The 69,093-nt window shown below is 49.5% G+C and overlaps 4 protein-coding genes and 1 long non-coding RNA gene across 9 annotated transcripts in view; 3 read left to right on the top strand and 2 right to left on the bottom strand.

Moving 5' to 3' along the window:
* The first annotated feature begins 16,717 nt into the window (after positions 1 to 16,717).
* Positions 16,718 to 40,299, top strand: GATA4 (GATA binding protein 4). Of its 2 annotated transcripts, none has more exons than XM_071435429.1 (6): positions 16,718 to 17,246; positions 35,456 to 35,622; positions 38,366 to 38,491; positions 39,010 to 39,097; positions 39,358 to 39,503; positions 40,117 to 40,299. In XM_071435429.1, exons 1-6 carry the CDS (start codon positions 16,718 to 16,720, stop codon positions 40,297 to 40,299), a joined length of 1,239 nt encoding a protein of 412 aa, XP_071291530.1. The 2 variants fall into 2 exon arrangements, with proteins under 2 accessions (XP_071291530.1, XP_071291438.1); XM_071435337.1 differs by having other exon boundaries at positions 35,453 to 35,622.
* Positions 40,300 to 48,263: 7,964 nt separating this feature from the next.
* Positions 48,264 to 51,179, top strand: NEIL2 (nei like DNA glycosylase 2). The gene is made up of 4 exons (XM_071447617.1): positions 48,264 to 48,401; positions 49,159 to 49,490; positions 50,341 to 50,537; positions 50,863 to 51,179. Exons 1-4 carry the CDS (start codon positions 48,264 to 48,266, stop codon positions 51,177 to 51,179), a joined length of 984 nt encoding a protein of 327 aa, XP_071303718.1.
* A 2,090-nt stretch (positions 51,180 to 53,269) lies between these two features.
* On the top strand, positions 53,270 to 66,534 carry FDFT1 (farnesyl-diphosphate farnesyltransferase 1). Its single transcript, XM_071447571.1, has 8 exons — positions 53,270 to 53,431; positions 54,382 to 54,479; positions 58,973 to 59,156; positions 61,634 to 61,762; positions 62,133 to 62,324; positions 62,907 to 63,083; positions 63,300 to 63,452; positions 66,047 to 66,534. Exons 1-8 carry the CDS (start codon positions 53,330 to 53,332, stop codon positions 66,266 to 66,268), a joined length of 1,257 nt encoding a protein of 418 aa, XP_071303672.1. The 5' UTR covers positions 53,270 to 53,329; the 3' UTR covers positions 66,269 to 66,534.
* A 1,156-nt stretch (positions 66,535 to 67,690) lies between these two features.
* The window catches only part of LOC139599912 (uncharacterized), a 20,974-nt gene continuing 19,571 nt past the window's right edge, over positions 67,691 to 69,093 (bottom strand). The window contains exon 2 of the long non-coding RNA XR_011682362.1: positions 67,691 to 68,346. This is a non-coding gene — a long non-coding RNA (uncharacterized lncRNA). The remainder of the gene's footprint in view (positions 68,347 to 69,093) is intronic.
* Positions 68,782 to 69,093, bottom strand: part of CTSB (cathepsin B) — a 17,176-nt gene continuing 16,864 nt past the window's right edge. For all 4 annotated transcript variants that reach the window (XM_071447578.1, XM_071447585.1, XM_071447595.1 and 1 more), the window contains exon 10: positions 68,782 to 69,093. This exon is cut by the window's right edge and continues 1,083 nt beyond it. The gene's annotated coding sequence lies outside the window, so the exon portion shown is untranslated.

The raw sequence follows: 69,093 nt of genomic DNA, 5'->3' as shown, positions 1-69,093 counted from the left end.
CTGCTCCTTTCTGGCTCCTGAGCCAGGTGAGTACAACCAGCAGGAGCTGAGACACCTCAGCCCCCTCCCTGACTCCACCACTGAATCAATGCTTAGCCCTGGGCAAGTCCCTTCACTTATTTCCATAAAATCACAAAATAATTTAGGTGGGAAGGGACTTCTTAAAGGTTTTACCTCTTTCTCAGCAAAGTCTCTGCCTTGGTTACAGAGTTTGTCAGTTTTAAGGGAGCGGGATTTGTTGGTCCAGCACCAACTGCTTCCAGCTGATCCTCTTCATGCCATGGTGAAGCAATGCTAAGAACCACTTGTCCCACTGTGTTTGAGTTTTATCCAATTTTTCTCTAAGCCCTCCCTTGTCCCAAGCCTCTGCCACCCTCTGTGTTTGAGTGTCCCAGACTTTGCAATGGAGTTGGCTCTGCCAAGAGCTGCACTTCTCACTCAGCCCAGCTTTATCAGGGCCACATTTCCACCCTGTGATATCTCTGTTCCCTAAATTCCCAGCACACTTCCAAGCACAGAGGCGTTCAGAGCCCTTGAAACCAAATTAGCCACTCTCCATTTTGCTCACATGCAGGTTTTTTTATATTTATATATATATAAATATATAAATTTTTATATTTATAATTCAGGGCACTGGCAGCCCAACTCCCTGCAGCATCCTGCTGTCTCTGGCAACATCAAACAACAAAAAAAAAAAAGCCCAAAATGGGTCCTTTCTCACTGGATTTGGGCATCCTTCCAGGAAGGGCCCTGCTCTGCGGTCAGCTGGGAATTGCAGCAATCTCTGGAAGAGAAGGCCCTGGGGAAAGCTCAGAGCCCCTTCCAGGGCCTAAAGGGGCTCCAGGAGATCTGGAGAGGGACCTGGGACAAGGGATGGAGGGACAGGACACAGGGAATGGAGTGATTGGATATTCTGCTTGTCCTCCCAGCCTCTTCCCTCATCTCTTGGCAAATTTTGGGAAAATATCCCGCTTTGATTCCCCCCCCACCCCCAATAAAACCCAAGAGAAATCTGCTTCCCCTGAGACTGCAGTGAAAAGGGATGTACAACAGGATGAAATGATGGCTGCTGGATGGACATGCCTCTTCCCACTTGGAACAGATACAGATCTGGCCCAAAAATTCCACACACAAAAAAAAAAGTAAGGCTGAATATCTTTAATACACTGGTCTGATTTAAAAAGCAACAGAAACCTGGAGTCAAAAAGCAGGTGGGTTTTATCACCTCTTTCATTATATAATTTGGCTGGAATGTCCTTCTCTTTTAAGATGAATGAACTTTCTTGCTGATAGCAACTCCCTTACTTTCTGCTTGCAAACCAAAATTGATGGGATTTTAGGAGGTTTTCTTCTAGGGAAAAATAAAACACCTTCCTCATTGGAAAGGGTGCTCACCTGAGGTTATGAAAAGCTCTGGAAAACCAGAATACCCTTCTGGGGAAGCTACACCATTTTGAGTAGAATCATGGAATGGGTTGGACTGGAAAAGAGCTTAAAGATCATTTTGTTCCAATCTCCTGCCAGGGGCAGGGACACCTTCCACACTTCCACCTTCCAGGTTGCTCAGAGCTCCACCCAAAATGGCCTTGAGCACTTCCAGGGATGGGGCATCCACAGCCCAGGACATTTCTGGTGTCTCCTGCTCCAGGTTTGGAAAGCCAGTCCCTATAAATGGGGCCATCCAAAGGACATTTTTAGGGGTCCTGGGATCAGGTGAGCATCCCTGCAGCTACATCAGGGCTTGGACCTCTTCAAAGTTCAGATGGATCAGATTTTGGGCACTTTGGTCAGTGCCACCCAAGTGTGCATGAGTCCCATGTTGGATCATCACAAGCATCACTTCAGTGACAGCTGAGCAGGGATAAACCTCTGGATTCCTGGTATTTGCTTAGTAAAGTTCTTTTTTTAGCAGGAAATTTGTGGCCTAACCCCTACACAAATATCCTTCCAAGAACAGGTATGAGGGCTCAAAGTCCTCCATCCAGCACAGCATAAACTAGAGATCTTTAGAACTTTCCTGAACAACCATAGATTCTTTTATTATTCTTTTATTAGAAAATAAAATTTTCATTTTTTCTACTTCATCACATGGGCCTGAATAAAAAAATACAGAAGCCAGCTACGTATTTTCTTTAGACAAGGCTTATCCCAGACAGCTGGAGCCTGGACTTTGCTTCTTCCCATCCTGTGGATTATGAAGGTTTTTTCTTGCTCCAGCAATAGAGTGTGCTGCTAGAAGCCACCTCTGCATTTCAAGGGCTCTGCCAAGAGGACAGGAAATTAATGAAGTTTAAATGAAGAGCTGCTCCCTCTTCCAGCCGTTTGATCCTTTCTTGTGATTCAGTAAAACCCTGGCAGAGGACTCCTGATCTAATCACGGGAGCTTGCACTTGGTGATCCAATTACTGCCAAGTTTCTGGACATTTGTTTCTCCTCTGATGAGAACATTTAAAGGTGTGAACTTTTCAGGGGCTGTCTGGGCTCTGGGATCTCATTTGGGAAAGGCAGGAATAAAATGCTGTGATTTTCTACAGATTTGAGCTGTCTTCAGCCAGTCTGCGAACCCTGATAGCCAGTGCTTATTTCTGATCTTACCTACAGGTCTCCACCCCTCTGCCAAGCCTGGCTTGAACAAATCAGTCAATGCAAATCTCATCTGGAGGGACGTGCAGCCAGCAAATTCACCCAAGCTCATTTTTAAAGGGGAGGCTACAGACAGATAACACAGAGACTCTTTTCCAACAGCCCTTCTCCAGCCCAGATATGTACAAGTTTAAAAGAAGCAGTGGCCATAAACTGAAATACAAGAAGTTCCACCTCAATATGAGGAAGAAATTCTTCATGTTGAGGGTGGGAGAGCACAGAAACAGCTGCCCAAAGAGGGTGTGGACTCTCCCTCTCTGGACATGTTCCTGTGTCGCCTGCTCCAGGTGACCCTGCCCTGGCTGGGTGTTGGACTAATGATCTCCAGAGGTCTCTTCCAAACCTAAAAATTCTGTGTTTCTGTGCAAGTTGGGCTGAGAACTGATGATTTCTCTTCATGAGAGAGTGCAAGACTTCTGCTCTGCCCACTGATTTCCCAGCATTGCTGCCCAAACACCCTCACATGGCACCCTAAGTCTTTCATGTCCGAAGGTTGCCGCAGTCACTGATCCCACCACGTAGGGGAAAGAGGCTCCCAGGGTCTGCCCTGTGAGATAACATCACCCCAGTGACTCCCAGAGTCTTTCTTGAGGTGCCACTGCCCAGTGTTTGCTCATGTCCTGCATTGTCCCCAGCCCTGATAACTCCTCTGGTCAAGGCTATCAACTCATCAGCGCAGCGGCATCAGCCCCCCACGCTTGGACACCAAACCCTCTCTGCTGATAGACTTATCCCTAATCCCATTCAGGACCTTTTTGATCAATGGATAAATCTCTGTTTGTGTGGCCAAATCCCTCCTGCCTTGTCTGTGGGCTGGGTGTGGGGATAAATGTCCTCAATGTCCCCCTGGGCTCGTGCCACCCCAGATCCTGACGATGTGGAGAGCACGTCGCAGTCAAGGCTTAACCCCACGGGGCTTTTTTACCTTTATTTGAGCAGATGGACAGCTGAGGTCCCAAAAAGGGTGATGTGGCCTCTGCAGAATCCCAGGACAATTAAAATTGATCTGGGAATCCCCAAAGTTTAAGGACATCCTTCTCTTCCAATAACACTGCACCAACTCAGGGTGTTTTTGTGCTGGCAGTTGAACACAGAAGCCTTGGCCAGAGACACTTTTCCATCTAAATTCCCAATATCTTTTTAAAGACGTGACCATTTGCTAAGCTTTATTTGCCGAGCAGCCCTCTTCCAGTCACTGGGGAGGAGATAAGGACATATGAGGAGACCTTGATCAGATCAGGACCCACCTGAGAGGACAACAATGGGGTGGAAAAGAAGAAAGAACAAAAAAGTAAAAATAAAAGCTCTTGATGATCCAGGCTCAAAGAGAGGCCAAATATGAAGGGAAGAGTTCTCCCTTAAATAATTCTCTTTTATTTCTTTCACAAGTGTCAGTATAAGGCATTTGGCCTCCAGCATCAAAGCAGCAGCAGAGAGAAAAAAAAAATCAGAGAAGGGGGAAAGATAAATCAGAAAAAAAAAGAGAAAAATAGGAAAAAATCTATATACATTTTCCTTCCTTTTTTAACCCAAAATGAAATTGGCCCAGAATTACAAAAAAAAAAAAAATGTCCCATCACCAACCGAAGATGTTTTCACCACATGGTCAATATTGGTGGTCAACTACAAGGGAAGGAGACGAAGAGTATCTCACAAAAGGTTCTGCCCTGGAGGCTCAGCTGGACCCTCTTCAGATGCTTCCCAGTGGTGTCCAAGTCATTGTCAGTAACTGGGGGAGAGGGACAATCCTTGGACAATCCAAGGAATGACTGGATGTGGCACTCAGTGCTCTGGGCTGGTGACAAGGGGATCAGTCACAGGTTGGACTTGATGGTCTTGGAGGTCTTTTCCAGCCTGAATGATCCTGTGATTCCGTGATCCTCTGATGTGAACTCATGGAAATGTAACTCCCATCACCTCTGATCTGGTGATGAAATCCCAAGGACAGACAAAGGGCAGGAAATGAGGCAGGTGCAGATGAGGCCCAAAGATGTTCTTCACACAACCAACGACTGGGAAATGGAGGATTCTGGGGTGTCATAAAAAAACCCCTGTGATTTGATCCAAATGGGATATGAAATGTGGAAATCCAAGAACCACAAAGCCATGAAATCATAGAATGGTCTGGGTTGGAAGGGACCTCAAAATTCATCCAGTCCCACCCCAGCCATGGGCAGGGACACCTTCCACTATCCCAGGCTCCTCCAGGCCCCAACCTGGCCTTGGACACTTCCAGGGAGCAAATCCCCTGTTCTTCCTAAGAGTTCCTTGCCTGCAACCTCAAGGAACAATGTGACCCCTCTGTGATGCTGGGATTTGCTCAAAGAAGAGGTGAGTACAAGAAACATCTGCAAGGGGCGATGGTAGAAACAGGAATGTGATGCCAAAATAAGAAAAAAAACATTGGGGACTTTTCATATATCCCAGTGTTTGTGGCGGAGGTCTGTGATTTTCATATTTTCAATTTTCCATGTAAGAGGAAAAGCGAGGAAGAAAGAGTTAAACACAAACAGCCCCGTTGTTTTTTGGCTTTTTTTTTCCCCTTTGTGTATTTTGGTTTTGCTTGAAATTATATAAAATGTAACAACTTTTGCCCCTGATGTGGTTTTCCCACTGCACACTGTGAACAGTCAAGGCTTTTTTAAGGTTGAATTCTGAAAATGTTCTTTATTCTCTCTACAAACCACCCTCCCCCAAAACAACAAGCAGAAGAATTCAGATTTTTTTCATCTATAATTAGTAAAATTATTAGAGACATTTAAACTTCTTGCTTAGAGCAGTTCAAGCCCAGTTTTTCTTTTTATTGAGTTGAAACAGCAATTCATCCAGAAAGGTTTTAGAATTTTCTTAAAACAAGCAAACCAACCAAAACCAAACAAAAAAAAAGCCCAAAGTGAAAGTAAAATTCAATTAAATTAAAAAGAAAATTTAAAAAAACCCAACTATTAAACTTTGGAATTTTGTCCAGCCAGAAACAACCAATATTGAGCGTTCCAGTTTGTGGTTTTGTATTTCCACCTCTTCCAGATGGAACACAAATAACATTTTCTTTGATTTTGGGAGGACTTTCCACTAACAACAACAACAACAACAACAAACAACAACGCCCCCCCCCCCAAAAAAAAGGTGTTCCTTAATGAGTTTTACTTCTTTCAGCAAGAGCAGATATTTTGGGAAGGAGCCCTCTGTGGGATTCCTGCTACCATTTATCCAGGTTTATGCAGGTTTAGGTATCGTTGGGTGTTAACAACTGGAATATGCTCCAATGCCTCCGGTGTCCTGCTGGAATTACAGTGAGATTTCACAGCTGTTCTGCCAAAAATCCATAATCCTGCGAAAAGGCACGGGACTAAGTGCTCTGGGAGGGACAGGTCCCGTCCTGGATCTGCTGTCCCCCACAAGGCCTTTAATCCCCCTTCCCCTTGTCCCCCCAGATAATAAGATCCACCCACCCTGCAGTGCTGTTGGGAGGCTTCACGTGGTAATTTTTATAAAGTGCCATGGGATCTTTTGGAAAAGAGAAAAGAAAAAGGAAATAAGAAAAATGTAGGATTCAGCCTGATTTTGGTGTCACACAGCAAGGAGTGACTCCCAGGGAGATACAGATGATCTGTAAGTTCCCTTCCAACCCAAACCATTCTGCGATTCCATGGTTTTGTGGCAAAGGCAAGCTCAGGATCAGTTATCACTGCAGAGCCCAGCAGCTGCCCTTCATTTATCTCCTGGCTGCCAGCGAGGGTGACACTGCAGGGACATTTCTCCAGCCCATGGAAAGAGCTGCCCCTTTGAGGTGTCTTTGCCTTCCTGCACTGAACCAAATCTGCTTTGTCCACCCTGTCCCTGGTGAGTAGGACAGGATGGAGCCAAGCCCAAGTTGCTCTGTCATGCAAGCCAAAAGCCAATTTCTGGAGAAAGGAATTCTCTGGGGAGATCTTAGAACACCTTCCAGAAGCTAAAGCAGCTCCAGGAGAGCTGGAGAGGGACTTGGGACAAGGGATGGAAGGACAGGACACAGGGAATGGCTTCCCATTGCCAGGCAGGGATAGATGGGATATTGGGAACGAATTTTTGGCTAGGAGGGTGGTGAGGCCCTGGCACAGGTTGCCCAGAGAAGCTGTGGCTGTCTCTGGATCCCTGGAAGTGTCCAAGGCCAGGTTGGACGGGGTTTGGAGCAGCCTGGGACAGTGGAAGGTGTTCCTGCCCATGGCCAGGGTGTGGAACTGGATGATCTTTAAGGTCCCTCCCAGTCCAAACCTTTCCATGATTCCCTGATTTTGTACAACAGCCAGAACTACACATTCAAGCCCAAAATTCTCCTGTCTCTGACTGGTTTGGTGGAATTTTTGTTTATTTCAACCAAAACCCTCCTAAACTTAAACCATTGTCTGGGATTCCACCTCTCTCCTGCTGCACTGCAAGTCTTGGAATCACATCATTCCTGACTTGTTCAGTGCATGAAAACTCAGAGGTGCATCAGCTGCCCAACAGATACCACAGTTTATTAATTATATCAACACTGCAATAATGATCCAAGAACGAGGGATAATTACACATAAATTTGGCAACATGCCTGAGTATTCTTTCCCCATGTACTGCACTGGAGTTTTGCCTGATGCTATTATCATTTTCTGATAAAATGAACTTTCATGTCATTGTGCCTTTTACACATGACATTCTGTGGTGTATTTTCTTGCTTTTCCCCATGGATGACAAAATGCCAGCTTCACCCAGGGTTTCCCATCCTGGACAGCATTCCTAGGTGGGTGTGAAGCCGCAGGATGGGTCCAAAAGCCAAAGGCAGACTGGATCTCAGCAGATTTAAGGGAGCATCAACTCTGCTTCTCTCTGGTAGCACTGGTGCATCAAAAATATTACACCAGTGGTATTTTTCTTTACAAACCCAAAAGAGAAGAAGAAGAAGGAGCAGGATATTCCTGATGGTAGAAGGAAACTGGGATCTTTATTTGTGCAGCCATAAGAATCCCAGTGGCATAGTCTGAATTCCTGCTGCCCTGAGTGATGCTGGGGAGGCCTGCAATGTTCACTTGGCTGGAGAACAGCAGTGCAAAGGGGATTTTGGTGGGATATTTCTGGAAAAGTGGGTGGATGTTAACTAGGAAATGAAAAAAAATCCCAAGTTGCTGCCTCAGCTCCAGAAGTTGTTGTGTAGATGACGCGGAAATTAAATATAATCTGAAGGAACTCTGGCAGCACTTAATAGATCCATGGAATTGCTTAGGTCAGAAAAGCCCTCTAAGATCACTGAGTCCAAGCATTCCCCCAAAACTGCCAAGGCCACCACTGAACCCTGTCCCAGAGTTCCCCACCCACCCACCTTTTAAATCCCTCCTGGGATGGAGATGCCACCACTGTCCTGGGCAGCTGTGCCAGGGCTGGGCAGCCCTTTGAATCCTCCTTTCCTTTGCGAAGTTGAGGGGATCTGGGAGAGGCTGAATTGCAGCCCAGTGTCCAAAGTTCAGGGAATTCATCTTCTCAGGGAATTCAACTACTTGGAAATCTAGGTGAAGAGAGGAAGATTCCCAGAAATTCCCATCTGTCCCCAGTGTCCCTTGCTGGAGGATGTTGCCAACCTCAGGTTACAAATTCACCCTGCACCAGGGAATTTTTTCCTTTATGGAAAAGACCAGACATTTTTTCCACCTTTTTTTTTTCAAACTTTCCTTTTAAAATTGTCAATATTTTGGTTTTTTTGGACTGGCATCTTGTCCAAGGTCAAATCATCCTCCTGCTTTACCACTCAGTCCCGCCAGCACTGCCTGCTTGTCCTTTGCTCATGTGAGCGCATTTCACATGGATTTGGGCTTGGAAATTCAGTGCTTGGACTTTTTGGCATGAAAAACTATTCTGGCTTTGTGGCTTTACTTTTATGTGAAATCTACCTCTTTTATTTTTGCTTTCCTCTCCAGAATAAGTGAATTAATTCAACCACTGTGTAATTCAACCATCGGTGCAGAGAGAGAAACAATTTTTTATCAGTGCAGAAAGAACTTAGCCACAAAACCTCTTTCCTCACCCAGAGGGCATAAGATTTGGGTCAGGACTGGCTTTTTTTTTATTTTTCCATCACCACATCCAACCTCGGCTCTGCATCTCCCGGCATGGGGTGCGCGATGCTCGGAGGGAGCGCAGGGGCATCGGAGGGAGCGCAGGGGCATCAGAGGGAGCGCAGGGGCATCGGGCTCCGGCCCTGCAGCCCTTCCCTTCCCTTGCTTTCCCTTCCCTTCCCGGCGGCGCTGCCCGGGGCACTGACCCCAGCGCCGGGGAGTCTGGAGCGGAGCCGGCGGCCGCCGCTCGCCGCCGTCAGCCCACACCTCATCAATAGGGGCTGACAGCCCCGGCCCCGCCGCCCCGACGGCACCGCCGCCGGCACGGCACGGCTTGGCACGGCCCGGAGCGCGGGCTGCGAGCTGGGAGAGCCCCCAAGGTGGGGTTGGAGGCAGCGCCGTGAAGCCGGGATGTATCTGGGGAGAGAAGTCGGGGTGCAGAACCTCACGGGGGTCAGGCTGCAGCAACCCCACAGGATTATCCAGGGATCCCGGCATTCCCACTATGGGTTTGGGATAGACGCAGCATCATTGTAAGGGGCTACGAACATCCCAGTGGGGCAGATTGAGGGGGTCAAGGGAGCTGGAAGGGGGGTACAGGGGTGTAGGGGACCCCACGGTGGCAGGTAAGGGCACTCAGTGAGTGGTACAGGCGAGTAGGAACATAAAACACGTTGGTGAGAGAGATACAGACACGTGAATAAGTAGATGGATGAAAAAATAGATGTTCTGGCAAGGCAGATGGGTACAAAAAAGCAAATAAGACGTAGGAATGAGTTACAGAGATGTATGGATATAGGGATATATGGCTAGATGATGGATATAGGGATATATAGATAAATGATGGATAAACAGATGTATGGATAGATGATTAATAAATGGATATACGGACAGACTAGGGATATAGGGATATAGAGATAAATGATGGACAAATGGATATATGAATAGATGATGAATAAATGGATATACGGACAGATTAGGGATATAGGGATATAGAGATATATGGCTAGATGATGGATATAGGGATATATGCATAGATGATGGATAAATGGATGTATGGCTAGATGATGGATATAGGGATATATGCATAGATGATGGATATAGAGATATATAGATAAACGATGGATAAATGGATTTATGCATAGATGATGGATAAATGGATATAGATAAATGATGGATAGATGGATTTATGCATAGATGATGGGTGGTGATGCTGGCTGGGATTCGGCATTCCCAGGGCTCCATCCCAGGCACTTCCAGGCACAGCAGCCTTCCCCGCCTGACGCAGGAGCCTTCTCCAGCCTCCCCAAGGACGGGAAGGGATTTTCCATCACCGCTGCTGCTCCTGCCAGACCCGCGGGGCTCTGCCGGGGCCGGTCAGTGCCCGGCAGCCGGGATGTCACAGCAGGTGCGCTCCGCGCGGGTGGTTTCGCTGTCACTGCGTCAAAGGGCGGTGACAATGATGACAGCAGAAACCACGCGTGTGCAGGGCGCTGCGAGTGGGCGACAGGAGCCCGGCTAGGGGGTGACGCTCCCCCTTCGTCCCCAGAGGGTTCCCCGACACCGCAGGTGATGTTTCCCCGTGCTGGTGGCCCCGGGGGATCCCCCATCCACGGCTGACGTGTGTCCGCAGATGCCACGCACAGCGCCGTGGCACAGCCCCTGTCCCCGCGGGGAAGGTCCCTCTGAGCTGGGCTTTCACGTCTCGCCACCAATCCAGAGAATCCCAGACTGGGAAATTCAAAGCCCTGACGTTTTAGGCTCAATTCACTCGGTTTTGGCAGTAAAACTGACGGGAAGGCAGCGCACTGATCCACGGTGAATTTTCAGTGTTCTCGGGGACACATCTGCGCCCCCCACGCACACACAGGGGCACAGACACGCAGGGCATCACATGTCCTGTGCTTCCCGTATCCTAGAGATCCCCGTTTCCTAAAAATGCCCGTTCCAGGTGGATTTTGGATTTTGTCTGTCCCCCGATTTCCACAGCACTGACTCTTACTTCTCAGCCTCTCCCCTCCTGCTGCACCAGAGCACGGATCGCTGCTCCACGCACCTCTGCATCCCAGGAATTTGTCCCTGAGGAAGTCACCTGTACTTATTTCTTATTTCTACTGGGGGTAAAAAAAAGGGGGAACATACAGGAAAAAGCGATAATATAGCATAGAGGGTAGAGGGAGTCGTCAGAAAGGATTTAGAAATTCCCCCGAAGCTCCGCCGAGCCGCGATGATGCTCGGCCACCCTCCTGCGAAGGGCAGTACCTGGCCTTTGGGACGGGGGAGGAGGAGGTGGAGGGGTTTGGTGGCATTTTGGGACCACTGCCGTGCCGTAAACAGACGTGACGTTTGTTTGGGAAAATGTCTCTGAAAGAGCTTCGGTTCAGCCGGGGCCGGGGTGGCAGCCACAGCGGGGTCCCCCTGTGCGGGGCTGTCCCTCTGTCCTTCCAGCTGAGCTCTCCACAGCGTCCCGTGGGTTTTCCTTGCGCTGGGGTGTCCTGAGAGGTGTCTGCGGGCAGGGGGGCGCGGAGGGGTCCCAGAGAGGCGACTCCAAGGCTCCCCAGAGAGGAGGGTGCAGGATCTGCCCCTCAGGAGGGTGGGGGATCCATCCGTCCCCCCGCACAGCTCCAGGAGGGGCTGGCGCTCGGCATTTCCCCCCTTTTGCTGGATCTGGAGAGGGCTGGAGGGGCAGCACCCCCCTGTCCATCCCCAGCCCCCCCAGACGGGTGGGAAGGGGGAGGGAGGAGGCGATGCCGTCCCGAGACGTCTCCTGGCTCGCAGGGAGCCTCGTCCCCCACTCCCGGCCATCCCTGACTCCCGAACCACCCCGGTCCTGCCGCACAGCCCCAAAAATTCGGGCGTACAGCCGTGCCTTGCCCCCACTTTCCCTTCCCAGTGGCACCGGCTGCTCTAACACAAGCCAGGGACAGCCTAGAGACACCCACAGATAGATACCTACGGATAGATACCTATCGATACCTATAGATAGATACCTACAGCTGATCCATACCGCCCGCAGATGCCACCCAGCCGTAGGCACGGGATTTTTTGGAGCCGATTTTTCCCCTCTCCGCTGTCCCGGCGTGGCCGATCCCCTCCCAGAGTCTGTAACTCTCAGATTCTCCCCAGCCCCCTCCTCCAGACCCTTCCCGGCTGTAGCCAGAGCAAGGAATAAATAAAAGAATTAACGTAATACTAATAAAAACCCCAAATAATCCCAAATGTCCAATAGGCAGAAGCCGCCGGCCCCATTTATCCCTTTTGCTCTGCTAAAATCACATTTCCCCCGCTGTTTTTTGTCCCTTATTTTTAACCACTTTTCTTCATGATTGTTTTAAAAATTCAACTTTTAGCACAGATAAAAATTTAAGTTAATTTTCTCCCCTCTTCCCCTCCGCCCCCTGCCCCCCTCCAGTTCCTGAGGTGGTTTTGAGTGATTTTTTTTTGTTTGTTTGGTTTTTTTTCCTCATGCATCAAACCGGGAGCTTTAACTCTAAAACCACGGCGGAACTAAGTTTGATACGGGAAAACAAAAAAAAAAGCAAAACAAAAAAACCTTAAAAAATAGGCATCGTATAGATTTTTTTCCTGGCTGGGGCAGAACTGGGGGCTTGAATGGAGAGGAGTAAGGCCAAAATTTGCTCCCCTGGGTTATTTTCACACAGATTTCGTTAATCGCAAGGTAAAAAATAAGCTCCGCCGCGTGCAGAACAGATTTTGGGTTTGGTTTAGAGTTTTTTGGTTTTGTTTTTGTTTTTGTCGCTGCTCTTTGCTGTGTCCCATCTGCTTTTTCCAGGAGAAATTGTGTTCTAAATGCTGTCGGGTCACGCCAGGCTGGGCTCGGTGCAGTTCCTCACCTCTCCGAATTTCGGGATGAGAGTTCCCGCGATTCCCGGCTCCGCCGACCGATAATTCCCCGAAAAAAAAGAAAGAGGCTGGATCCGGCCGCACGCACGGGAAACGACCCACGGGAATTGCTTTCGTACCTTTTTTCCTGCAAGTAGCAAAGCCATAACACGTCCTTGAAATCTTCTCTGCTCCTGGTATTGCTGCTTTGCTGCTTGGGGGAGTTTAATCAGTTTGAATTGCATTTTCGCTTTTTGTGACTTTTTAAAAAATGTTTTTATTTCTTTTTAGTGAGGAAAGAGCTTCCTTTCTGTAGGAATTCAACGAATCTTTAGGAAATCTCTGCTTTGGGAGAGAAAACCGTCAGGGATTTTGCAAAGGAAGGAAAGATGAGTGTCCCGAACCTGGCACATTTGGATGGGCACTGCTTCGGAGAACGGGTATCAAAAGAGACATCAATATATTTAATTCTCTTTTCTTTCCCTGCTAGTGTTCATAAATGTATTTTTCTATATACCTGTATTCATACATATTTTTAAATATACGCATTTACATGTTTATATATTATATATGAGTTATTAAACATTATAGTTTATACGTTATATGTCTATTTTTAATATATTTCATAATTTACATATTTACAAAAACAATACCACAGGGCGTTATAAATTATAAACAATAAATTATTTTGGTATGACAGTACACCTATGTTTGCATGTAACACACATTCCTGTGAATTATAACATATATTAAGTCCCGTTTACACTTAATTTTTCTATCGATCTGCATAAAATTACACACCTCTTATTAATTACATATTTTCCCCCGTGTGCTGAAATCACAAATATGCACAGAGACACCGTTGCTGATGTTAATTTCTTATGTATTTCTGTGCCTATAATTTGATTTCTATACGGGACTATAAATATTTTCATCCCGATATTTGGGGTTATCTCCAACTGCGTTTTCTCATTTTTGGGGATTTGGGGAGTCCCTGTGCCCCCTGGGTATTGCGGAATAACGTGAGGGCAGAGGATGAGAGGATCCCACATCCCCGGGGATTCATTCCCAACACTGAAGCACCCCCCAAGTGCTCTCCTCACCTTCCATCCCCCTTCAATAAATCGATTTCCCCATTCCCTCTTCCCCCCCATCCCGCGTCTTTCATACGGAGATTTGAAATTTTAATTCAACATTTTTATTTCCAAGCACCAAAATCCGCTGACATCTCCCCCCCCCACACACACACAGACTTAGGGTAGGAACCCCAAATTTCCACGGGAAGCTCCGGAGTGTGGGAAATGTTAACGGTGTGAGAATTATCCCCGGGAAACAGAGCAGTGGGACCCCCGGATGTCTGGAGAGGGCGAAATGAGCCCCTGGGGAGGGGGGGCTGAGGATGTGGGGTTGAACTCCACGTGGGGCTGGGACCCCAAATTGCAGAGGGGTGCAGCACCCCCGCTGCACTTCATCATTAACCTTGAACCCATCAGAGCATGGAGGGACAGGAAAGGGGTGTCCAGCTTGGAGGGAGCACCCCAAAACTGGCTGGAACATAGAGGAGAGCAGCTGCCACCTCCCCTCTCTACAATTTGGGATCGCGATTTGGGGCAGAAGCACGGAAAAATCTCCCTTGAGCAATATCGCCAACGAAGGGGGTTGACTCCAGCGGGATTTGGGGGCTGGGGGGTGTCTGTACCCCTCAGAAAATCCCCGATTTTTCTGGGAATCAGGCACGGGCATCCCTGAGGCGCGCAGGGACGCGAGGCTGCCCAGCTGGTGGGGCCATGCCCATGGGGCTGGTTTGATTTATAATTTTATTTTATTCCTTTTTATTTTGTTTTTGGTTTTTGGTTTTTTTTTCCCTCTCTCCTCCACAGCCATGAAACCTGGCGCCCGGCTGATGGTGCAACAGATACCGGCCACCCCCTTCACCCCCCCTTCCCTCCCATCGCCGCCCACTTCCACGTGACGTGGGAAAACCAGTCAGCGAGTGGGACTGGGCAGCCGGGCCATACTGGGGAGCCTGGAGGGGGGCAGCGCTGCCCCTAATTCCCCCCCTCCCAAGGAAGCAGGAGCCGGGGGCATCTCTGAGCCCTCTGCCTGCCCCACAGCGAGGGGAGGGGGTTCCCGCCCCTCGGCCTCGCCCCCCTCCACCCCTGCGCCCCCCCAGCACTGAAGGTGGGTAGCGCTTCTCTGTCCCCTCGCTCCTCTTCCTCGCTGTCACGCCGGGACCCCAGCGACCTCCCCGAAAGCTTCCTCCTATTGTCTCCTCGGACTCGATTTTGCTAATTTTTTTTTTGTTAATTTTTTTTTATTATCACCACTGCTATTTGTAAAGCAAGAGGGGGAACTCGCTCCTTGTTCCCCTCCTGTGAATCCTGCTCCTCGTTAGGGAATCCTGTGGAAAAGCTCCATCCTAGGCTGGTTACACGCCAACCATTCCCTGGGGGTCTGGGGGACACGGATCTCCCTTAAAGCCCCTTCTTCCCGGCTCGCTTCCATCCTTACCCCTTCCCAGCGCTGCCTCCGGCTTCTCTCCCCTTCCTCGGCCGCCTGCCCGTCTCCCGCTGTCCTCCCAGGGTATCAGCCCTTATCTGCTGGTTATCTCTTCTGCTGCTAAATTCAGCCCAGCGGAGGGGTTCAGCCGGGGGAATCTGTTGGTTAAACCTGAAGCAGTCCCAAGAGCCAACTCTCCGGCCGTAATTCCCCCCAACCCCGTGCCCCATCCAGCTCTTCTCCCGGTGTGAGGTGCTTTTCATGGAATCCTACAATTCCAGAATGGTTTGGGTTAAAAAAATACCTAAAGGCTCACCCGGTTCCGACTCCCCTGCCCTGGGAAGGGACACTTTCCACCAGATTGGGTTGTTCCAAGCCCCGTCCAAGAGGCTCCCTTCATGATTTGTAGAGAACTTCACATCTCAACTCATCTCACCCCCCCTCCCGGACCCTCCTTGGGCAAGGGGTTTCACCCTGACCCCTTTCCACAAGTGGGTTTTGGGGTCTTGCCATTGCAAGCCACGCACAAGGCCCCAGTGGCATCCCAAGGCCCAACCCCACTCCAAATTCCCCCAAAATCCCCCAAATTCCAAACCAACCCAACATGAGGTAAAGCACCCCTTTCCCCCACCTTGTCCCACGACTCTGGGATGTTCCTCCCCACCCAGACCTACGGCATTCCCAGTCCCCAGTGGGTCACCCCACAGGGGAAAAACGGGGGAGAGGGATAGAAAACACCTGGAAAAGGGAGTTTTGTGGGCGCTGCCTGGGGTCGGCTCCCCACTTTGGGCAGCACTAATGGGGCTGCAACGGGTAATGTCCCCCTCTCTCCTTGAAGTCCCCTCGGTCCCGTCTGGCCGGGCTTTAGGGGGTGCGGACACGCGTGGGGCAGGCGAGGGGTGGGATGGTCGAGCCCTCCTTCCTCCTTTCCCTCTTTCCCCCCCTACTTTTCCCTAATTTAACTCCCCTCCACCCCAGCCCTCCCGCCGCCCACATCAAACGCCGGCCCCGGGGGCCATTAACAGCTTAAAGCACCGATCGTACCTGCGGGACAAAGGTTTTTGCTGCGGGCCACAGGAGAGAGCATCGCTGTCTCTCACCTTCCCGGCTGTGTCCCCCTTCCTTTCACCTCCCCCCCCCTTCTCTAACCTCCTTATCTCCCCGCCCGGGGGGGTCCCGGCCCGGCCGCCGCCGCCGCATCCCGCATCCCATCCCGGCAGCATCTCCCCCTGCTCCCCCGGGGGTGTTGGAAGGGGAGGGCGGGAGGGGAGGGAGGAGGAGACTGAGCGAGGGTTTTAAACAGCCCAGTCTGATGGTGGAGGGCGGGGGGGTGGGGGGGCGGGAGGTGATGGATGGAGCCCGGTGGGAGCAGCTAAATCCAGGCGGGAGCTAAATTTCCCCTCCGGAGGGACCCGGACTTGTTGCTCGGGGTCTGCAAGAGGCGGCGGGACCTGCTCGAAGGTGGGGAAGGTGGGCGGTGGGGAAGAGAGGTGGGGGGGGTGGGTCGGAGGAAAAAAATCGCATCGCTGGTGGTGTTTTGGTTTTGGCTGGAAGGCTTGCGCCCACGCGGGACCGCTCCGGGGGAAAAAAAAAGTGGAGCCGAGGGTTTTCCAGGCGCTCCCCATCGCTCTGGATCGCGGCTGGGCTTTGGGGAGGCCCCGCACGACATGTACCAGAGCTTAGCCATGGCAGCCAACCCCGGCCCTCCGGCGTACGAGGGGGCAGGTGGCTTCATGCACAGCGCGGCCGCAGCGTCCCCGGTCTATGTGCCCACCACGAGGGTCACCTCCATGCTCCCCAGCCTGCCCTACCTGCAGAGCAGCGCCTCTTCCCAGCAAGGCAGCCCCGTCCACTCCAGCCACTCCATCTGGACTCAACCCGGAGCCGAAAGCGCCGCTTACAACCCTGGATCTTCTCACCCTCCCGTGTCACCTCGGTTCTCCTTCTCCACCAGCACCCCCATCCCGGCCACCTCTTCCCGGGAAGCGGCGGCGGCTTACAGCAGCTCCTTGAACCTTTCTGCTAACGGGAGGGAGCAGTACGGCAGGGGCTTCGGCAGCTCCTATTCCAGCCCCTACCCGGCCTACATGAGCCCCGAAATGGCCACGACCTGGACTTCCTCGCCCTTTGACAGCCCCATGCTGCACAACCTGCAGAGCCGAGGGACGCCCGCGGCCGCCCGCCACGCCAACATCGGTGAGCACGGGGCTGGGAAATGGGAGGGATGGGAGGGGAGGTTTCACCCCGTTACCCCCCACCCGCCCCCAGATTTTGGGGCACGCACCCCTCTGCGAGTAGGTTTTGGTTTTTGGAGGGAGGAATTTGGAGTATTGGGGTTGGCGCTGTCTGAGTGGTCTCTCTGTCTGGAAAGCATCGGGGTCCTTATTCTTATTTATTCTGCAAAATCACCATCCCAAAACATCCTCAAAGTTTCCAAAAAGTAAACGGAATTTAGGGCAGGCCCGGAGCGGCAAGGAGTGATGAGCCGAGATCTGCAGCGAGGGCCTGCTGGCTCCTCGAACAGCTCAGAGGGGATTTAGGGACTCTGATTGTGATAATTTTGGGGTGCAGGACCACGAAGTTCCATGGACACGCAGGCAGACCCTTCCTGAGCTGGCTTTAGGTGTTAAACTGGGAGCATTGAGAAAGCAAAGTTGGGTCCATGAATTCCAAATCTTCCCTTCGGGCTGTTTTACGTTCTGATCTTTTAAAAAATTCTTTTGGAAAGGTCACTTGGGCTACAAAAAGGGAGAGCAGAGAGAAATTTAGAGCTGAGGTGAGAGAGATGATGGAGAAGGATTAAAAGAAATGCATCCACATTTATAATGGTGCTTTTTGGAAGGAAACTCAGGCACATCTGAACAACACAACCCTGGTATTTCAGAGTCTCCTTGCCCCAAAAAATCTCACCCTGATCTCTTGTGCTGAGTCCAGTCTCGGAGCCTTTCATTTCATTAAATTCCTCTGGTTCCTACAACGAAGAATTGGTCCAAATGGCTTAAAGTACTGCTTTTATATTTTGTGAGGTGGAAGAGGGATAAAAGGAGAGAGAAATGCAGGCACATCTTTGCATGGTGGTTTCATAAATCCTTTTTTCCTTCCCGCCTCCTCTCCATGAAGGTATTTCTGTCGGCTTTGGGGTCGGGGTTAACAAAGAAAATACCTCAAATTTGTCTGCAGATCTATTTTACGATTGTGTTTTCTCTGACCCGAATTTTGGAGGATGGTTTTTCCATCGTGTCCAGCGGGATTTGCGCTGTCTTTAGCACTATTTTAAGATGTTAAAAGAAGGAAAGTTGGGCGTCGGTGAAGGCTTGGCCTTGCCAACATCTTGTGCTTTTCTTTAGGTACTAGAAAATTTCTCAAGATGAGGAACAGATTAAGGATAAAATTTTAGCCAATCAGGCAAATTTTTTTTTTTTGAAGCCATGAGAAGGGAGATCGTAGAGGAAAAAATCAGGATGAATTAAACAGTCAAGTATTAATTGAATATGAGGGAGCACATACGAATATTTGTATTTTACCATGGTGCCATCTCTTCCTTGGGGGGGAAAAATATCACCTTTTTGCGGTGATTTCAGAAGGGTTCTTAATAATAAAAATACCCTAAACCCAAAATAATGCAAATGAAGAATTGCAGTTGCAGAAACACGCATCAGCTTTTAAAGCGCAGGGGCATTTGGAGGCTTTGAGCGTGGTGGTTTATGCTGCAGCTCGGCATTTTGATGGCAAAAAAAAAAATAAATATAGGGTTTTAAATAGCACTGGGAAGAAGGGATGAGTTGAGCCAGTGCAGAAAATGGTTTTTAATGAAGGAGGAAGGAGCCGGGACTCCAGGGCCAGGTCCTGATTCTCGGCAGCGGATGAATCGGGTGCCGGATTCTCGGCAGCGCGGCCGAATCCGCGGGATTCATTAGCATGGGGCTAATTACGCCTCTGCCTTGGATATGGGAAAGCGTTCGAATTTTAAAGCAAAAGTGCTTGAGTTTTGGTTAAAAAAAAAATAATCAAACCAAAACCAAAACCAATAAACCAAAACCAAATAAAACAAAATACTGCCTGAGAGCTGTTGAGTTTTAAAAGGATTTTTGGAAGGCGGCTCCTCCGGGAAGTAGTTGAAGGTCCAGACCTGCCCCGTTCCCACTTCTCCCTGAGTCGGGACGCGGCCGCTGCCGGGTCCCTCCTTGAAGCCGAGCACGTAGAGGCTGGCTGTGGGGCTCTGAGCTGGGAAAGGGTTTTATTTTAATGATTTTAAGGGTAATAAACACTGAAAAACAGAAGGCACCGAAAGATGTAGTGGGGGGGGGACACCGCTGTGGATTATTCCCATCACAGACCCACTTAATTCCACATCCGAGCCTGGTCAGCACCTGAGAAATCCCCGGAAGGCTGGAGTTGACTCTTTGCCTTTTCTTAGGGCTACATGTAATTTTATTCTCTGCACAGCGAGGAATCTCAAGGTGGAAACGCAATCCTTTTAAATGCGTGAAATATAAATATTTTCAGCGCTCTCATTTTCTTTTCCCAGAGAAATAACCACCACCTTCGGGTAGCGCTAAATGCAGAGCACCCCTGGGGTCATCAAAATTTTAATTACTACGATTTTTTTTAAAAAAAGATGAAGTATAGGCAACTATATGCAGAAACGAATTCCCTGTCTATACAATTGGGCAAGACGTTTTCCTCCCTGTTTTATAGAAATATATCCCTGTAACAATAAAGCAACACATAGAGAAAAGAAGATTAGTGAAAACGTATTCGAAGAAAATAACACTAAAAGAAATACAAATCTTCTTGTTTTTCCCTGAATTAAGGAAGTTTTGCCTGGGTTAAACCCTGGTATGAAGCACTGGGAAGGATGGGTAAAACGCATGGGCCCGTTTGGAAAACTTTCCCAGGTGTGAGTTCGAAATGCCAAATTTGGGCTTTTCAGGATAAGTTTGGTGACTGATTTCATTACTCTGAAGAGCAGGATCAGACCCTGTGGTCGAGGCAGTGAACTTGCCCCAGGCGTTGCCTGGGATGGAGTTACTGCGAATTCCCGACTTAATGAGGCATGAAAGGGACCAGCTGCAGAATCCCCTCTCAAAAGACTTCCCCGCCAGCACCAAAAATCTCTTGAAATCGCTCCCAAAATTACCCTAGATGGGCAGTTTGGCCCTTGCCCCTTCCCCAGGCGGAGGGGAGCGGGGATGGAGGGCGGGCACGGGGGTCCGAGCGCATCCATCCCTCCGCTCCTCGCCGCCTCCTGGATCTTTCCAGGCTGGGGAAGGACGCTCCGATCCCAGATTTCATTTTGCTCACAGCGGGGATTTTACTTTCGCTGTGGCATCGCGCGGGTATTGCTGTGGTTGGGGATAAATCGGGGCTGTGGGCATTCCTGGCGGGGGCTTTTTGGGTTGGGTTTTTTGGGGTTTTTTTGGCCAAATCGAAGTCAGGGCTCCTCAAGCAGGCGCTGCTGGAACACAGCAGCAGCATCTGGGAAGATCAAAGCCTGGAGCAGACACTGGGTTGGAAAATGTCCTTTCTGCTGCTGGTGGGGGAGAGATTGGGAACCAGATCTTAAGCTTTCCCACAGGGATGCTAAGAGATCTGCCCTGTCGCATCCCGGGGCTGACATTTCCAGTGATTCATTGGCATTTGTTACAACCCTCTGCCCTACAAGCAGCCCCTGACCTTCCCCAGGCACCAAGGGACAAGGTGGCTGGTCCCTGTGGGGTGGCAGGCGGTGAGGGGGGCCCAGCATCGTCCTGTCCCTGATCCTGGAGGGATGGGGCCATAGGACAGAGGGATGTGAGTGCAGGATGGCAGAAAAGGCTGTGGGACATCGGGATGGGGCTGTGGGACATCGGGAAGGGGCTGTTGGACGTGTCTGCCTTTCCCTCCATCCCCCGTTTCGCAAGCAGCCGCATTTCTCACCCCAGCCCCGCCGGCGGGGAAGGTTCGCCCAGGGCTTTGTTCCCCCCGTCCGGGTCTGAATCCACCTTCTGCTCTCCCTCCTAATTTAATTGTCACCCGTCAGTCTGGGATTTGGGATGAAACCCACAGAATGAGGGTTTCTAATCTCTGAGCAAGATCAAGCTTGAACGCACAAGTGTTTATTCCCCTCTCCAAGCCCCGCCAAGCAGTAGAATTTAAATTTCAAATAAATCAGTGATAATAACAAAAATAACACCATCACGGGCACTCTGTCACCGCTATTAATAATTCAATTATTTGCTTAAAAATTGTACTGTATTACCAAGCACAACTTACGTTGCACTGAACAGCCATGGGGCAGTATATAATAGAAAAGTTCACAAATTTTTGTAGAGCAGTAAAACTTAAGGCAGTGGATGGTGGTGCTTAATATAAGACTTTATTAAACCAGGATCAATTATTTTTCATCTATCCATGTGGATTTCTTTATCCCTATAACAATAACAGCAATATTTTTTTAAGAGACAACTTATATTTTCCTCTCTACTTTTTTTATTTTTTTTTGCCAGAAACTTTAAGGGAAAGAGGTGAAATTCTTGGAAACAGATGAGGGTTTATCAGGCAGAGTATTCTAAAGGAAACCAGGCCCAATCCTGACACCACTGTGCTCTTCTGATGATGGGAAAACCTTGGCTTGGCTGGCAGAAAGGGGCTCCCCAAAACTGGTTCTGCCAAATACAGAGGGGTATTTTGAAAGGGTAAAGCATTTCTCTCTGAAAATTTAAGGATGTACGGAAAAAACCACCAACAAAGCGCCAAGTACCAAATAAAATTCCAAACTGGGTGAAAAAGTGGCTTTTTACGTGCCTGAAGGTTGGCAGCCCATTGTTTCTGAGGGACGATATTAAAATAAAGGTGCAATTTTAAAGAAAATTCAATTTAAAAAAATTGATTGTATTGTCCCAAAACCTTCAGAAGTTTTGTTTCTCATCAGTGTGGGGCTCTGGGCTGAAACTTTTGCTCCTTGAGCCCTGCGGAGCTTTGCAAGCGTACAGAAAAAATGGAAAGCAAATATATCAACTTTGAGAGGTTCTATTCCCAAATCTGCCCACCAGCCTGGTGTTTCCTTCCCTCCCTGCAATTTCCTTATTGGAAAGAAGGTGCAGAAGTGGGATTTTCAGGGATCTCCCCCTGCTCAGTGATGCTCCTGGGGATTCAAGGGGCAGAGGAAGCCAGAATCTTGGGTTCTTCAAGGCTTTTGCAACTGAACTACAAAAAACTTGACAAAGAGTCTACTTCCCTTTTGAGGCTCAAAACCAGGTGGGAATTTACCTCAAGAGCTCAGTCCCTAGGCTTAGGAAAGAAAGTTTTGCTGATGCTGGGAGGGAAAGGCAGAAATGCAGATTTTTGCTGCTCCAGCCGCACGTTTTGGGGACGTGGGATCCCGAAAAATGCGATTACGCTGCCAAAACCCTTCGGTAGTAATGGCCAGGTTGGGTTGTTACAGGTCCGAGCTGCTTTGGAGTGGGGAATGTGTGTAATTATGCCTGCAGGATTGCAAAAAGAGAGATGGGAATATCTGGAAATGACAAATATTCACCTTGCCGGCGGGTCGGAATCTGCGCTGCTGTCTGGCAGGAAGGTGTAAATTTGCCTTTGGTGTGCGAGTGTGAAACGCTGCTTAAATAACCAGGGAAATAGGTGAGAATTTGCTTTGACCTCCCAAATTAACCCAAATTATAGAAGCAAATTTCATTATAAGGTGGGATTTAGGTTTTTTTTTTTCATTTTAAGAAAAACTGGTCTTTCTGCTTCATGGCACAGAACTCTTGCAGCTGTCTACGATCACATCCCACATTATGGCAAAATATGAAAACTTCTCCTGCCTTTCCAAGGCTTCTCCACATCATCGGTCACGGTGACCGGGTCTGAGCTGTAAATACATCTGTAATGACAAATTAAACCCAATTATCTGCCAGGCCTGAGCACTGAGGTCTCCCCACACAGTGGTGCTTGCACTTGCGTGACAGCGCTCGAAAATAATCCCAGCACCGTTGGCACGAGTGGCATGAAAGACTCTTTTGAAAACACCCGTGTTTTCAAACCTACTCCAAAATATCAGGGTTTTTTCCATTTTTTTCCCCTTTTTTCCCTTTTTTTTCCTTTTTTTCCAAGAGCTCCTTGCTGCAGGGTGCGTTGAGTTTGCAGCATTCCCCGCGCTCTTGCACCTTTCTAAACGCTCGCGGTGCTCGGCGGCGATTTCTTTTTCAATACGATAAGCTCAGGCTGGATTTTCTCATCCCCCAAAAAAAGAACTGGCGGGTGCTGGGTGTGCTCCAAAAGAAGAGCCAGGCAGAGATTTTCCAAGTTGGATGCAGATCTGACTCCGTCGTCAGCGCTGAAACGTTTCAGCTTTGGGGTTTTGGCAAGACCTGGATTTTAAAGCCAAATCTGGGGCAGCGTCAACTGGAAGCAAAAATAATTTTTTCTTTTCCAAGAAGTGCCCAGTGATTAATTTTTTTCTCAATTATTTGCTGGCACAGAGGGGTTTTTTTGCTTAATGAGGTGGATACCTAATTGTAGAATGAAGTCTTTGCAGGGGGGGACAAGTTGGGTATTTCCAATCTCTTTTTGCTTTCTCTGTCTTTTTAAGGCCAAACCTGCTCAGGTTTTAGGATCAGCCGCCCCCTAAAAAATCAGAAAAAACAGTGACAAAATAAAAAACAACCTCAAAAATACCCACGTTCCTTGCTCAGAGCTGAATCTATCCCTGAATTAAAGCACAGGGCAGCTCACTGGGAGCTGGTGCAGGATCAGGCCCATGCAAATAGATTCCATAGGGAAGAAACTCAGCCCACTGCAAATTCCATGGGAATTTACATGTGTTCTCAGGGAGGTGAAACCCTAAAATCCAGTGGGAGCTTCCTTTTTTTCCTGAGAAGTGGTGACTTCGTTTACATGCTGCAGCATGAAGGAATTCAGGATGTTTTTTTAATTATTTTTAGTCACCCCTAAAGCTTGTGAGACCCTTATCAGAGCCAGCTGGGCTCGAACCACTCACACCAGACTTGGGAGAGACTCGGAAATTAATTTTGTTTGTGAAAGAGGAAAAGAAATAACTCCTGGAAAGCCAAAAATTAATAATTTTTCCAGCAGAGGTGGGGTGAGGGCAGCCGGATGAGGGATCCCGCAGGGCTGAGCTCCCGTCTCCACCAGGGACTGGTACTGGATTGCTTCTGAATCTGGGATAACAAAATTGCTGCCTGGAAATGCTTCCTCCTAATCCCTGGGAATTAAGTTGGTGTCTGCTGGGGGAGCATTTCAGGAGAGGTCCCGTGGTGGGATGCCGCTCACTGTTCCTGTTCTCCTTCCCAGGGCTCAGCCCTTTGCTGCTGGACAATGCTTCCAGCACAGTGGATTTACAGGGAGCTGGGATGGGGCTGGGTTCCCATTGCCATCAGACTCTCCTAAAGGTTAAAACCCAAATTTGGGGGCAGAGCTGAAGCAGGATGGGAGAACAAGGCCACACCAGTCCCTCCAAGCAAGATTTTGCCAATTCTTCCTGGTTTTTCCACATGGAGCTCCCTGTGTTCATAATATTTAAGCAAATTCCAGGCTGTCCTCTGACCTGGAGAGCCTCCTTTTGCTCTGCAAACACCTCCAGACAGTTCAGGGGACATCTCCCTCTTGCTGGATTCCCAGCTGCCCACCCCTGGCTGTTGCCAGCCTTTGTGCTTTGGTGCACCTCAATTTTCCTTCAAGCTCCAGCTTCCGGAGTCTTGTTATCATATGTCAGGCTCTGCTCTTTCAGAAAGGGAAAGAAAAGCTTTCCTGGGCAAGGGAGAGGCTGGAAAACCCTGATTCCTTCATGCTGAAATTCTAGACGAGGCAAAAAAAACCAAACCAAACCAAACCAAAAAACAACCTAATATTTATTATTCAAACTGCAATGACTTTCCAAGCCAGACTCTTGGATTTGCAAGCCAGGGAGCCACTATTATTCAACATCCAGGGCTTGCAGTGCTGGAGCTGTAAAAAAAAAAAAATCAGTGAGGCCCTGAGCCCCAGACATCAGGACTCCTCCAAATGACGTGTGGTCCCAGATGTCTGAGATTATTTTGGGAAGGGAGTGCTGGCCCCAGGGGCTGCCTGCCTGGGGGGCTGGCTGCTGGGAAGGACTCTAGGTTGGGACATGCCTGGGTGGTGTGGAGCATGAGAGGGGCAGCTGGTTTGGGGGTGGGATGTCTCTTCCTCACACTCCCCTGGGCTGGGATGATGCTCTGGATCCTGGGCATGACTTTTCCCATGCTTCAGTCCTTCATTATTTCCTTGGGACAGATGAGTGATGCTGTAATTTATCCTGCCCCTCTGGACATGAAGATCTGGGCTTGAGGGTCTTTTCACTTCCCAAAATAAGTAGGACCACAAGCAGAAAGGGGATTTCACCCTGTTCCCTTTGCCTCGAGCCAGGGAAGGGTCTCACTCTTGCCTGCTCTCCCTGAGCACTTCTCTTCCCAAACCCACATCCCAGTCAGGCTCTGGCACCTCCCTCCACACAAATCAATAACAACGGGTGGGCAGGTTAATTATAATCACAGAATAAACGCCGCGGTCTCAAAGTTCACCCGACTTCAGCAGCATTTCAAAACGAGCGGACGGCGCCAAGAAACTTTCATTGATTCCTCTGGGGCAGGTGTGGGAGTTTGAACCTGTCCCCAGGCTGATCTTGATTCGAGGCTACTCAATTTTCCTCCTTATCTCGACTTTCGCCTATCTTATAATGCCTGTTATTTTAGATAAAAAGTCCAATCAATTGAGTTAGAAAAACTGCAAGTTATATGTGGCCCTGATAAGTTCAGTACCTGCCGTTTTATTGGCCTGGGCTGCTGAAGTGACCTTTGCAGATGCTTTATCATCCCCTCCTCCCTCCCCGCTCGGGGGCTGAGTTGACTTAACATCAGAATAACTAATAAAAAAGGAAAAGAGAAGGGCCAGGGGTTAGACAAACTCACTGTCCCCTCTAACGTGATGAGCCCTAGTAAACACCTTTTTGTTTGTCCCTGGCTGGAGTCCTGCTGGGAGGCCGGGATCTGGCCTGGCTTGTGCTGGTGCAGCTCCTCTGAGTGGGATTTGTCAGTGGAACAACTCTGAACTGGAGGCAGAGCCTGTGTCTAAATCAGTGAAATTAGAACAAAACTGGGACAGGGGTTTGGAGTTTGGATGTGTCAGTATTGGTTGGTGCTGTCGTGCTCAGGGAGGGATTGGATGTGTGGAGCAGTCCTACATATTTCATATATTCCTACACATGGTATAGACATGTTTTATATTTATAAAGTGAGGTGTTTTAATATATCATATGTTTTACACATATAAAATGAGTTTTTTAAAAATATATACGTGTGCACTTGTGCACCTATATATAAATATATGTTCACACACTATTCTATATAGCTAAGTTCTATATGGTCACAGAATAAGAATAATTTTAATAGCAAAACCAGAAAGAATTGATTGGAGGTGATTCCTAACTTGCTACAGTGGCATTCTCAAGGACATCCCAGGCATCCCTGCCTATGGAAGAGGGTCTGGAACTAAATGATGTTTAAGATCCTTTCCAACCCAAACCATTCTGTGATTCTAGGACATGTTATGTGTATATATACAAATATATATGTTTATATATATGTATACCACATGCCCACAAATATAATAAGAATAATTCAATTGTATTATTGTATTTCTACAAGAAAGATTTTGCCCATTTGCTTTAGATAAATGTCTATCATTTTGAACTGGAGGAAAAAAAAAACCCAAACACCACAAACGTGGAGTTTCTGGAGTTGTAGGACTGTAGAAATGCACATTTTAAGATCCCTAGCAGGACAACCAACTCAGCAGTGGCTGAGGGCATGTGGATGAGGCTTTGGTGAGCGCAAGGATGGACATTCCCCCATCTCCTAATGAAAACCCAACAGACCATAATCTTCAGTCACTGGTGAAAAACCATCTTGGGGCCGTCCTGTGCAGAGGCAAGGGTTGGACTCAATGTTCCCTGTGGATCCCGTCTAGCTCAGGATATTCTGTGATTCTGTGGTAATTGTTAGCCCCTGGCATGGTCCAAGCACAGACCATCTCAGGCTGAGCCCAGCCTCTCCTGGTGCAGCTCCTGGGAGGAAGTTTGGGTGGGATTGGGGTCTCAGAACATTTGAACATGGCCGGACTCTGCTGGCAGGGCTTAGGGTCAGGCTTCACCACCTCCCCAGTGGCTGGCCCTGGCTCACTGGTTACCCTGCAGCCATAAGGCCAATTCCCATGGCTCAGCCACGGAGCAGCAGCCTGGCAGGACTCCACAGCACACCTGCTTGTGGTCCCCTGTGGGGACACCAGGAATGGCTGCACATGATCCATTACCTGCTCCCAACTCAGAGACAGCTGCCCAGGAGGGATCATGGCACTGCAAATCCCAAGCTTTTCTGATCCTCTTCATTTTTTCCCCACCGTCCCTTCCCTGAGGCCATCAAAGAAGAGTCTCAACGGGCACATCCACTTGGAGATGGGCCAGATTTCAAGGATTTCAAGGCTGTGGCTCTTTTTTCTTTGTCAAAAGAGAGAAAGACCGTTTCCAGGTGCCTCCTGCCAAGCAGACCCCAGGCTGTGGCTGACCCCATCTCGCCCATTCCCTGGGCTCTCCATGCTAATCTGAGATTTGTTAAAAAATATTTGGACAGTCGATAAGCGGAGGAATCTTCTGTTTATCAGAGGAGCCTCGGATATTTACAAGTGTAAGAACTGCAAGGAGGAGTAAGGAAGGGGAGGTCACCTTGGTGGGTGGGAGTTCACTCAGGCACAACTTGACAGTCAGCAGAAGCTGCTGTTGGACACCAGGTTGGTCTCTAAAAGGTGGCCAGGAGGCTCTCACCAAAAGACCCTCAGGGATGTCTGCATTCCTGTCTCCTTCAGAGCAGGCCGTGCACCTTTGGGCTGTGGGATACATACACAGAACATGGTCCTTCAGTGTGTGTGTGTGTGGACTCTCTCTCCCCTCAGCTCTGGGATAACCACGGGGCTGGATGGTCTGGGCTCTGGTGGTTTTTACGTGCTGAAGAGCTGTCAGTGCTTTTGCAAGCAACCAGGCTGGCCATCCTCCCAGCTCCTGCCCCTTCTCAAAGTACTCTTTAGATCTGATTTAGAGGAATCCAGCTTGTTTCCACCCATCCTTCTTCCATCCATTTCTTTTCTCCAGCTGTGGCTTTTGAAAGCTGTCCTCTTGCTCGCCTCCAGTGTCACTCATTGTCATGGGGAAAGGACAGCGTCACCACGAGGTGAAAAGCCTTGCTCAAGGGCATCCTAATGCAGAGCCAAAACTCAGCTCCAAGCCAGGCCCAGAATTTGCCCAACCTTCCCATCGTGGCCCTCCTGCACATGATCTCAGCTGGTCCTTTGGCTGCTTCCACCTCCACCGTCCTTCAAAGCACAGAAAACATATCCATGAAGGAAAAGGAGTATTCCTGGCTGCTGGCAATGGTGTGTGCCACAGACCTTGGCTTGCTGCAGGCAGAGCAGGGAGTGCTACAGGGGAGGGACACAATGTTCCCTTTGCCTTGACGTGAAACATTTGGCCTGGGAAGGGTTGCACGGGAAATGTCTCGCCGTGGTGTTTCGCGAAGCCGGGGAAAAAGCAGATTTCTTTGCCTTCTGGAAAGCCAGACTGCAGGGTGAATGTTTCCTCAGCAATAAGTAGGGTCTTTATGTTTTCAGAGGGAAAACTGTTTGGCCCAGGCAGCTAACTGGGTACACAGCCACCATTTTCTCCACCACAGATGTGGCAGATAAACCCTAAAACTTTCTGGGATGGCACCAAGCCATTTCTGTGAGGCTGCACAATGATGCTTTTTGCTTGGAACCATGTTTCTGGCAAAGTGTGGGGAATTTACCTGGTTCTCCACTTCTGCAGATCCTCAATCACGTGGATGATGCCTTCTGTTAACCCAGAGCAGGGGAGAGCAGGGAGCCACATTCCCACAGCTCCCGGCCCAGAGATGGGCACTGCTCAGACAGGCACTGTCCTGCTCTCCCTGTGTTTAGATCCCATTAATCTCTAAAACCCTGGGTGAATTTTCCCCAAATTCTGTCTTAGAGGAAACAGGAAGAGAAGAGGGACCAGAGGGGGAAAAGCCAATGAGCAAAACCTGCTTTTATAGAAATACCCTTGGCTCCCTCAGCTCCTTCCTCACTTTCTGATCCCAGCCTGTGTGCCACGATGGTGATGTCCTCATGGACAAAGGAAAGGCTCAATGGCTCAATGACAGCTTTCCTTTGGCTACAGAGCTCCACCATGCATAAATTTGGGATTTTAAAATTTTCCTGGTCACTCCCTGCCCATTCCCCTTTTGTCTCCTTTTTTTTTTTCCTTCTGTGCCACAATCCTGGATCAACCAGCCCTTTTAGCTGGGATGTGATCTGACCAGAAACCTTTTGATGGGTTTTTCCCCTTGAAATTTCCACTTCTGGAATCATGCAATTCATGGAAACACCTCAACCCATCCCAAAGAAAAAGAAGATATGACTTTCAGCTCCTCTAGCTGAAGCAAAATGCTGGTTTAAAGGACCCCAAAAGGCTTGAAGAATAGGAAGGATTTCCAAACTGCCACTTTTTAATGGGAACAATTTTGGGATTTGGGACAGAGTGGCTGGGAATGGTAAATCCTGTATCCCCTGGCATGCTGTTGTGGCTGTCCCTTGAAGCAGAAGGTGAGGGTGTCCTGGGTGGGATTCCAGGGTGTCCATGTCCTTTGCCTCAGCTGCGAGTGCCCCCGAGAGTCCATTTGGGGTTTGTGTATACACAGGATCGTGGCTCTCACCTCTTATCATAACAAATTGTTTTAGGAAACTGCTTCTCTGCTGGGAAAACTGCTCTCAGGCTGTGTTTAGAGCCTCTAAGTGGCCTGGCTGTGTTTGAAGGACAGTTCCTCCTTTGCTGAGTTGCTTCATTGGGTTGAGGAGACACTTCTGCAGGGGGAACTGTTGATATCAAATATCTCTCCAGCTGTAAACAAAACTCCAGTGCTATATTAATGGAAGCCTCTTTCCATCCAGAGAGGGTGAAAGCAGGAGGGGGTTGGAGGGAAGTAGAAGACAACCTCGTTGTTTCTCATGCAGGAGGGTCTGACTCAAACCAGGGTAGGGAGGGCTCTTTGTCCCTTTCCACAGGATAATGTGGGAAGAGAAATTCATAAATTGGATGCTGGCTCTGAACTGAAGGATTCAAAATCCTTCCTTTTTCTGTTATGATTCCTCAGGTTCCTGATCCATCAGGTTTATGCATTCAAGATGATTTCCCCTGTGCAAAGAGATTTAATCACAGAATCCCAGAATGGAGTGGGTTGGAAGGGACATTAAAGCTCATCCAGTCCCACCCCCAGCCATGGACAGGGACTCCTTCAACTATCCCAGGTTGCTCCAAGCCCCATCCAACCTGGCCTGGACCACTTCCAGGGATGGGTTGCTAAAGAAAGCCCAAAGGTCTTGACTCAGGAATGGATGTAGTGCCAGGCTGGCAGAGTTGGGGTTTGCAGAGATGGTGGAAAGAAGTCACTTCAAGCCACACTCCAGGCTCAAGCCTTGGGTTGACTTGCAAGTGGATATCTGGTTGTCCTGTTTGGGAAGGCAAAATTGCTCAGACTTTTGGTGAGCCAGAGGTGTTGGAGGTGTGGGCTGGCAGGACCAGCTCCAATTTTCCTTTTTGATGACCTCAGCATTGTCCGATTTCAGTGGATGTGAAGGATCCCTCCCAATGACCCAGTGTCACGAAGGGCCACATCCAAGAATTCTTTTTTCCCTACCAGACTCCTGTGTCCCACTCAGGAGTCACTCCTGGCTCCCTGGGGACTGGATATCCCATTGTGGAAAGTATTTCTGACATGAGCATACTCAAGGCCTCACCCAAGATTAGCAGACTGTTGTGCAACACACAAATGACATTTCCTGCCCTGGGGACCTTGCAGTGCTCATAAACAGTAGATGTGAAGGGGAAAAAAATCTCATTTTACACAGCAAGTTGATGACCAGGATGAGGATGGGACACAATCCATCCTCTCCACTGGTCATTCAGTGAGATTTCATGATCTGCTTTCATGTGAGAAGCTCCTTCATTGACTAAAGGCAGGGTTTTATGAAGAATTAAGCAGAAGGCCATCAGGATTAGCCAACACCAGGGACCCAGCCCATAAAAAGGACTGAATGATCCCAAGATACAAGATAAGGGCTTGGCAAAGGCACGTGGGGAAGCTGAACATTCAAAGAGGAAGATGAGGCCACTCAGCACACATGAGGCTCCCCCAGCCGTGGGCTGACGTACTTCTCAGCCTGATCAGCAAATCCTTCCCTCAACCCTGTCCCAGTGCTGGCTGTACCTGGCTTCAGGAGAGGGAGTAAATCTTTCCAGCAGAAAGGCCATTCCAGAGGTCACCGGATGGACCCATAAATCTCCATTATCAGGCAGCGGCTCCTGTGCCACAGAACGGAAATTATTGCCCTGAGTGTGACTGGGGGAGCCTTTCCTTCCCCCCTCATTGTTCAGGGCCCTCCGGGAGCCGCTCAGGCCATTTGCTGCCTGAATAAACGTTTCCTTTCCCGGCTGCAAAGTACAAGGAATAAGTGTCAGGGGATCTCATAATGCCAGGATTTAGAGCTCCAGCCCCTGAGCCAGAAGCCAAGGAAACACTTTGCTGCCTTTTCCTGGGGAGTCTCCATAATCCCCATTATTAATAACAGTGACAAATTAAACAATTAGTGCATTTGAAGCCCAGTGACCTCCATGCCCACTTTAGCTCAGCCTGATTGGAGATCCCAGCTCCTATGGGCTCTGAGCCCTGGGAACATTTTGGTTTCCTGGGTCCTGAACACCCACCCATATCAAACTGCACAGGCTGCAGGTCTTCAGGTGATGCTTTTTCATTATTTTGTAGATCTTCAGGGTTCTTCAGAGCAGCGGGGATGTGTGGCCAGAAGGACAGCTCAGAAAGCTCCCCTTGGCAACTTCATCCTGGAGCACACTGATGCTGTGAAATTATATATATAATTGTATATATACAAAATAACAATTATAAAAATATAATTTCTTCTAGAAAGAAATCCAGTCCCTTGTTTCCCACTTCCTTAGGGCCCAAACACCCTTTGTTCAATAAATGACACGCACCAATCCCATATCATCATCTCTAAACCAACTTCCAGCAGTGTTCAAGACACCTCCTGTGCCATCCCAAAGCATTCTTTGAAGCAGGTGAGGATATCTCTCCTCCAGGTGATATCTCCCGAGGTCAAGGAGCTCTCCTTGCTCTGTCAGGGCTGCAGGAATATTCTTAATGAGGTTGCACTTGGCAGGTGTCATCTGACTCAGCACTGGGTGGTGCCCAGGGACACACCCATCTGATAGGGGCTGTGATTAGGGAGAGCCGCCCATTGCTGGAGCCTCGGTGGCCCCTGGGAACAAAGTCTGTCCCTTCCCTGACTCAAACACCAATGATTCCTGTTTATGAACGTTCACAAGGATCACCTTTGCCTGCAGCTGAGAGGGGAGAGTCTCACAAATGTTATTGCCACGGAAGAAGAAGGGGAGTTTTGGAGACTTCAACCAATGAAAGTTTGGATGGGGCTTGGAGCAAGCTGGGATAGTTTAAGGTGTTCCTGCCCATGGCAGGGGGGTGAAATGAGATGGGCTTTAAGGTCCCTTCCTACCCAAACCGTTCTGTGATTCTATGGAAGTCCCTTGAGAGAGATGCTCCAGTCCAAATCCCATGGAAATGGGAAAAACCCCAAAACCCAACCCAAAGGCACCAAAGAAATAGGAAGAATATCAGCCAAATACAGATGGGAAAGGAGAGCAGGTCTCAAGGAGGGTTTGCACTGGTGTTTTGGGTGTTGATGAGAAGCCAACACTTAAAATAACGTGGCATTGGAGCTGGGTGTCCCACTCTTGGGAAATAACACTCAACTATTGGCAACAAATTATTTATTGCCAGCAGGTAGGACACTTACATTTTTCTAAAAGCAGAAATATATCCATACTTGACATTTTTTTGAGGGACTTTCTTATTCAAGAACTAGTCAAATTCTTAACATTTCTGAGGGACTGTTAGGAATTTTCTCCTTTGTCTTCTATGAAAAACTTTTGTATTTTGGTTTCCTGGTGGAAAAATTTCCAAGAAAGACCATATTTTGTAATTAGTCACAGACACAACTCAAATCACTCAAGTTTTAACTGTTACCTTTTGATTACCTCTGCTTTGCTAAATTCTCCCTGGATTATGTCCACAACCTTGTACTGAATTATTTTCGAAGAAGAAGGCAATTTTACAGGAAAAAAAATTACTGCAAAAATACTTTGGCTTTTTCTTTGGAAAATTATAATCAAAAACCTCAACAGCTTCTAAGATGAAAAAAAAAAAAAAAAGTGAAATGTTTTCCTTTCTTGAGATTTTTCAAGGAAACAAGTTCTTTCCTGACCAGCTGTTTCAATCCCTTCTCTTTTCAAAGGAAGTTTATTTGATCTACATTTTGGCTGTGACTCAATTGTCATTTTAAGGGTGAAAGTGAGGGTTATGGTATCACTGAATCCATGTGGACAAAAATCACCTGGAGGGATTCCCATCTTTTTGAAACCACCAGAATTGCCCCAGGGTAGTGAGATTTTCCTAAACTGCTGGGAAGATACTGGATTCCTGCTTTTCTGGATCCAGAGCTGCCTGGGTACAATAAATTAGTGTTCTCTACCATTTCCCCTTGGGCACACGGTGTAATCTCTTGCCATTTTTAGCCAGATTTCCTAGGGAGAATTAGGCTCACGTGAATATTTGTCTCTGCTAACTGGCGCCACTTCATTAATTTTTTTTGTCCTTTGGCCGCTTCACAGTTATGCAGTTTCCTGCAGATTTTCCAAAAATAGTCTGGGGAAAAGAGAAAATAGGGCCACGTCTGAACATAACCCTTGCTAGACATCAGAGAATCCACACGGGATTGAGGCACAACTCAGCCAGAAGCCAAATTTTGTTGGTTTGCTCCTTGGGGAGCAATTGTCTTCCAGCAGGAAGCTGAGATTTTTGTGTAAAAAGCAGGTGGACAAGCAAAAAATACAGTGAAACTCTTGGTGTCTGGAAGGGTTTGTATGGAACAGGGAGGGAGCTGTGTCTTTCCAAAGGATGATGCAGTTGAGCTGCGTTGTGCTGACCTTGGAACCTCCTGGTCCTGCCACAGCCAGAGGGACTGGACTGGCCCAGCCCAGGGCAGCTCTGAGAATGGTTTGGGTTGCAAGGGACCTTAGAGTTCATCTCATTCCACACCCCCTGCCATGGGCAGGGACACCTTCCACCCTCCCAGGTTGCTCCAAGCCCGGTCCAGCCTGGTGTTGGACACTTCCAGGGATGGAACTGCCACAGCTTCTCTGTGAAACCTGTACCAGGGACTCCCCACTCTCACAGGGAAGAATTTCTCCCTAACATCCAACCTAACCCTGCCCTCTGTCAGTTTAAATGCATTCCCCCTTCTCCCATCACTCCACTCCCAGTTGTCCCTCAAATCCCAGCTGCAGCCAAGCCCCAATGCAGGATGTACCAGGAATGCAGTGGGTGGATGCAGCAAGCCCTGGAGTGTGGCACCAAACACAATACAGATTCCATCAAAAGCTGAGCCTCTAACACACATAAATTCCCAACAATCCCTGTTAGCTGTCAGCCTGAGCTGGGGTTTGAATGCCAGAACCATGGAATTGTTTGGGTTGGGAGGGACCTTAAAGACCATCCATTTCCAACCCCCTTCCATAGGCAGGGAACCTTCAAGTTGTACATGTGGATTCCTGCACCTCAGGAGATGTTTTCCATGCAGAGAATGGGGTGAAGGCACATGAACCTCCCCTTGGAGGTTCCTCCCCTGCAGCCATTCCCCCAGCAGAGGGGCTGGGTGAGGAGCATTCCCATGGGGAGCAGAGTGCCTGGAATGGTTTTCCCTGCCCAGGTGAGATGCAGCTGCGTGACCTCTGGGCAGTTCTGCTCTGTGGGGTTTGTGTTTATTCGTGGTCTCAGGAATCTGCCTTGATTGTAACCAGGGTTGTTCACCTGCCCCGATCTGCTTCCCCTGGCTATGGCCTATCTTGAAAATTGGATAACATCAGAGCAGAAGGGAAAATTGGATAACATCAGAGACTCCTTGTATCTGTGTCCCAGCCCATCCCTGCTGCCACAGAAGTCCTGCAGCCATGGCAAGGAAAGGAGTCTCTCTTCCCAATAATCCCAGGGGGGCTTCCTTGGGAAATAAAGAGCTGTTTCTTGCAAAAGATTTCTATAAAATCTCTTTCTTGCAACCTATAAAATCTGAATATTTGTGATTTCTTGAAATATCCCTTCTGGGCTAAACTGAGAAGCAGAGCATCAATTACAGGTACAGCCACCTAATTAACAGAGTCTTTTTCCCCTTCTCTCCCATCCTGGCAGCAGAATTTTTTGATGATTATTCTGAGGGGCGAGAATGTGTCAACTGTGGGGCCATGTCCACCCCGCTGTGGAGGAGGGATGGCACGGGGCACTACCTCTGCAACGCCTGCGGGCTCTACCACAAGATGAACGGCATCAACCGGCCCCTGTTCAAACCCCAGAGGAGGCTGGTAAGTCCAGATCACACATGTGGGAGGAGGAGGCACAGAAATCTCGGCCAGCTGGAGATGCCAGGGGTGTTTTAACTCCCATCTGCCCAGCTGAGGTCCAGATTTTCAAAACAAGCCGGATTTTCTCATGCTTGGGATACTCCAAGCCCTGGTACTGCCCAGAGCAGTTCTCCAGACACTCAGCCAGGCAGTGGAAGGGGCTGTAGGACACAGGGTGATTTTGGGATATTTGGAGGAGTGGCAACTCTTTCCAGTTCCAGCACAGCACCAGTCCATCTTCTCTTACCCACAGGGGTCCCTGGTCACTGCTGGTTGAGCCCCTCACTTCATGGTGACTTTTCTGGATATGTTTTTTGGATATTCTGCTCCCAGATCTGTTGAGTGAGGTGAAGCCCCCATTGTAAGGCAGGTCAGGACATCCCAAAGCCTCTGGGGTCAGGGTGGGGTGTGCACAAGGAACCTGGGGGACAGGAACAGGATTGTTCAACCTGGAAAAGAGAAAAATTTGGGTTGACTTAATTGCAGCTTTCCTGAAGGAAGCCTATAGGAAAGATGGAGAGACACCATTTACAAGGATGACAGGACAACAGGGAATGGTTTCAAACTGATAGACTAGGTTTAGATGAGATATTAGGAAGAAGTTCCTCCCTGTGGGGTGCTGAGACCCTGGCACAGGTTGTCCAGAGAAGCTGTGGCTGCCTCTGGACCCCTGGAAGTGTCCAAGGCAAGTCTGGATGGGGCTTGGAGCAACCTGGGATAGTGGAAGGTGTCCTTGCTCATGGCAGGGGGTGAAACTTGATGATCTTTAAGGTCCCTCCCAACCCAAACCATTCCATGATTCTGTGAGCTCAGTGTTGATATCTGCTGCTCCCTGCATGCTTTGGTGAGGGATTTTGGGAAGGTCTCTGTGTCCCCAATGACATGAGTCCATCACGACAGGCTGAGAAGGCTGGGACTGGTCAGCCTGGAGAAGAGAAGGTCTTGCGGAGACCTCACAGCCCCCTCCAGTATCTGAGGGGTCCTACAGGGAACCTGTGACTCTTCATCAGGAACTGGAGTGACAGGAAAGGAGCAATGGGTACAACTTTAAAGAGGGGAAATTTAGGTTTGGTATTAGGAAGAATTTTTCTCTGTGAGGGTGGTGAATAGGTTACCCAGGGAAGCTGTGGATGCTCCAGCGCTGAGAGTGTTCAAAGCCAGGCTGGATAAGGCCTTGAGCAACCTGGTCTAGTGAAGGTGTCCCTGCCCATGGCAGGGGACTGGGGCTAGATAAGCTTTAAGATCCCTTCTACCCCCTTAAAATTCTATGATCCTACAACATTCTATGATTCCATAACACTCTCTGATCATGAGCCCTAGCTAAAAGCAGCCACCGGAAAGCCAGATTTCCACACTCCTTGTTTTCCTCGAGGCTCCATCCCCACACTGCCCTGCCCTTTGCATTGCTCAGCCCTGTCTGTGCCCAAACCCGGCCGTCCCTGCGAGTGACAAAAGTGACACCGGCAGCCTGAGCGCTGCCAGCAGCCACGGGCACCGAGCGCCCTCTTGTGAAACGCCTTTCCAGAGTCCCAATGATCCGGGCAGGATCTCACCCCGGCACCCAGGACCTTCCCTCTCTCGTTTACTGGCCTCTAGGGCCTGAGCTTTGAAGGGTGATGGCAAAAGTCAGGCAGGTGTGGAGGATTTCTTCCTCCACCTCCCACTGTTTCCCAGATCAAAACTTGTATTTTATATGGCTTCAAGCCTGTTGCTTTCTCCTGTTGCCTTCTGAGCCTGACTAAACCAGTTCACCCAGAAAACGAACTTTGGGTCTGCTCCCTGCACTAATTCATTAGTCAGACTTCCTATTAATTATCTCTCTTTATCAAGAAGAGGAAAACACTGCTGGAAGCTTCTCTTTTTTTATCTTCCCCTTGAGCTCTATAAACAGCACAGCATAAAGCCAGCAAGGAATATGTAACATTTATGGTATTGAGAACTTTTTATTGGGATAGCCACAATGCCTGGAAAGGGTTGGGAGCTGGGAAAGGCAGGATGGTCTGGGATCCAGACACCTTAGGGTAGGTGTGTACATGTGCAGGGGGTCTCTAAGCTGACACTAGAGCTGCTGGAGATCTGGGGCTCTGTTCAGGTGCTGTGGGATTCTGGAGAAAGGAGGCTCAGAGGGACCTTCTGGCCCTCCACAACTCCCTGAGGGGAGAGGGCAGCCAGGTGGGGCTTGGGCTCTGCTGCTGGGAAACAGGGACAGGATGAGAGGACAGGATGAGAACCTCAGGCTGTGCCAGGAGAAGTTCACTTTGGACATCCAGAAGAATTTCCTCACTGAAACAGTGGCCAGGCACTGGCAGGGGCTGCCCAGGGAGGTGCTGGAGTCCCCATCCCTGGAGGCATCCAAGGAACAACTGGATGTGGCCCTCAGTGCTCTGGGGAGGGTGACAGGGTGGTGATCGGTCACAGGCTGGACTCGATGGTCTTGGAGGTCTTTTCCAATGATTCTATTTCATGTCTCTGGTGCCATCTGAGATGGCCCAGAAGAGCTGAGACCTCCTGGAGTCAGTGGAAAGGCAAGAGGGGCAGAATGAGGCAGCCGGACAACTGCAAAGGGGCAAAAAGATAAAAAGCCAGAGAAATACGAGAGGCAAGAGGAGAGGGAACCCTGAGGCGTGGTGGAGTGAGCTGGTTGGGGTGCAGCTGGTGAGGGCACTGCAGGGCTCACTGTTTGCTTGCTCTGTTGTCCCCACAGTCAGCATCCCGCCGCGTTGGGCTCTCCTGTGCCAACTGCCACACGACGACCACCACGCTGTGGCGCAGGAACGCCGAGGGGGAGCCCGTCTGCAACGCCTGCGGGCTCTACATGAAGCTGCACGGGGTAAATCCTTGCTGGGGGAGGCTGCTCGTGGTGCCAGGCTGGGGGCTGGGTTCTTTACATAGCTCTGTGCTCTCCCAGAACTGCTTTTCCTGCTGTCCTTTTGGGTTTAATCCCCCTCAAGATTATGTCGTGTTTATACCTGCAAGGGGGTGAACATGCTGCGTATTTCTCACTTACTAATTAGGTCCCCTTTGCAAATAAGTCTTAAAACCTAATAAAACTAAGCCCAGATTCTTCCCACATAAATTCAGGCATTTTAGTAAAAAAGCCAAGTCTGAAGCACAAACACATGAGCTGTAGTTCCCTTCTGGCCCTAAAACACTCAATACCATGGTGTGATCTTCTTATTCCCATTTGGATGCACATCTTGAATCTCCCTTGACCAGGGAATTTGGGCTCCATCTTGTTGTTGCTTTCATTTAAACCAGCTCAACCACAAGTTAGACCTGGAATCACGTTCTCTTAGATGACCTTAAGGACATTCAGAAACCAATGTGCTGTTCCATTTGGACTCACAGGTGCCAAGGCCTTTAGCCATGAGAAAAGAGGGAATTCAGACGAGGAAACGCAAGCCTAAGAACCTTAACAAAACAAAGGCACCAGCAGGTAAGTGTTAAATGAAGGAATGTATTTTATTATGTGTATTTGTGTGTGCACTTGTATTTCTAACCACAGTGCCCTCGAACTATAGAGATCCAATGACAAAACAGGCCAATTTTTAAAAAAATGGGGAATGTCTAAATACCTGAATACCCTTCCAACTATTTTAAAATTTATTTTTACCACACACTTCTGGGTGAGTGAGCACAACTCCGTGCTGAAAGGTCTTTGAAAAGAGCCTGTTTTACCCTCTGGTTTTACCCCAGGCCCATCCAGCAGCGAGAGTCTTACCCCGACCACCAGCTCCACCAGCAGCAGCAGCAGCAGCACCACGACCACCGAGGAAATGCGCCCCATCAAAACAGAACCTGGGCTCTCATCTCACTATGGGCACCCCAGCCCCGTTTCTCAGGTACTGAGGGGAGGTGTTAGCAGTGGGGAAAAAAAAAAAAAAAAAGGGAAATAGGGTGGTAGACATGGGGAGAACATCCTCATAACTTTACTTAGGTACTTAAAGACAAGCACCGGAAGGGAGGCTGCGGGAAAAGATGGAGAGAGACTATTTACAAGGGTCTGGAGTGATTGGACAAAGGGAAATGGCTTCAAACTGAAAGAGAGAGGTTTAGATTGGATATTGGGAAGCAATTCTTCCCTGTGAGGGTGGTGAGGTCCTGGCACAGTATGCCCAGAGGAGCTGTGGGTGTTCCATCCCTGGAAGTGTCCAAGGTCAGGCTAGACAGGGCTTGGAGCAACCTGAGAAGGTGGAAGGTGTCCCTACCTATGGCAGGGTTTGGGAAGGAGATGATCATTAAGGCCTCTTCAAACCCAAATCCTTCTGTGTTTCTAGAATTAGAAAGGGAGACAGGAAGAAAGAGCCTGGCCAAAGTATCCCACATGGGGTGCAATCTCCAGCCCTGCAGCAAATCCAGACACATTTTAACAACAGCACCAGCCCACACTAAAGGGATTCACATGGCTCTCTAAGGTTTTGAAGCTTTTTTCACAGCATTCTCCTTCTTCCATAGGCATTCTCAGTCTCTGCCATGTCCGGACATGGATCATCCATCCACCCTGCGATCTCAGCTCTGAAGCTTTCCCCCCAGGCTTACCAGTCAGCCATGAGCCAGTCTCCCCAAACCAGCTCCAAACAGGACTCCTGGAACAGCCTGGTGCTGGCTGAGAACCATGGGGATATCATAACTGCATAACCTGGCCCTTTCCCTATGAACTCCAGGCTGATCTGCTTGAGAGATGAAGATGCCACATAATCATCAAGTCAATGTTGTCTCCACCTCCCCTGCTCTCCTGCCTTCTCTCCCCTTGTGAGATGTTCCGGCAAAGAGGTAAAGAGAACTTATCTGAGGTGTAGGGGAGATCTTATGAAATGAACAGAGAAGACTCAAATCTCAGAGTAACTCAAGGATTTGAAGCCTTTTTTTCCCCACTTTAAATGAGCCTCTCTATTTGACTGTCACCACTTACTATGAAACAGCCAGAAACGCAGAGACGGACACAGTTCTTGAGTTTTATTTAACAATTAAATATATGGCATTTTAAGACTCAGACAGCGGTGGAACAGAGACACTTCTTCTGCCACCACCCATTCTTTTCCTGAACAGAAGAAAATGCCATTGTCTTCTCATGACCCAAATTCAGTGATCTTCCACCAAATGGAGCCAGTTCCAGGACAGTTTGCTGAACAGACTTCACTAGAAATTCTTTAGTGGCTTTAGTGGACTTGATATGATGTAGGGCAGAGAAAAAAAGAGACATCCCCCTTCCTCCTCAGCTCACACATGCAGAGCATTGTCTTCATTTTTCTAGATGGTCTGGAAAGCTCATGAATGTCTGTATTTAATAGTAACTCCTTTCCTATTTATCACTACAAAATCATGGGACTGTGTTTCCGAAAGGTTGCTGGCTGAGCCTGGAGTAGGTCTGTCCAAAGTCAAAGGAGGATTTTGGAAGAAGGAACCTTCTAGAGGAAGGTAGATGAGACCCATGCTGGTCATCAAATCCTGGAGGAAATGGCTGGGCTCTTCCCTGATGGATAGCGACAAGCCAGGTTTAGAGATGATTCAAGAGCACAGCAAGTGAAAGATGCTCTTCTAACACTGCTGGGCCACTGCTTTTCAGACAGATAATTTAATTATTTTGCCTATTTTGATGTTGGTTTGGATGCCACTGATGAAATCTGACTGTCACTTATTTTTGGCTGTACTGTGAGTGCCCACTTTCCCCCTAACAGCTGGCTCATGACCATTTCCCACATCTAATCCTTTAGGATTTCACTTTTTGCAACAAGCAGTTGCTTCAGCCCCTGCTGGAGGTGGCAGGGGCTGTTTTCCTTATCAAACATGTGCACAGACTTGCTTGCCTGCAAGAGAAGCACAACTCCATTAAACAAGACTCGACTGTTTGCTTGCCCATAAGGCTCTCAGCTACCAGGGAATCCTGGCAAATGGAGTTGGAAGAGATGCTAAGAGCAGGACTCATTCCCTTTTCCCAAAGGGATCAATCTTTGCCTAATCCAGCCCTGACTGCTCTGCTTCTGGTTTAACAAACTCAAACTCCAGCAGGGCAGATGCCACAGCTCCCCTGGGCAGCCCAAGTGCTTCACCAGATGCTTCCCATGACGTTTACATCAACATTTCCAAGGAAGAACAGCTTTGCCTGTCCACGCAGAGAGCTCCTGGGAGACCTCATCCTGCAAGATTCTTCACTCTGGTTTCTGTCTGCTCCCAAGCTCTGTTACCCTTCTTGCCTTCCCAGCTCCTCTCTTTTCCTCCCCACATCCAGAACTCAAGTACAGAACTACCAAGTGAAAAATCTCTAAAGGGGATTGTGCAACCCTCCCACCCTCTGCCTCCCACTGTTTAACACTCCCACAAGGAGTGTTCTTCCACACAAACTAAGGCACGTGACTTGGTGAAGAGGAGAGCCACGGACAGGTTTGAAGAAAAAGAATGGCATTGTGCTGTCTTTGCTTGAACTCACCCTTTTCCTCCCTATGGTGTAAAAGCTTCTCTATGGAGAAGGATTCAACTGGACTGGTCATGACTGGAGAGTCCTGAACCCTCCCACATTCCCTGTTCTCTCCATAGCTCAGCTTTGCAGCGTTTTGTAGGGGTGACAGAGCCTCCACACTCCCTAGAGAAAAGCACCATGGCAATGGTGCCATGGGAACAGCTGGGTGGTGTTTGCACCAGTTCCCACTGTTTTGTGGAGCTAATGCAATGTTTAGCCTCATTAGTGCTAATTACAGATGAGGGAAAGACATTCATGAAAACATGAATACAAAGAAATTAAGTTCTGTGATTTTGTTCCGACCTGCTAGGCTTTAGAGAAGAGGCCAGAAATAGCCCTGAAAAAAAAGAATTTTAGGTGAAAACACAAAGGTGTTTCTCCATTGGCAGAAAGATCTTCAGCCAAACTCCTCCTGAAGTAAATCCCTTTGGAAATAGCAGTCGAGCTCTCCTGGGAGCTGGCTGTGAATTCCTGGCCATAACACAGCAGCCTGCACCACAAAATGCCACGTGGCTCATGCCAGCTTTTGAGAGGTCCAGAACTACCCTGGAAAGCCCCAAGAGGAAGTGGAGCCTCCTGATAAGGATTAAAAGTCCAGACCAACCACAGCCCTATTTCTCCTTCCATCTGGAGGCTCACACTGGTTCTACCTTCCCTTCCCAATTGCTGTGCTCCTCCTCTTTCCCTCAAAGCCAAATTCCCCGGTGAAATTTTTCTCCTGCCCTTAAATCCCACTCAGAGATGCCAGAAAGAGCTCTGCTTATAATGCCAGAAGGAAAAAAAAAATCCCTGCAGAACATATCTGCCTTATGTCCCCTTGGTAGAGATTTATTAACTGGATTTTAGCCTTCCTCAAAGCCTGAAAAACTATTTTTGAAACAGAGTGAGGAGCATTTACAAGTCCCTGCTAACAGAACAAGATATCTGATTTCAAAAGGTGAAACTCTGGGGGCTGTGAGGACAGCTTTAGGGGTAGAGGACAACTCTTTAGGGGTAGAAATTAGTTCTTTTGTCCCCCTTTCTGCACCAGAAGCAGAAGTTTGGATACACCAGCTTCTGTGGTCCTTTTCAATCACCCAAAACTGTTGTAGAGCTGCTGTTGGCCCAGGAGATTTTGTAATTTTCAAGCCAGTTCTGGTATCAGGATGGTGAGAGATTGATCTCAGATGAGCATCACCATTTCAGGTGGGGTACAAACACACCATAATTGATGGATCCCCTTCCTCAGGGCTTCTAATGATCAAATTACAGAATAATTTAACTCAGAAGGGATGAGATCAAGTCTCTCAAGGCCTTGTTCAGGCAACTTTTGAATATTCCCAAGGATGGAAATCCCAGCACCTCTCTGGGTTCCTGTTCCAGTGCTTGCTCTCATGCTGGAAATGTTTTCCCAAGGATCACTGGCAAATTAATTACTCACATTTGGGGATTCCCATGTAAGGAGTCATTGTGGGAGGGAGGCTGAACATGGTTTCCAAGGCCAGGAATCACTCAGAGCCACGTCTTGCAGGGATGGCCAATGCAAGATGACAAACTCCAGAGGTGACAGACCAAGGGATACTCACAGGACAAGAGGATTAAAGTGCTGCCACTGTCAGTTCACTCAGCTCCTTCCAACAAGAGGAGCAATTACAAAATTACAGGTTCCACCTGAGCTCTGCTTGCCTGACTGTGATGGGGGAGGCAGTTAGAGCCTGCTTTGGTAATGAATTAGATACAATTATTAGAGACCCATTAAGGCAAAGTAATTATTGGTTTTATTATTGCTTTTATTGCTAGAGTATCTCATGAGATCCATACCAGGTCCTACACAAATACAGGACCGAGAATTATCCCTTCTCTGAGGAGCAAGAGGGAAGGGCCCACTCCTGCAAAACACCTCAGCACATTTAAAACTGCATTTGTGGGATTTGCTCCACTTGAGATCATCCCTAATCAGGAAAATGTTGATGCTGAAGGGTTTACAGCACAAGATTTGGGTGTGTCAAACCAGACCTTGGCAATGGCCCAGTGGCCACCGAAGTGAGATGGGCAGATGAGAACCAGGACAAGGGAGCCAAGAAAGGTCATTTAACCACTTCTAAATGTCTTTGCTCTTTGTGGAAGTGCAGTATCTTGATTCACTTCAGTTATTCTTTGTAAATTGATCAGACAAGATGCACAGATCACTTGCAATCTTATGGGCTTGGATGGAGAGGGTGCAATCAGGAGGAGCTCAGGAATAATGCAAGGGAGCTTTAAAACCAATCAACAACTCTCAATGTAACATTGAAGCTGTGACTATGTCAGGGGTGGTGTTTTGTTTTGCCTTTTTTTTTTCTCCCCATGTATAAAGTTTGCAGCTTCCCAGGTCATCTGGGAAGGTCTCATGGAAACAGATGCTTATTTGTAAAGGGGAGAGGGAAACCAACCAACTGAACAAGCTGTAATTATTTAAAGATGTAAAAAAATATCTATTATGAAGTAGTATGGCTACCAATCCACGTAACTTCTACACCTTTAGAACTAATGGAAATAAAACAATGATAATAAAACCAGAAGGATTCTGCTTGATTCTGTCTACCCTCATAGGCTTCTTGGAGAGGGCAGGGGGTAAATGATGAAATACTGAAAACATGAAATGTACCTGGACAAGAAATGGTGAAGTGGGTCCTGTCCCAGAGAGCTAACAATGAAAAAATTACAGGGAATTTAAAGTCAGAAAAGATGAGATCAGGTTTCTCAGAGCCCTGTTCAGTCAAGTTTTGAACATACCCCAAGATGGAAATCTCACCACCTCTCTGGGCTCCTGTTCAGTGTCTGACCACCCTCACGGTGGAAATGTTTTCCCAAATCATAGAATGTGAAGGTGTTGGAAGGAACCTTAAAGCTCACCTAGTCCCACCCCCTGCCATGAGCAGGGACAACTTCCACTAGACCAGTCTGTTCAAGGCCTTGCTGAACCTGGCCTTTGACACTTCCAGGGATGGGGCAGCCACAACCACCCTTTGGCAACCTGCTCCAGTGTCTCAAAGTTAATAATTTCTGACCACCCTCAAAGTTAATAATTTCTTCCTAATATCTAATCTAAATTTCCCCTCCTTCAAGTTGCGCCCATTACTCCTTGTTCTATATAAAATTCCTATTTAATAAATATTGATTATTAATGAGAACAAAAATCTTTGGTAAATTAATTGCCTAGACCTGGGAATTCCCAAGTAATGAGTCATTGCAGGAAAATCAATGTTGAGTCACACAGAGCCCCTTCCTATATGCAGGATTTGGAATGGCCAACACAGAATGAAGAACTCAGAGGTGACAGACCCAGCTTGAAGCAACTCAAAGCCAGGCTGGGCAGGGCTTGGAGCAACCTGGTCTAGTAGAAGGTGTCCTTGCCCATGGCAGAGAGGTGGAACTGGATGATCTCTAAGGTTCCTTCCAACCAAAACCAGTTTGTGACTGTGATTTTAATATAAATAAGGAAAAGCTCTTGAACACAGCAGAGAGGGGAAAAACCCTTGGGGACACTTAAAAACCATAATGACTCAGATTTTTGGTCTTCTCACTGAGTTTTACTCAGGCCTTGTTCAGCCTGAATGCTTCCAGCTGAACTCAGGGACAACAGCCCAGAGCCGAAATCAGGCTGCCAGCCAGGGCTGTGCTGTGAAAAACGCCAATCACCCGTTTTTAAAATGTGCTGAGCCACCTCCCACTCTGCAGGGGCACGGCCCTGCTCTGAGCACCCAATCGCCCTGCCAGGTACTGCCCAGCTTCCTCCCCAGCCCAACCAGTTTACAAACCGGTACAGCGGGTGGGGTGAGTGAGATCAGCACCTGGAACCTGCCCATCGCTCCCCCAGCAGCCAACTGGGGAGCTCCTCTGCTCTTTGGGGAGAGGAGGGAGGATCTTCCTCCTTTATAAAGCAGTGGGTGGAAGGAGTTTGGCTGTGCTCAGTCCTCAGTTGAGGGTGGGTGGAGGAAGGCCTATGAGGAGTAGAGGAGAGGTAATGAAGTGGGGGGGTCAGGCTGCCCAGCCTGCTCCCCAAATGGATGCGTGGGGAGAGCAGTGGATGAGAGCTGGATGCAGGAATGTGAGGCTTGGGGGAAAAGCAGTGGGTGCCCTCACTGCCCTGCAGTGATGTGGGTGAGAATGGGGTAGGAACTCAGTGCCTGTTCCCTGAGGATGGCTGTAAATTGATGTTTGGTTGAATGTGAGAAGATGGAGAGCTCTGCACCCCCTGACTGCATGTGGAGGGTCAGGGCTGTGCCTTGAAGTCCCTGCAGGAGCCTTGCCCAGGGGTGTAAGGTCACAGGGGGCCTTCCTGCAATCCTTGGGTGCAGGCAGTGCTGGGGTGAGCAGCATGAGCCTTGTCCTTGCTCTGTTCTTCTGTGGGTGCTGGGCCTTTGTCTGGGCACAAGGGCTGGGAATGAGCCAATATAGGGGGAGGGTTTGTCCTGGAGGCCTGGCTCCCTGCCCCAGACCTGCAGAGGTTCCAGCTCAGGGACCATGCTCATGGTGAGATGGGTGTCATGCCCTGCACAGGGTTGGGGATGGTTTTCCTCCTTAGAGAGGGGAGTACTGTGAATGAGACTGAAGTGGATCTAGAGTAAAAATGTGAAATAAGGAGGTACATGGGATAAGGATGGCAGATGCTGGTGGTTCTGATGTGGTGGGGAACAGGGCAGTTTTTCCTCTTGAGGAGGAGTGTTCCTTTGCTGTGAGACAGGCTACAGCTGGGGCAGTGTGAACATTAACACCTTACAGAGCTCCCAGCACTTCCAGTCTCTCACAAGGAGCTGTGGAGAACTGACTTAGCAGCAGTCAGAGCTCTGCAAGTGATGAACGTCCCTGGGATGTGAGCTCTGGGCTCACAGGGAGGGCTGTCCTGGCACTCCATCTGTGGAGCCAGTGCCTGGATAGTCAGGGCAGACTCCTTGGATAACCTGTGCCCAGCTGTTTTCAGGGATTCAAACTGCTGCTCGTGCCTTTGGAAGCATTTCTTTAGCTGTCTCTTGATCAATGTGCAGATTTTTTGGGTAAAACTGGAGCAGGCCTGTGAATAATCATTACATGCCCTTGAAGGCAGAGGACTAAAGCTCAGTCTTTTACCCTTGCTAAATCTAGTTTTGATGACCAGTTAATATCTGTACCTTGATCTTAAGACATTAAATTAATGTTCCCTAACGTGTTTTCCTCTTGAGCCCTTCCAAAAAGGATTTGGTTTGTGCTGCAGCACAGGAATGGCTGGCATGAGGTGGGAATGGCTCTTCTGGTGGGGGGGCCCTAGGATTGCTGTTGATTTTCTCATCAAGCTGTCTCAGAGCTGTGCCAGGTGCCTCAGAGCCCTGTACTGAGTGCTGTGGAGCTTGAAGCTAAGCCTCTGATCAGTGCTGGTCTCTGGGTTTAGTCTGCAGGCAGAACTGGCACTGTGGGATGAAAGCCAAGCTGAGCTCTCCTTGTACACCCACAGCCAGCACAAGTCCTCAGAACTGCAAGTAATTGAGGCTTCATGCCAGGAATAACTCCTTATGTATTGGAAGGAGCTGCAGGATGGTGCTGCCTCATCTCCCCCTCACCCAGAGCCTTCTGCTCCCAGATGCTGCTAGCAGAGTGCAGGAATGCTCCCCAACTGGTTCCATGCCATTGCAGTCAGTGGGGCCAGCAGTGGGTAAAGCCAGGGGTGGGGATGTTCTAATTCCAGGGCTCATCTTTCCATGGGAGCAGCACTTCCCATGGTGTATAGGGAAAAAGATGGGTCACTGGCCTGTGCTGATTGTGGGTCACTAATCATAAAATTACAGAGTGGAATGGGTTAAAGGGAACTTAAAGATCATCTACTTCCAACCCCAGTGATGTGGGCAGGGAAACCTCCCACTGCCCCAGGAAAAAAGGGACTTTGGGAGATTCCCCAGGCCAAATTCCCACTTGTAGCATGAAAACTGCCATTGGAATATGTTATTCAGGGCTGTGTTAGATTAAATTATATATATCTGCTAGGATGGAAACTCCTCCACCTCCCTGGTCCTATTTATCTTCATGGTCTTTACCACAGGAACTTAAGGAGGGAAATTAGGAGAATGTTTTGTGTATTTCTGAGTTGCAGCTTCCCTTCAAGTCTAGGGCAGAGTGTGACAAGGACCTGCTAATCCCTCTGCAGCTGCTGGAGATGCCAGAGGGCCCTTCAGTGAGGAAGTTCCAGCTGCTGACCTCCCCTTTTGTGGGACAAGTGGTGGCCAAGGTGGGGGGAAGCAGCCGGAAGCTCAGCGTGAATGACCTGAATGCCCTGAGGCTCCAGGACTCCCAGGTGAGTTGAATTTACAGATCCATGACAAGTCTGAGGGCAGAAATCACCATTGCCCCACACCTGGGTGACAGAAGGTGCAGAACCTGTGAATGTTTGCCTGAGGGTTTCACCTGGCTAAGTTGAGATGTCTGTGCTGTGGGTACTTGTCAGAAGTCACACTGGGTCGCTCCTGCTGGAGCTTCACTGGCCTGACACCTCCAGATGATGATTTGGACTTGACTGGTCAAACCCTGGTGCAGCCTCACCTCTGATTAAAGGTGCAGAGCAAAATCAAAAGCACAAAATGGGCCCAGCACAAAGTGGGAAGAGAAATCAGAAGTGATGATGACAAATTTCAAACCCCTGAGTGTCTGTCTTGGTGGGCCTGATGGGAATTCCTGTGAGGGATTCAGAATTGAGTGGCATCTAAACATCTTATGCTTCAGGCAGGCAAAGAAAGGAATCTGCAAGGATGACCCCAGCTCTGATGGGAATGGCTTGGATGCTGATGAATCCCATGTTCAAGTTGGGCTGATGTGCCCTCTAACAGAGGTTGTAGAAAATAAGTCACTTGTATGGAAACAGCCAGAGGTTTTATCCCTGGAATTGTTCAAAATCAGGTTTGATGAGGGCTGAGCAACCTGGTCTAGTGGAGGTTGTCCCTGCCCATGGGTGGGGGTTTGGAATGAGATGAGCTTTAAGGTCCATTCAAACCCAGGTCTTTCTAGAATGCTCTGATCCTTTATGGATCATCAGCACATGCCACCTCTTTTCTCAGGTTCATGGGAAGAACTTGTACCTGGCATTTGTGGCAGCTGAAGGTCCCGTTGGACCAACTGCTGAAGACACAGCGCTGCAAAGAGAGGCTGCTTGTGGGGCACACTGTCCTGCCCAGGGACAGCAAGGACAGGATGTTGTTCCACACCCTCATTCTCAGGATGAGGAGCTGCAGGAAGCCCAGCACCCAAGATCTGAAGCCCCAGAAGCAGCAGAGGGTCGGGGCAATTGGCTGCGCATCCACTTTGGCATGTTCGGCAGCGTCCGCGCAAACGAGTTCTCGAGGGCAAGCAGAGCCAATAAAAGGGGAGACTGGAAGGATCCTGTGCCCAGGTATGTCCTCTTTTCTCCCAAACTAAATCTGTGTGGGAATGGTCTTAGCCTGGATTTTCTCTGATAATTTTTAAGGCATGAGTGAATGTGGGGTGTGTTCAACCAGAGAATCCACAGTGGAATTGTAGGATGCATTGTGGGGATTTTAGTACCAGCTCTGCTAGGATTTTGATCTTGATGAGAGAATTTTTAGGATGCCAGGCTGAATCATGCCCTAAAATTGCCAGTTTCTCCCTGTTATGTGTTTTTTAAAAAGCCTTGGATAAATAACAAACATCTCATATACCTGGAATCACAGGCTGGAGTGATGCTGTAAAAGGCAGCAGTGAATTGAAAACATGGCTAAGGTTTGTGTCCTGTATCCCACTGGAATTGTACAGAGCAAGGGGAAACCGCTTCCCAGAGAAGCTATGGCTGCCCTGGAAGTGTCCAAGGCCAGGCTGGATAGGGCTTGGAGCAACATGGGGTGGGGGAAGGTGTCCCTGCCCATGGCAGGGTGGCCCAAGATGATCTTTGGGTTCTCTTCCAACCCAAACCATTCTACGGTTCTATGATTCTTTTGAATTATGACTTTATTTCTACACAAGTTTTTTTTAGACACAGTTTTTTGTGCTACTTTTAACATCCATTTCTCTGATTTGTGGGCTGTCCTGCTGAAGGCTTTGTCAACCAGAGTCACAGGGCAGCTGAAGGAAAAGCTTTCCCCCAGCTGTGTGGGTTCACCACCAAGCTTCATGGCTGCAGTCATTTAAGATGCCACCTTGCCTTGAGACAGTGGCCAGCTGCAGAGTATAACAAGTAGTTCAGAGATGTTTTTGATGAGAGACTCCAACTTCTCTGCTTCTCCCAGGCTGGTTCTGCACTTTGAGAGCGGAGGCTTCCTTGTTTTCTACAACTGCCGGATGCTCTGGTGCTCCTCTCCCAGGGCTGATCCTGCTTCTGACATCCTGGCTGTGGAATTCCACCGAGGCCGGGCGCTGCGTGCCCTCTGTGCACCCGATCCCATCTGCTACACCCTCCTAGACCAAAGATATTTTTCAGGGCTGGGTGAGTTCCAGGGAATAGGGGCAGAAGGAGAAATGGAGGAAGGTGGGTGGGATGTCTACAGATGCAGAAGTGCATGTCTGGGCAGTTTGCTCTTTAGTTTAAGAGCTTCTGGTTGATCTTCAAGGTCTGTAACAACAGTAGAGGGAAGAGAACCTCTTCCAGTCCAATCCCAGCTCTAAGTCTACTCTCTGGATGCCAACTCTGGTACAGGGAGTGGTGTTGCTGGCTGTGCTCCTTGAGGCAGAAATCACAAGTTAGAGCCAGCAGCCTGTATTACCTTGATTAGAAATATCCTTGCTGTCTCCTTGTTTCTGGCCCCTTCCAGGGAACATCATCAAGAACGAGATCTTGTACCTGGCCAGGATCCACCCGTTAACACCAGGCTCCCTCTTGGCTCTCTCAGACCTGGAGCGTTTGCTGGACTGCGCCGTTCAGTTCAGCTCTGAGTGGCTGCACCACAAACTGCGTGGCCAAGGGCTGCACCCCCAGGTGTACCAGAAGGAGCAGTGTCCCCTGGGGCATCCCCTGATGAAGGGCACTTTTGGACCCTCGGGTGGCTTCAAGAGACTGACGTGGTGGTGCCCTCAGTGCCAGCCTGCGGTGCTGCCAGGGGATGGGGACCCTTCCTCAGTCACTGGGTGATCTGTCCTGCAGGGTGCTGGGTGGTCTCTGATCCGTGCTCCTCCTTGTCCTAGAAGGTTTCTGTGGTTTCTTTTAGGCTGTTGAGTTTGGCCCTTAGGGAGCTGGCAGAGTTATATGCTCAGTGGAGGTCCCAGGTTCCCTGAGTGGCTGCAGAAAGGAAAAAGTGGCTGTCCATGTTTTGTTTTTTTGTTGTTTTTTTTTTTTTTTTTTGTCACAGTGGCACCACAGTGTAAAGAGTTTGACTGGGTCTGATGTGCATTGGTCACCTCGTTCAGGTGGCAGTGGATGGGAAGTGTGAAGGGTTAAGCACGGGATTGCTGTGGTCTGGTGACCCTGTCCCTTGACCCCGGAGGAGTCAGCAAAACAGAGGATATCCCTCTGTCTAAGCAGCTTGATTAATTAGGAATTAAATAATCCTGCCTCTGTTTGGAGCTGAATACCTGTGTGCTGGGCTGTGACTGGGTGTGGTTAAACATGAGGGGCTGTTCCCATGTAATCTGACAGGAACAGCTCCCTCCTCCTTCCACATCAACATGCACAAAATATACGTCAGCAGTGCTTGGTGGAGCTCATCTCTGCACCCACAGGTTTCAGCTTTGTGGCAAACTGCCAATTCCAGATCTTGCTGTAAAAATTAAAAAAAAAAATTACAGTGTGTGGCAGCATTGCATAAAACTCAGGATCTCCAAGGAAACCTGAAAACAGAAAGGTTTGGAAATAGAGCTGTGTCTCTGTACACCAGGTGGGAACTGCTGCTGTCCTCCCTCCCTGGATTTGAGTTTATTTTAGTAATAAGTTGTTGACTTGAGCAAAAAAAATAAAAGCTGGAATTAGAATCAGTGATGTTCATCTCAAGTGTGTCCTTTCTGGCAGTTTCTTGGTTAAAAACTGGGGTGTACATGGAAATTCCAGCTGCCTGGAATTGGTTAACAGCTGCCTGTTGAGGATGGTAGCAGTGACTTTCCTTAGCTGTGTAAGTGGTCTCATCAATGGGAGCTGGATTTAAAGATAGATTGCAAATCAGCTGGGAATACTGGAGATAAACACCTCTGCTGTAGGCAGCTGCTTCCTAGGCAAGACTTGCACAGCCTCTCCCTTGGGAACTGCAACACCTTTGAGTGGTTGCACGTTATGGGATTGCTGAATAAATGAATTAATGGGGTTATGGGGCCAAAGAAGGTGGTTAATGTCCCTTCTGCAGGCCAAATGCCTGTCCAAAACAAAGAATCATAGAATATCCTGAGTTGGAAGGGACCCACAATGATGATCAAAGCCCAGCTTCTAGAAGAAAACAACTCACAAAAAAAACCCCAAGAGCTGAATCTTGCACTTTGAAGGATGGGGATGGAGCTGGGCATGTGTTGGGTTCTCAGCACAGGAAGGGTGTGGACTGTGGAAGCGAGTCCATAAAAGCACCATGGAGGTGCTCTAAGGGCTGGAGCCTCTCTGCTATGGAGGCAGGCTCAGACCTGGGGCTGTCCAGCTTGGAGAAGGCTCCAGGGAGATCTCAGAGCCTCTTTCAGTGCCTGGAGGGGCTCAGGAGGGCTGGAAAGGGACTTTGGACAAGGGGGAACGGCTTCATACTGCCAGAGCACGGGGTTAGATGGGGTACGGGGAAGGAATTCTTCCCTGTGATGAGCAGGTGCGGGCTGGGATGGAATTCCCAGAGAAGCTGTGGCTTCTCCACCCCTGAAAGTGTCCAAGGCCAGGCTCGACGGTGCTTGGAGCAACCTGGGATAGTGGAAGGTGTCCCTGCCATGGCAGGGAGTTGGAACTGGAAGGTTTTCACGCCCCCTTCCCACGCCAACCCTCCCGCATCTCCATGGCGGCTCCGCTCCCCTCACGCTCACACGAGGGGGTTCGGGGCCACCGACTCCTTCCCGCTCCGCCTGTGCCGACGCGCGCCTCAGCCAATCAGCGCCCGCCTCCGGCCGTCACACCAGCCGCGCCACCTTCCTATTGGTTGTCGTTGCCCTGGTGCGAGCGCACCTTCGCCAATCGGCGCCGCGCCCGCCCCACCGAGCGATGTGCCGAGCGCTGTGATTGGCTGCGGGGCGGGGCTGGAGCGGCCCCGCCCGTGCCCGGTTAAGCGGCGGGTTGGGGGGGGCGGCGGGAGCGCGCGGCGGCGGCGGGGTCTGAGCGCGGCCCCCATGGAGCTGCTACGGAAATGGCTGGGCCACCCCGAGGACATCTACAACCTGCTCCGCTTCAAGATGGGCGGCTACCGCGCCGTCATGCCGCGGATGGACACGGTGAGCGGCGAGGGATGCGCGGGCGGCGGGAAGAGCTTCGCTGTCGCCGGTGCGCGGTGCTCCCGGTGTGGAGCGGGGCATGGGAGGAGGAGGAGGAGGTGGGGGGCCTGTCATGTCTGGGCGCAGATACGGTGTTGCCGTGGGTGACCATCTCATATCCAGCGTGTATAGGACTTTGCCCGGCTTTGTGCGCCTTGTGTGCGCCTCGGTGCTTCCCGGTGGTACCGGCTCCGGGCATCCTATTGCATTGCTCGTACCATGTGTGCATCCTACTGGTTCCGGGCATCCTGTGCATTGGTGCATCCCACCGGCTCCAAGCATCCCTGCTTTGCCCGGTGCCGGTACCCTGCGAGCTTCCCACCGGCTCCGGGCATCCCTTGCATTGCTCGGTGCCGGTACCAATACCGGACATCGCAGAGCCCCGGTGCTACCGGAGCATCCCGCAGCTCCAGGCATCCCTTGTATTGCTCAGTGCCAGTATCCTGCGAGCATCCCACTGACTCCGATCATCTCACGCTTCCCATGCATTTCCCGGTGCCCATACCCGCATTCATCCCCCCACCTCCGAGCATCCCTTGCATTGCTCGGTGCCGGTACCCTGCGCGTATCCCCGGCGCTCCGGACATCGCACGGCCCCGGCGCTGTCCGTACATGGCAGCGTCTCCGGCCACGGCACGGGGCGGGTTAAGGGGCGGGTTTCGGGCCGGGGCGGAGCGGAGCGGCCGCAGCCCCCCAGCGCTGCCGCCCCCATGGCGGCCGGCTCCCGGGCCGTGTCCGTGCTGCGGCGGACACTGACGCTGTCCCCGCCGCGGAAGCCCCCGCGGGCAGCGGGCCGGCGGCGGGGACAGCAGCAGCCACAGCAGCAGCGGCAGCGGTGCGGAGCCCCCCCGGCCCCGCCGCCCGCCGCCCCCCGGCTCCAACCCGCGGCCCCCGGCCCGCTCTGCCCGCAGGACTCGCTGGGATGTGGCCTCCGAACCTGCTACCGATACCTCAACCAGACCAGCCGCAGCTTCGCCGCCGTCATCCAGGCTCTGGATGGAGAGCTGCGGTGAGCGGGGGACACCGGGGGGACACGGGGGAGGGGTGCGGTGACCACCGGCACTGGGGGTTTTTGGGGGGCGGTGGGTAGGGTGACAACCCAACAATGGGGATCCTCGGGAGGGAGTGGGTGCAGCTGTCCCCTGGAACCCCCTGGTGATGGTGGGGGTAAATTTCCTCCCTGGGAGCTGGTGATGGAGGTCGTGATGGTGGGGGTAAATTTCCCTGAAAGGTGGTGATGGAGGTGGTGATGGTGGGGGTAAATTTCCCTGGGAGGTGGTGATGGAGGTGGTGATGGTGGGGGTAAATTTCCCTGGGAGGTGGTGATGGTGGGGGTAAATCTCCTCCCTGGGTGGTACAATGCCACCCCAACACTGGGCATCCCAGGGAACTTAGTGGCCCCCCAGTTTCAGGAGCTGGTGGGTGTGATGCCCCCCCAGTACCAGAGCTGGGCCCATGCAGTACCTACCCCCAAACTCCGTCTTTCTCTAGTGGAGCTGCTGGGACACGCTCCCTCTCCCATCAGGAGCTGATTGGGCTTGCTCAGCTCAGCCCCACCCCCGTGCAGCAGGACGTGGGGATTTTCACGTCCCAGCTGGCTGTACCACATCCCCCCTGTGCATCACATCCCTCCCCAAACTGGGTCTCTGGGCTGAGCAGGCTGTTAGACACAGGGCCTGGCACTCTGCCCCGTGTGACACCCTGGGAATGTGTCCTGGCGCTGCCAAGGCTGGCGCTGGACAAAGGCTGGAGGGAGGAGGTGAGGAAAAACCTGGGGCTGACCGAGGGTCTGGGCCGTGCCTGGGAGGTGCTTTTGGAACCAAATGGTGCAGTTGTCACAGGGGGTTTGTTGCACACCCGTTTTTTGCTGTGCAGATTTTGCTGCCCTGTGCAGAAAAGCTTCAGACAGGAATAGTAACAGAGGATGTAAATAAAGCTCAGCTGGCCAAGGGGCCTCATGCCATGTAATTATTCTCCATATAATTCCCTATATTCATTTGACAATTACTGATTTCAGTTTTTAAATCCCCAGTTAATTCCAAGATGGGTTGATGATCAAATTTAGGGGTTCTGGCAGTTGTTGCAGACACATCTGATGGCTCTGATCTGAGCAGTTGCAGGCACCAGCCCGAACACTGGGTGGTCTGTGGGGTTTCTGAGCCCTGGTTTGGCATTTTGGATGGTGCCCCATAGCTGTGTCCAGTGTTTATGAAATGGTATTTGCAGCCTGGTTGACAGGAAAGGCAGAGAAGTTCAGTGGTTTGGCTCAAATTGCATGGAAAAGTACGAGTAGGGCCAAGAATTAAGCTTTTTATTTTCCATGCTTTTTCTGTGCAGGAATTAAGAAAAAAAATTAAGAAAACACTATGAAACCTGTTAGCAATGTGTCTGCCCTGTGCTTGCCTCAGACTTCCTGCAGTTTTCTTTGTGTTTTTTGTCCTTTAATCCTTGCCCTACAGCTGTGCAGGAGGATCACCCCTTCAGGGCACAGAATTTCTGCCTGGCATCCTAAAAATGCTCTTGCCTGATCTTTGTAACCCAGGTTGGGCAGGGATGGTGGTTGGATTACAGCTGGCTCAGTAGTGCATCAGGAGAGACTCATTTTCAAAGCCCAGGAGTTCTGTTGGAGAATTTAGGGATGAACAAGGGAAATACAAAATAGTGAGGATAGAGAAATAGGTAGAGCCACAGCCTTACAGAAGGAATTAATTTTGCTGGACCAAAAAAAGTGCTTGCATTGATGTTGACCCCTTCAGGGAGTTCAGCTGAGCCCCTGTGGTTACAGACAGGCATCCCAGAAGGGCTGCTGGAAAATGGGGAACTTCTGGAGGAGTGCTTGGGGCAGTGGCCAGACAGGGTGTTGGTAGTTGAGCTGAAATGTCTGGTTCCTCCTTTCTGTTTTTTTTTTGTCCCCATGGACCATCTGTTTTGCTGGCCAGAGCCCTGTCCATCTCATTAGTCCATGGTTGGGGCATTTTCTGGGAAGGTGGGAGGCTCAAAACTGCAGCTTCATCCACAGCTGAGCCAACAGCATCATAACTGCTGGTGGAGGAAAGGATTCTGATCCAAGCTCACAGCTCCTCTCCTGGTGATGGAGAGGAGAGGAGGGATGCTCCTGCCTCTCTGCTGCCAGTTCCATGCTCCTGCCTGTCTCTGGAACTCCTCAGGATCTATTCCTGAGGGTCCAGCACAGGCTGTATGTCCTGGCAAGGAGAAAGGAGACCTCCTCACCTGGGCAGGAGGGAGCTGCAGCTGACAGGGCTGAGCTTGAGCTCTGGAAGATCCAGACTTGTCCTTTGCAGCTGTTTGCTTCCATTTGTGTCACAGATCTAAATTCAGTGTGTGATGGAAGCTGGGGAGGCAGGGTACCCTTCCCTGGCCAGGCAGGGTTTTGGTAGTTGAGCTGAAATCTCTGATTCTTCCTTCCTGGCTTTTTTTTGTCCCCATGGACCATCTGTTTTGCTGGCCAGAGCCCTGTCCAGCTCATTGCTCCATGGTTGGGGCATTTCTGGGAAAGTGGGAGGCTCAAAACTGCAGCTTCATCCACAGCTGAGCCAACAGCATCATAACTGCTGGTGGAGGAAAGGATTCTGATCCAAGCTCACAGCTCCTCTCCTGGTGATGGAGAGGAGAGGAGGGATGCTCCTGCCTCTCTGCTGCCAGTTCCATGCTCCTGCCTGTCTCTGGAACTCCTCAGGATCTGTTCCTGAGGGTCCAGCACAGGCTGTATGTCCTGGCAAGGAGGAAGGAGACCTCCTCACCTGGGCAGGAGGGAGCTGCACCCAGGACAGGGATGAGCTTGAGCTCTGGAAGATCCAGACTTGTTCTTTGCTTCCATTTGTGCCATGGGTCTAAATTCAGTATGTGATGGAAGTTTGGGAGGCACATAAGGTCTGGATGCAGAATTGAGGTTAAATAAGTGTTTTAACTCTGCTGGGTTCTGGAATTACTGCTGGCTCTTCCCTGGGCATGATGCCCATGTGAGAGCTGCCTCTGGGATGGCATTTCCAGGTTCTGCTCTGCCTTTCTTGGTGGCTCCTGGAAGCAGATTGGAGCCTTGGGCACTTGCATCCTGTTGGATGAACATTTACAGCCTGGCTGGAATGGAAAAACTCAGTCATGCAAAGGAACAAGAGCACGAGAGCTGCTCATGTGGTTTGACAGAGGTGTTAAATACCCTTCTAATCAAGGAAAAATAGCCAAATTTAACAGAATTATTGGCTCTAAGAGCAAGTCAGTTTTCCCTGGGTGATTGTCATTCCAGGAGTACAGCACTGTCACCTGGTAATTAGCATTTAAGCAGACCAAGCTGCTTTCCATTTGTTAAACAATTAATAAATGCCTCCTCTTCTTGGCATATATCCCTGTGCTCATGGAGATCTGGGGATTATTTTATATAAATCCTGGAGTTGCAAACAGCATTTCTTGCCATCAGGACTTGGTTTTTTGTGTTGGGGTTTTTTGTTTGTTTGTTTGTTTGTTTGTTTGTTGTTGTTGTTTTTGTTGGTTTTGTTGTTGTTGTTGGGTTTTTTCTTGGTGGTTTTTTTTTTTGTTTGTTTGTTTGTTTTTGGTGGTTTTTTTTTTATTGTTTTTTTCTTTAGCTGGAGAAATGTGGAGGCAGGGATGGGGAAGGAAGCAGGGATAGGGAAGGCAGGGGTGGTGGCTCTCCAGCAGCTTCCTGCTGGGATGCTGGGACACATAGGCTGTCTCCAGTGTCTTGCTCCTGGACATATAAAATACAGGGTGATTTTGGCTCTTTCTGCCAGTCCTAATGTTCCTGTTGCACAGTGTGACCCCTTTATTTCCCCCCAGTGTTGGGGGGGGGAAATATTTTACCCCAACAGGGTAAAAAGTGTGCAGAGAAGAGGGAATGATGGGGAAAACCTACCTGTTTCCCCCCCCTTCCCTATTTGACATTGGCATTTCCAAATAAGCTGACCTTGGGCTCTGTCCTCTGGGTCCAGGTGAGCGCTGGCCTTGCTTGCAGGGTTGGATTTTCCCTGCTCAGGGAGCTCACAGGCCTGACCCTTCCCTGATACATATCTCAGAAACCCAAAAATCATGCTGTAGTTCCCTGATACACATCTTAGAAACCCAAAAATCATGCTGTAGTTCTCCTCATGAGGGAAAATCCTGGATTTCCTATGGATTCCTGTGGATGACATGAGCATCCCCTTGGATGTCAAGGTCCCGATGCTGCACGAGTTCCACTCTCATCTCTATCAGCCAGACTGGAAGTACACATCTGAGAAACACATCTTAGAAACCCCAAAATCATGTTGTAGTTCCCTGATACACATCTTAGAAACCCCCAAATCATACTGTAGTTCTCCTCATGAGGGAAAATCCTGGATTTCCTACCCTGGCTGGTGTCTTCCAAAGGCACCTGGCAGTGCCAATGTGTGACACACTGAGCTCAAAGTGCCTCTGCTGAAGGCAGCTGCTTGTCCTGCCTCCTAGGCACCCCCAAGTAAAAGTTTACTGGTTTTTCTCCCTTTCCAGCCATGCAGTCTGCATCTTCTACCTGGTTCTCCGTGCCCTGGACACTGTAGAGGATGACATGAGCATCCCTTTGGATGTCAAGGTCCCGATGCTGCACGAGTTCCACTCCCACCTGTACCAGCCAGACTGGAAGTACACAGAGAGCAAGGAGAGGGACAGGCAGGTGCTGGAGGACTTCCCAACGGTAAGGCAGCCTCCTCCCTGCTCCTGGTGGCACCTCTGGGTGCCTGGCTGTCTCCACGTGGTGCCTGCAGAGCTTGTTCAGTGCCACAGAGCTTCCCAAGGGCCCCATCACCTGCCTGTGGGGCTGGGTGCCAGGCTGGGGTGAGAAATTCAAACATTGTGCAATGCTGTGGGGCACAGGGGATCTGGCTGTGGAAAAATTCCAGCTCTGGAAAGTGTCTTTTTGCCTCCTCTGCTGGAAGAGCAGATGACCATTGTCTTGTGGAGAGAGGTTTGGGGTTGTTACAGTGAATTGTATTTGTGGGGTGTTCTGATGAAGGAAGGAATGATGAATTTGACTTAATGTTTTTAGAAGGTTAATTTATTATTATATTATATTATATTATATTATATTATATTATATTATATTATATTATATGGATATTTATAGAATGCTAAAAAGATAATAATGAAAACTCGTGGCTCTTTTCAGACTCTCGACACAACTTAGCACTGATTGGCCAATGAGTCAAAACAACTCACACCAGAAACCAGTGAAACAATTACTTGTAAATAGTTTTTAAACACATTTCATATAAACAAAACAAAAGTTAATAAGAGAATTATTGTTTTGTTTTTTTTTTTTTTTTTTTCTCTGAGGCTTCTCAGCTTCTCAAGAGAAAGCTCTTAGGCAAAGAGATTTTTCAAAAAATGTAAATGTGATACCTGTGTGCACAGTGGGAGGTGTCCCTGCCCTCTGGTAGGGCACAGGGTGGAATGAGATGAGTGTTAAGGTCCCTTCCCACCCAAACCATTCCACAACTCTGTGATAAAAAACAAAAAGCAGCCTCACTGTAATTAGTAACAATATTGTGTTGATTTCTTTTATTATTGAGCTGATTTTTAGGATTTTTTTCATCGCTCTGTTTAAGAAAAAAATGTAATAGTTCTGGTGAGGAACATCTAATTTTCAGAGGATGTTCTGTTTTGTTCAGGTTTTTACGATTTTTAATTTATTCTGCCCTTTTCAGGCTTTCCCTAGCAGTGGGAATGGGGTAGTTGTTTGGAGAACTGAGGTGTGTTGGGAGTTCTGATGCTCAGGTTTGGAGTGTGGAGTGCTATAGGGGGTGTCTGTGTTGGGAATCTGGGTAACAAGAATGTGGGTAGGGATACAGTAGGTAAGACTGTGGCTTGGCTTTAGAGGAGCTTTTGAGAAGGTGTTTGTGGCACTTTGCTGTTCTCTCTTGGTGTATATGTTATTTATTGTAGCAATCCATGCTCAGGTATGATTTTAATAATTTTTAATATTTTAAAAGAATATTTTAATAATTATTCTAGTAAGGATAATTTTACTTAATATTTTGATGACTATTTAAAAATATTTTAAATAAATTTTTAATATTTTAATAAATCAATGCTCAGGTATGATTTTATTAATTTTAATAATCATAAAATTGTAGAATCATGGAATTGTTGGGTTGAGTGGGACCATAAAGTTCATCCCATTTCATCCCCTGCCAAGGCAGGGACACCTTCCACTAGATCAGGTTGCTCCAAGCCCCATCCACCCTGACCCTGAATTTTTTGGGGGGCATTCACAGCTTCTCTGGGCATGCTCTGCCAGTGCCTCACCACCCTTACAGTGAAAAACTTCTAATAATATTTCCTAGAGGTGCATTTGCAGGCTGTACTCCTCTTTGAAGGGGACTGAAGCCACAGAGGCAGAAGCAGAATGAATACACTTATTTTACAGACAAACCCTTATTGCACAAAACCCCTGGGCTGGCTGCAGTCCCCCACTGATGGAGAATAAAGCTCAGCACAGTAAAACATGGTGCTCCACAGTTTTGGGAAAAGGAGGATGCACTTTTTAATATTTTTTTTTTTTCAGTCTGAGAGTGATGGAGACAGTGCAGGTGTCCCTGCCCATAGCAGGGGGGTTGGAACTAGAAGACCTTCAAGGTCATTTCCAACCCAACCCACTGTGAGATTCCATGGTCATGTTACTGGACATGCAGTAGGAAGATTTCACACTTCCCTCACTGCTTGATGCCTTTCCAGTTGTGCCAAATGTGCGAAGCTTGAGCCGGAGAGGCTGGGGAGAGCAGAGCACCAGAAACCTCCCACGGCTCTTTTCCCGTGGCTGGTGTGATGGAATGCTCTCAAATTACAGAGGAAAACAGCTCTGTGTACCAAGTGCAGTCAGTTTTGTCCTGCAGCTCCCAGATGATACCAGTCCAAGGCCACAGAGCCTTCCCAAAGATTCTGCTGTGTCTGATCTCCTGCCAGAGACCATCCTGTTTAGACTGGGAACAGGCTAAGCCTGAGCTCCAAGGACCTTGAAACAGCTCAGGTTGAGGGAGTTGTCCCAGATCTCCAGCCAGGGCAGGATTAGAGCCTGGTAAACAGTATTTTTCTGATTTGTTAATAAATGTTGAGCTGTACTGGTTTTTTTTTTTCCTTCCTGAACACTCTCTTTCTGTTTTTACCATGCTACAGATCTCCATGGAGTTCAGAAAACTGTCCAAGGTCTACCAGGATGTGATTTCAGATATTTGTCACAAGATGGGTGTTGGGATGGCAGAGTTCTTGGAGAAAAAGGTGGATTCTCAGCATGAGTGGGACAAGGTGAGTCAGCCCAGACAGAGGAATGGAGTCAGGGTTGGAAAAGCCCTCTGAGATCATCAAGCCCAACCATTCCACCATCACTGCCAAGGCCACCACAGAACCGTGTCCCCAAGTGCCATATCCACAGGTTTTTTTGAACATTTCCAGGTAGGGCCCACCTTGTCTCTGTGGAAGGAGTAGACAGACCATCCCTGTTGGGAAAAAGTTTTTCCATTGGAAAGCTGAGACATCCCAGGGAGAGCGTGCATCAAATGAACTGTCAATTGCTTTTTGTAAAACTCACTGTGGCAAACAGGCAGCTCTTTGTAACTGTTCCTTTTATCTTGTTTTTTTCTTCCCCTCCTTTCCCAACTTGGCACCTCCTTGGCAGTATTGTCACTACGTTGCTGGGCTGGTGGGGATTGGCCTTTCCCGTCTCTTCTCTGCATCAGAGCTGGAAGATTCCATCGTGGGGCAGGACACAGACCTGGCAAACTCCATGGGCCTCTTCCTGCAGAAAACCAACATCATCCGTGACTACCTGGAGGACCAGATGGAGGGAAGGGAGTTCTGGCCCAGAGAGGTGAGGAAAAACCTCATAAAATTGCTGCTGTTGGCTGTACATCTTCTTGGCAATGACACTTCTGATGACAGCTGGCTGCAGCTCTCTGGGTACAGATGTGGGGACAAGGTCACCACACACTGCCAAGAGCTACTTAGGCAGCTCTTTCTCCTCTCTGCTAGGTTTTCTGTAGGAATGAGGGAGGATGAGACTGCTTGAGATCCCAGGAGGGTACCCAAGATCTCCCAAAAAGCAGGATCAGCTTTGCCTGTGCCTGACATGACATCCAAAAATTTTTCTCCCTTTTTTGTGGCTCAGCTGTCTCACAGAGCATTTCTTGATGTGTGACTCACCTTTTCCTTGCCCTCCCTAGGAAAGATGTGGAGATGAGTTTCACCTTCCTCCTTTACCATCTCTTTGTGTGCACCAAGGCCACTGTCACGTCCCCACAGCCCGCCCTTCCTGCTTTTCTTTACCCCACCAAAGCTCCAAGGCTGTTGTGTGGGGGTTTTTTGGTGGCTCTTGTTGCTCTCCCAAGACCTACTGTCTCTCTGATGACATCAATGCACCCTCCAGCTCAGGAACACTTATCTTGGTGTTTAGGTTTGGAGCAGATATGCCAAGAAGCTCTCAGACCTTGCCAAGCCAGAGAACATCGACGCGGCCGTGCAGTGCCTCAATGAGCTCATCACCAACGCCCTCCACCACGTCCCCGACGTCCTCACCTACCTGTCCCGCCTCAAAAACCAAAGTGTCTTCAACTTCTGTGCTATCCCCCAGGTGAGCTGAGCTTCCAAGTGGTTCCTCACCCTCTGCAGCCCAGCTGGTGAGGAGCTGGAGGTGAAGGAGGTCCCGTGTTGTTGGTTTTTTGCTTATTTCTTGGCTCCTGCCGTTTCTGCTGTTGTTGAGGTTGTGGCTCCACTCCATGGGTGTCACTGTGGACAGGGTGAATCTTTGGCAAGTTCCTTGCAGTGCAAGTTTGCTGTCTCTCCTCAGGTGATGGCCATTGCCACGCTGGCTGCCTGCTACAACAACCAGCAGGTGTTCAAGGGGGTGGTGAAGATCCGCAAGGGCCAGGCCGTCACCCTCATGATGGATGCCACCAACATCCAAGCTGTCAAAGCCATCATGTACCAGTATGTGGAAGAGGTAGGCTCAGCAGTTTGTTTTCAGCCATTTCTGGCTGTTCCTGTCCCTGTTTTTGGGGTGGAATTGGGAGTACATGGAAATCTGTTAATTTTATCCTTGGCTCAGTGGTGGTGGGGAGTGGTGATCATGATGTGGTTTTGGCTTGGACCAAACTGTGCTTGATGTGTTCCCTTGAATGTTCCCTGGGTCTGGGTGTGTGTCTGGACTGGGGCCAGTGGCATCCTGGCCTGGACCAGCAGTAATGGGTGACCAGGGCAGGTCCCATCCCCTTGACCCAATTCTGGGGTCAGTTCTGGGCCACTCACAACACAAAGGACATTGAGGGGCTGGAGCATGTCCAGAGAAGGGAATGGAGTTGGGGAAGGGGCTGGAGCACCAGGAGTGGTTGAGGGTGCTGGGAAAGGGGCTCAGCCTGGAGAAAAGGAGTCTCAGGGGGGACCTTATGACTTCCTGCTGACTTCAACGTCCTGTGGAGATTAAAAGTTCACATGGAAAGTCAACTGGTGGGGGGTTTTATGGGAAGAAAACACCGCCCTCCCCAAAACCCAATTCCAGTGAAGGCTATTAAATAAAAATACTTCACTTCTGCAGCAGGGAGACCCCAAACCATGGGTTATTAGAGCTGCCCTTGTGAACTGGCCAATCTCATGTCCCACGGCAAGGGACAGTGACACTGCAGGGCTTTAACCCAGGAGAGGGTCTCTGCTTGAGCCCACCTTGCTCAGGCTCCTGCAGAGGAGTATCTCAGAAAGCCATGAGAAGAAAACCAACCCCAAATGCCCCAGAATCAGGTGATGATGTGGCTGTTCCAGGCAGGAATGTTCCCACCGGTGTCCGGTGGGCCAGACAGCGAGTGAGGATTGCAGGGTGGGAACCCCTGATCCCAGTAACACCACTGGTCCCAGTAACACCACTGGGACTCGAGGGATCATGTCCAAGGCCATGTGGTCCATGTCCCATCATGGGGTGCCCTCAAGAGGCAGCTTGGCTTAGTGCACTTCCCGAGGGAAGTGGGAAAGGGATGGACCCCTGTGACCGTGTTCAGGGGGAAGAGACAAGGAGCTGACTCCATGTTTCAGAAGGCTTGATTTATTATTTTATGATATATATTATATTAAAATGACATTAAAAGAATAGAAGAAAAGATTTCATCGGAAGGCTGGCTAAGAATAGGAAAAGAAGGAATGAGTAACAAAGGCTTGTGGCTCGGACAGAGAGTCCGAGGCAGCTCACTGTGATTGGCCATTAATTAGAAACAACCACATGAGACCAGTCACAGATGCACCTGTTGCATTCCACAGCAGATAATCAATGTTTACATTTTGTTCCTGAGGCCTCTCAGCTTCTCAGGAGGAAAAATCCTAAGGAAAGGATTTTTCATAAAAGATGTCTGTGACATCTGGCCCCATCCAGCTGTCCCTTGCTTCATGGAGCTCCACCACCGACATCACTCTTGGCCCTCAAAACTTCAACCTTCTCCCATTTTCCTCCCTTAAACTCCCTGTGCCACCTTGAAATTTGATATCATGTGCTGGCAGCACAGCCTGGCTGAGAAGGAGAAGGAGGGAGTGCAGCAGGGACACGGTGAGAAGTCGTGGGAGTTCTGGGCAGGCAGAGCCTGAGATTTTAACCCTTTTCTTGAATAATGGAAACCTTAAAAATACTGATCCTCCTGGATCTGAATGAGAAGAGAGATAGAGATGAAATGGAGGAGGAAATGGGCAAGTGTGATGAAAGTTCATGCAAGTGAAAGATGTCGGAAGAGCAGAGAAGAATCTTAGGTGGGAGGAGGTGATGGAGTGGCCTTTGTCTGGACTTTTCTTGTACAGCCATGGACAGAACCATGTTTCCTGTGACACAGAGACTGCATTTAGGGGGAGGCAATGGCTTGGAGCTGAGAGAGTGCAGTGATGTTATGGGAGTGAGCAGAGACAACGGGTGAGGAGGGTGGTGGTTGGTGCCCTCAGTCTTCAGTGGAGGAGAAGATCTCTGGTTTTGAGACCCCTCGGCCCCAGGGGGTGAAATTTAGGCAGGACAGGTGTCCCAAAAGTGAGAGACTGTGCTCTTTTTGGAATGAGACAAAGCATCCTTAAAAGGAAAACCCTAGAAGCAGCTCTGGTCCATGTGCAGTGGTGAGAGCACTGGGCATGGAAGGAAAAGGTCACAGTGGCAAATGATCTCTGGGCAGTGCCACGAGTGACAGGGAAACACACGAGGTTTCAACTCTGTTTCCAGGGGCAGCCTATGGCACAAGGGGGACTCCTCACTCCTTGATGAACTGAGAATTGATTATCTAAAGGGTGGTGATGGACTGAGAGTTGGTGATCTGAGGGATGGATGTATTGGAAATTTGGCGGGGGGAGGAAGAAATGTTTTTGGAAGGTTTTCATTTTTCCCGTGTGTTCCTTTTTACATCTAGCTGTAGTTTAGTTAATAAACTTTTCTTTATTTCTAAGCGGGGAGCCTGCTTTGCTTATTCCTGGTCGCATCTCACAGCAGACACCAGGGAGAGAGTGTGTTTTCATGGGGGCACTGGCATTGCACCAGCATCAGGCCGTGACAGAGCCCTAACTCCTCCTCCCTCCTCCCTCCAGATCTACCAGAAGATCCCGAGCACGGACCCCTCGTGCCACAAGACGCAGCAGGCGATCGCCGCCATCCGCGCCGCCAGCCTGCCCGGCGGCCCCATGGCCTCCCGCCACCACTACTCCCCCATCTACCTGTCCTGTGCCATGCTGCTGGCAGCCCTGAGCTGGCAGTACCTCAGCACCCTCTCCAAGGCCACCGAGGAGTACGTGCAGGCAGGGGACAACTGAAGGGCCCTGGCCGGGCGGGGGGAGAATGGTGGCAGGCGGGCGGCAGAAGGTCCCCTGCTGTGGGAGTGGCCCAGCACTGGGATGGTGACATGGATGGGACACTGGGGAGCTGCAGCCCCCTGGGGTGACAGTGTGGCACTGCTGGACTCCATCCTCGCTGCCCTTGCTGGCTGCAAATGCTGACTGGAGTCTTAGTGTTTGGGGTTGAGTGGTTTTTTCCCCCCCTTCTTTCCTGTTTACCTGAATATTTTTGGTGATTTATTTTTTGTTTGTTTTGTTTTGTTTGTTTTGTTTCCATTAGGATGGTTTGAAATAGAAACTCCAGTTGTTTCTTTTCTTCCTTGAGATTTGAGGCATCTTTCCAGGTCAGAGCTGAGCAAAACCCCTGAAGGTTTTGCCTCCCTTTCTTAGGCAGCCTCTTCTCCCTCACCTCTGGTGCCTGCTCCATGCTGGAAAGATGCTGCTTCAGCTGGGAGAGGACTGTGCTTCCTTATCCAAGGAAAAAGCTCTGGCCACTTTCTGGCCCTCAGTGATTGGCATCCTGCAGCCTGGAAGCAGGCAGATTGTAGCCACATTTCTGTTGTGCTGAAGGATGCTGAAATGAGCCCTTTTCATGTTAAATATATGAGAGGTGAGGTACTCTGTCCACCTGAATGTGCCCCCAGCTGAAAGGCAGCTGTGCAGCTGGGACAGATGGCCCCTGCAGTGACACAGATCTCGTTTCAGCAGTGGGGAAATGGTTAAAATGAGAAAGGAGCTGCCAGCACAGCCCTGAGCTCATAACCCCAGGCCTGACCCCACAGCAGGCTCTGGGCTCTGCGCTGACCCAGCCCCAGGGCATGGGTGGCAGAGCAAGGCAGGGGAGTGAGGGTTTGCACCCTGCTGTCCCTCATGGGATGCTTTTTGAGGGGGGCATTGCTCACCCTGGAAGGGAGGAGTGATCCCTGCCAGCAGCTGGGAAGGCTGGAGCCACCAGGGGGTGACCAGGGCAGGTTTCCCTGACCCACTTGGCTCTGGCTCTGGTTGATGTGTGAGCTGCAAGAGGCTCCCACTGCTGTCTGCAAACACATCAGGCTGGACTCACAAGAGGAAACAGCACTCTGAAGGCAAGTCCTGTTCTCCGGGGGTGGATTGTTGCTTGCAAGGTCCCTACCCACCCCTTTCAAATGCTGCTTTGCTGTCCTGAAGGGAAGGAGAACCCATGTCCTGGTCTAGGACAGAGCTGCCAGGTGCAGGGTGGTGGCCTCTGCAAGGCCAAGCCCCTGTGGCCAGGCTGTTACTCAGAAGGAGAGCCCCTACTCCACAGTTCCTGGTGTAGATTTAAGCTGTTGTTCTAAAGAAACTCGTGGTAGCTCTATTTGTGCAGCTTCCAGTCTTGTTGAAATAAAAAGTTTTCTTTGGAAAAAAAAAAAAAGTGCTGGGTCATCTTTTCCTTTTTTTATTTTAGCTGTCATTTCTTTTACAACAGTAATTTCCCCACAAGCCCTCCAGCTCAAAAAAAAAAAGTGCTGGATCCTCTTTTTTATTTTTATTTCTTTTCCAGCTGTCATTTATTTTACAACAGTAATTTCCCCACAAGTTACAAGCCCTCAGCTCATGAAATTCCAGTGCTCCCTTGGTGACAACTCTTGAGTATCAAAGTACAGCCCAGTGTGACAGACCTGGGGGAAGAATTTTAACCAGAGGGACAGCTGAGAGCCCATAAATTCACCTTGAAGGGAGTGGTGGCACAGCCCTGGGCTGCAGGCACGTGCTCCAGGGCCCCTGGTGCATCCTCAGGGATGCTGGGGACAGGTCCTGGCTGCTGTCTGCTCAGGGTGGAAGCACCTTCCCCATCCCAAGGGGTGGCTCTCACCAGCAGGGCCACAGGACAGGGCTGGCGGTGACCACATCTGAACAAGGGAGGGGATTCTGCCCCTCTCAGGTCAGACCCCATCTGCAGAGCTGCCTCCAGCCCTGGGGCCAACAGCAGAAGGACCTGGAGCTGCTGGAGAGGGTCCAGAGGAGGCCACAGAGATGCTCCAAGGGCTGGAGCCCCTCTGCTCTGGAGCCAGGCTGGGAGAGCTGGGGGTGCTCACCTGGAGAAGGATCCAGGGAGAGCTCAGAGCCCCTTCCAGAGCCTAAAGGGGCTCCAGGAGAGCTGGAGAGGGATTTGGGACAAAGGATGGAGAGACAGGACCCAGGGAATGGCTTCCCACTGCCAGAGGGCAGGGATGGACAGGATATTGGGAAGGAATTGTTCCCTGTGAGGGTGAGCATGCCCTGGCACAGGGTGCCCAGAGAAGCTGTGGCTGCCCCTGGATCCCTGGAAGTGTCCAAGGCCAGGCTGGACAGGGCTTGGAACAACCTGGGATAGTGAGAATTGTCCCTGTCCATGGCAGGGGGTGGGACTGGATGATCTTTAAGGTCCCTCCCAACCCAAACCATTCTCTGAAGACAGAAGGGTCTCACTTGGCTTCCACTCCAACCATCTGAGGTGGCAGAAGCCAAGCAGAAGCAACCAAGAGCCAAGACACTGGAGAAATCATTTATTGGCACAGGTGTTCCAGCCAAATACAGCACAGCTCTGCCTCACTGGTGCCTGAGCAAGCAGAGGTAAGAGGGGCTATTTTACAGTGCATGGAGAGCCTGCTTCACACATCTCAGACCCATAGCCTCAGGTCACTAATATATTTTGTGCTTTAAAATTAAAAAAAAAAAAAAGCTCTTTGCTATATTAGTGTTGGCAAATCGCATGATTCCTCCTGTACACAACCTATTGCCTCCCCCCAGTAACAAAAATAAGGGTTTTTACCTTCCTTAATGCCTGTGGCTCAAGGATAAAA

The sequence above is a fragment of the Agelaius tricolor genome, unplaced genomic scaffold (genome assembly GCF_023055355.1).
Source record: "Agelaius tricolor isolate 1412-34295 unplaced genomic scaffold, bAgeTri1.0.p SCAF_1, whole genome shotgun sequence".
NCBI lineage: Eukaryota > Metazoa > Chordata > Aves > Passeriformes > Icteridae > Agelaius > Agelaius tricolor.
The sequence above is the reverse complement of the archived record's forward strand: the minus strand, read 5'-3'. Positions and strand labels throughout refer to the sequence as shown.

Bases quoted from the DNA above. Each gene is read 5' to 3' on its own strand.
- GATA4 (XM_071435337.1), top strand. From the start codon at position 16,718: ATGTACCAGAGCTTAGCCATGGCAGCCAACCCCGGCCCTCCGGCGTAC. The intron at 17,247-35,452 runs GTGAGCACGGGG...CCATCCTGGCAG, and splicing joins CGCCCGCCACGCCAACATCG to CAGAATTTTTTGATGATTAT. The intron at 39,504-40,116 runs GTACTGAGGGGA...CTTCTTCCATAG, and splicing joins ACCCCAGCCCCGTTTCTCAG to GCATTCTCAGTCTCTGCCAT.
- NEIL2 (XM_071447617.1), top strand. From the start codon at position 48,264: ATGCCAGAGGGCCCTTCAGTGAGGAAGTTCCAGCTGCTGACCTCCCCT. The intron at 48,402-49,158 runs GTGAGTTGAATT...CTCTTTTCTCAG, and splicing joins TGAGGCTCCAGGACTCCCAG to GTTCATGGGAAGAACTTGTA. The intron at 49,491-50,340 runs GTATGTCCTCTT...TGCTTCTCCCAG, and splicing joins TGGAAGGATCCTGTGCCCAG to GCTGGTTCTGCACTTTGAGA.
- FDFT1 (XM_071447571.1), top strand. From the start codon at position 53,330: ATGGAGCTGCTACGGAAATGGCTGGGCCACCCCGAGGACATCTACAAC. The intron at 53,432-54,381 runs GTGAGCGGCGAG...CTCTGCCCGCAG, and splicing joins TCATGCCGCGGATGGACACG to GACTCGCTGGGATGTGGCCT. The intron at 62,325-62,906 runs GTGAGGAAAAAC...CTTGGTGTTTAG, and splicing joins GGGAGTTCTGGCCCAGAGAG to GTTTGGAGCAGATATGCCAA.